Source organism: Numenius arquata, chromosome 9 (genome assembly GCF_964106895.1).
Source record: "Numenius arquata chromosome 9, bNumArq3.hap1.1, whole genome shotgun sequence".
In the NCBI taxonomy this organism is placed as follows: domain Eukaryota; kingdom Metazoa; phylum Chordata; class Aves; order Charadriiformes; family Scolopacidae; genus Numenius; species Numenius arquata.
The window spans coordinates 20,178,575-20,239,522 of record NC_133584.1 but is presented as its reverse complement, the minus strand read 5'-3'; the positions used below and the strand labels follow the sequence as shown (position 1 = coordinate 20,239,522).

General features: G+C 39.9%; 1 protein-coding gene across 1 annotated transcript; it reads left to right on the top strand.

Annotated features, from left to right (window-relative positions):
- Window positions 1-13,978: 13,978 nt before the first annotated feature.
- Window positions 13,979-44,966, top strand: ACSL3 (acyl-CoA synthetase long chain family member 3). The gene is made up of 14 exons (XM_074153379.1): window positions 13,979-14,365; window positions 20,658-20,835; window positions 26,971-27,080; window positions 28,341-28,479; window positions 30,120-30,270; window positions 30,869-30,992; window positions 31,273-31,344; window positions 32,465-32,604; window positions 33,317-33,489; window positions 34,967-35,041; window positions 36,030-36,221; window positions 37,460-37,574; window positions 42,191-42,348; window positions 44,622-44,966. Exons 1-14 carry the CDS (start codon window positions 14,015-14,017, stop codon window positions 44,783-44,785), a joined length of 2,142 nt encoding a protein of 713 aa, XP_074009480.1. The 5' UTR covers window positions 13,979-14,014; the 3' UTR covers window positions 44,786-44,966.
- Window positions 44,967-60,948: the final 15,982 nt, after the last annotated feature.

Genomic DNA, 60,948 nt, shown 5'->3' with positions numbered 1-60,948 from the left:
TTAATGAGTCCTTGTTTTGTGTGGTTTTTTTTTCCATGTTATGCAATTGTTGGGGATGTTCATAGCTGATCCTGCCTTGGTTCGCTTACAAAAAAAGAGAGCATAATTAAAAAAAAGAGAAAAGGATATTCATTCCAGTGTGATGGAGGAGAGAGGTTGCCCTGATACTCTGTTATTTCTAAGGTTAGAAAATAGGGTGATAACTTAGATGAGCAGGGTAGGCGTCCTTATGCTATACTTAAATAAATTACAGTGCTGGATTTTGAATGAAGGAGTCATTTTGCCAAGTAGTATAGATAGAAAAACTAGATAAAGTAGCTCTTTAGGAGAACTCTGAATTTGGAATACTTTCTGTTTCCTTTGCCATGTCTTTCTTTTGTAATGTTGTATTCCCCGCTGTCCTGAGAATTTCAGAGCAGCCAAAAGCTTATAAAGTGGTTTGCAGTAAAACATCCTGCTAGTCTTTCTGTAACTTAAGCTTTTGTGTGACTCCCGTGGGTCACCCCCAACTTTTTGAGTGCAAAGAAAGTGTGCTGTCTGCCCATAAATATGTGGGGGAATGAGGCTGAAGCAGTAGCAGCTGAAACCTGCTTCCATGGTAGCCTTCATAAAGTGCTTAGTTCAGGAACTGTTTTGGCCAGCTTTGATGTTGCAGAGAACAGGGCTGTGCATCCTAAGTAAGTGCTTTCCAGGTGACATTTCTTTTGGCAACTTGGCATTTATAGTGCCATGCTTATGTCCATAGGAAACATTTGTTTAAGTGCTGTTTTTACTGATTGACTGTGTGCACAGCATTCCTAGGGTCTTAAAATCACAGTTTGGTTTAGATTGAACCTTTTTGAAATCTGGAGTTAAATAAGCCAAGTAATTTTTTAGTGTTAAGTTCTGAAAAATACTAGGAGAAAGGCACTTTCTGTGCATTGCAATACAATTGGGGTATATGTTCAAATACAACTAATCTGAAAGTATTTCTATTAAAACAGCTTTGGAGTCAAGGGTAATCATCTCTAAACCTGTGTGTTTAGCATCCAGCGTGACCTGGACAGTCTGGAGAGCTGGGCAGAGAAGAACCTAATGAGGTTCAACAAGGGCAAGTGTAGGGTCCTGCACCTGGGGAGGAAGAGTGCCAGACACCAATATAGGTCAGGGGTGGACCTGCTGGAAAGCACTTCTGAGGAGAAGGATCTGGGGGTCCTGGTAGATAGTAAATTATCCATGAGCCAGCATTGTGCCCTTGTCGTCAAGAGCGCCAATGGAATCCTGGGCTGCATAGGGAAGAGTGTGGCCAGTAGGTCGAGGGAGGTCATTCTCCTCCTCTACTCTGCACTGGTGAGGCCACAACTGGAATACTGGATCCAGATCTAGGCTTCCCAGTTCAAGAAAGACAGGGAACTACTGAAAGAGTCCAGCGTAGGGCAATGAAGATGATTGAGGGATTGGAGCATCTCCCCTATGAGGAAAGGCTGAGAGAGCTGGGACTCTTCAGCCTGGAGAAGAGAAGGCTGAGGGGAGACCTTATTAATGCTTACAAGTATCTAAAGGGTGGGTTGAAGGAGGATGGAGCCGGACTCTTTTCAGTGGTTCCCAGTGACAGGATGAGGGGCAATGGGCACAAGCTGGAACACGGGAAGTTCCATTCAAATAGGAGGAAAAACTTCTTTACGGTGAGGGTGCCAGAGCACTGGAACAGGCTGCCCAGGGAGGTCATGGAGTCCCCTTCTCTGGAGATCTTCAAGACCTGCCTGGATGCAGTCCTGGGTAATGTGCTCTAGGCAGTCCTGCTTTAGCAGGGGAGTTGGACTGGATGATCTCTAGAGGTCCCTTCCAACTCTGACAATTCCGTGATTCTGTGATTTCTCAGATACTAATGTAAGCAGTCTGAGACAGAAGACTATGTTTTTGAGAATAGATTTATAACTTGTGGCAGGGGTAAGATTACTAAAATTGTACTTGAAAATTGCACATTCACAGAACTTTGAGCAAATTTCATTTCTCAGTTTCTATTTGTGCTCAGGAAAAGCTCCACCAGTTATTTTGTGTATTTATATAGTTGCTGGAATGAAGTACTGCTTTTGATAAGTCTCGCTTAGTCCTTGTGGAGAGGTTCGCTTTGTGAGGTATCAAACGCCCACTGAGTCTTGTGCAAGTGTTGGCTTGAGGCAATGCTTCCTGGGTCTGTGATTTTTATAAATTGCATTCCTGATGCTTTTCTGCTGTGTGGCTTGAGGGGGATCTCATTATTTTGAGAGCGGATGTTATAAAACACAGTCTGAAGCATGCATGTGGACTTGGGAGCAGTAGTCTTTCCCTGAAAAGGTAGTGGTTCCTGCTGAGGGACTTGTGACTCCCATCACTGGCCAGCGGAGAGGGATTGCTCCTGTTCTGGAGATGCAGTCCCCATGATAGAACGTGTGTGTGTGTGGGGAAAGCAGATGTTCCTGTGGGAACTTGTTCATGACATTTTTCTGGTAGTAAATCCCCGTAGATGACTAGAGCCTATGGTGTTGTTAAAAAATGCGAAACCAAACACACCAAAACCCAAGCAACTGGAACCTGAGAATGTGTTTATCCTTCAAAAGAGAAAATATATTGAAAATGTCAACATCTCGGCCTTTCGAATTAAGTGGTGAAATGTCCCATTTTATCACTTGGATAGCTTTGATCATGCTGCGGATGTCCTTGTTCCTTTGAAATGTGTTGTAAAATTCCTCTTGAAAGTATTGTTCATCTGACTGACGTTTTTCTTGTGAGGAACTTCTCTAAAGACTTGGAATAAATCCTTTACTTTTTCTTCTGAAGCCTATACCATCAGTTTGTTCTCTCAGATTTGCTCTGTTGCTTGAGTGTGTTCATCTACTTCTTGCTCTTTAAAGAGAGGTTCTGGCTTAAATTTATCCCTAACAAAAGCCCATCAAATAAAGAAGAAATGTTACAGAAAGAAGGCAAAGACAGTATAAAAACATGGTCTTATCAGATTTTGAAGCTGGCCACCTGGTATTTTTAAAAAAATGAATATAGGATAATGGGTAATAACTTTTACTGCCACACTACGTGAACACTTAATTCATCTAAAAGTAAATGAGAACATTTCTATGAATGTATAGCTTCTGCTAGAGGAAAAAACCAGAAGCACCTTTTCTGCTAAAAACCTGTGGTATTGTTATGTTAGATTTTTGTTCTGATCTGACAAATACATGACTAGAACACAGCACACAACCAGATTGAATGCACGGCAGCAGAACATCTATTTCTGTTTTGACGTTTTAAGAAACAAACCGGACCTGTTCACTCCTTAGCATTGCAGATTTCCCGGAAATTAGAGGACTGGTCTAAGGCTGTATTTTGAAGTAGAAAATAGCACATCAAACCATTCTGGTCATTCCTTTCAGTTCAAATGGAAAGCAGAGTCTGCCTCCCAGTGGAAGTGCTTAGGAGGATTGTCTTAATTGGAAAATGATTGTAGGAATTTGGAGAGTGATAAACTGGCAGCAATAACTGGGCTGTTACTCCACTTCTCTTGCACCCAAAAGTTGTGGGTAATGGTGAGGCTTCTGGTTTAATTTTATGCAGATTTTTTAAATCTGTGTGTGCAGTGGTATTGATGTTCTTCTTTAAGTGCTCTTCCCTGTTTATTTTGTATTTGTGGTTTACAACTCTAACAGTGTACTTGAGAAATTGGTGTTTTCATCTCTCTTTGACAGCTAATTTGCAAATACCAAAGTTACTCTGGGGTCTTCTCTAGCAGAATTTCTTTGTTTCTCTGGCACAAACATGAAAACATTTAATTTAGTTTGGCATTAAAAACATCTCTTAAATGCTCTAATAACTGCTTATGAGAATGAAGGGAAGCAATGTGCAATGTATTGACAATATCTCTTAAATCAAAGTTCCTGAAAGGAGTAAGACACTTGTTTGCCATGAAGCAGTATTATGTAGTAGGAAGAAAAGGAGACAAAAGATGTAGCAGCAGCCCTGGATTGTGCTCGTGGCGTAGCCATTACTTTGTTGAATGACTTTGAATAAATGTTTTTATCACATTGTTTTATTCTCTGTATTAGTAGTAACAATGATGTTAACTTCTTGGGAAGCGCTTTCAGGTTTGCTGGCAACAATTGTTACCTTAGAGCTGTGTCTTATCACTCATTAATAGAAGAGGTATTCATCAATCCATTAATTATTTAATATGTCTTCTATAAGTTAAAAAATTAACTTATTTAAGGAAAATAAGTTTTAAAATGTTTTGAATAGGAAAAGTTCTAAGATGCAGAATTGCAACAGGCTTTGCGTTTTCAGCTGTTTCTAGTATCTTGGAAGGGTATTTGTGTTTTAGGTAATGGTAACTTTAGGAGTGCCTGTTTAAGCATTGCTCCTGAATTAGTGCTGAACCCATTTTGATTTAGTCTTACTTTTCACCTGTAACAAAGGTTTAAACTTCAGTTTGTAGCCCATGCAGTCAGACTGTGCATTGAAAGTCCCATAGTTTTTTCGGAAAAATAAAGCTGTTTGTCTACTTTGTGATTGTCACTTTCGCTTTCAGGTTCTCATAAATATTACTGTCTTTGTTCCGTTAGAAAGCAGAGGACGGATTTACCATCCTGAGCCTCTCACTCTCCTGCAACAAGCAGTGATATTTCATACAAGCGGGGCATGGAAGTATTAGAAGAGGTTGATGACAAATGGACGTTTATACCACATGCTTACCATTACCTTTTAAGAGGTATCTGGATATACTAAGGATCCATTTAAGAGAAAGCGCAGGCCTTTGCCCTCAAGAGATGTCAGCTGCTTCTGTCTAATTGAGTTCTGTGCTACCACGTTTGTCTCCCTGTTGTTTGCCACCACTAGGTGTGATTTATTTTTTTTTTCCCCTTTGGTGTAAGTGGGCCCACTAAATTGAAAAGAAAATGATAGTGTTTTGCAAATTTTTCTAGCTAATAAAACCATTTACTTTGTTTCAGGATTTAATTAATATAGTAGAAAGTGTCTCCTTAGGGTAAAGGACTTCTTTCGTTCGTGTAATTCCTACTGCTATAGTATCTTGGTGTCTAACAAGTACATAATAATATATTTATCCTAATAACATGTCTTCTGGCTGCCTCCTAAGGAAATAGGAGTATCATTTTAGAAATGTAGCATTGAGATGTGAAGGGTATAAATTAAACCCCTTTGTATTTCTAGGAATGCCTTCATCCAAAGTTTAAAGCTATTTAGGTTGTAGCCCTTGAAATCACCAAGGGTGAGCTCCAAAAAAAGCAAGTAGTGAGATCATTAGTAGTGAGAGCAGAAGGTTAATCCTCCAGACACAGCTCTTCTGATCCCGCAGTGTACTGGTGACGACCAAGTCACAAGGCTTTTCGCGTATTGGTCTATTCTGATCTTGGTTCTCCTACAGAGGAGCAGAGGTTTGATGCACAGTGTGGCTGCTAGGCTCCTTCCCTCTCCTCCTCCAGCTGTGTGTTCCTCTCTGCGGTGGCATTAACGCCTGTCTGCTCATGGTTACCCAGTTTGAGGAAGCGGAAGAATAACTTCTTTTGTAGTGCTAATTTTCTGTTGATTTAGGTGCCTGCAATGACCCTCCCTGGGCTCCAGTAAGAACCTAAGTTGATACAAAGGAAAATCCACCCTGCTGTGCTGAGAAGGAGAGGGTTTAAACTGGATCAGCAAGCTAATCTGACTCATTCCTAGCCACACAAGCGGTCGTGTGTTGATACAATGGAGGGAAAGAGCTGGATTATGTTTTGGAGATGAACAGTCTGTTTTTGTTAGCAGCCCAGCGTTAAATCTGCTTGAGGTAAACTGAAACCATACCCTCAGGACATGCACTTCATGAGCAACCTTGGCTGCCCAGCGATCTTTTAAACACTTGGAAACAGGTTTGTTCCAGGTCGTGATGTGTCTTTCCTGATGGCTGGCATGTGCCCTTGTGTACTTTTTAGAAACACACTTGTGCACAGAAGTGCCTGAGTTGCCATCAGGACTGGAGTTCAGTTGTGGGTTTGCTGATGCTGAAGCCTCCTGGGGAATGCTGAGGTGGCTCCAGCAATCTGCCTGTGGTCCCCAGCAGAGCAACTGGAGGCATCTAAAGAGCCTCAGTATTCACCCAGGGCTGTGTGAGAGGTGGGTCACAGCTGGAGCTCCAGGGCGATCTGAACAAGTTAGCTCAAAATTACTCTAGGTGTGTTTGAGAGAGTAGTTATTCTCCCCATGTCCAGAAAATCTGCATGCTTTTGAGAGAAAAGCTGTAATCGGTAGTAATTTTGGTCTCCTGCTATACCTCTTCCTGTGCAAGCTAATAGCAGTTCATGACATATGTAGTGTGAGGGTTAAGTCCAGGGAGAGACAGCTTCTTTCTTGTTCAGGAATTGGAGTGAGAAATCAAGGACTGGAGATGATGTGGGAATTAATTTTATTCTGGGTCTGCCTGCTTGAAAAAGCTTCATGAAAACTGCTGGCTGAGCGCAGGTCAGACCGTTGCAGCCGTGCAGTCCTGTTATCCTAGATCTTTCTTTAGCAAAGGCTGTTTAATAACTGTAGCAAGCCCTGCATGGTCAGGTAGAGCTGTTGAGGAAGGTACTGCTGCTGGGCTTGTTTCCAGTGGGTGATGGTACCCCATGGGCTAGTGCACCGAGTGTTGTCCTTTTGGACAGAGCTGCGGACCTGTTCCCAACTTGGCTCAATAGAAGCAGTCCCATTTTGGAACAGGGTTTCACGTCTGCCTGGTGAAGGGTTTTGTGGGTGTTTGAGGAATGTGGAATGGCTCCCTTGCCCTAGAAGTGATGCTGAGACCCAGGCAGCAGCCTAGAGAAGGGTGACATGGAGGAGTAGGGAGGCTGGAAAATAAGCAAGCAGGGGACAAGGACAGCATTTGTGCTTGTGTGGAAACCACTGGGCCTGGGTGAGAGGGGACCACCAGGATGGTTTGGAGGAAGCTGGGCCCTGGGGAGAGGCACAGGTCCCACCAGCAGTCCTGGGGCAGCGGCTCTCTGGGTTGTGGGAGGTGGCGGGGAAGAGAGGAGGCTTTTGCTGCGGAAAGTAGCCGGGAGGGTGAGCTGGGGAGCTGAGGTGAGTCCTTGTGCTCACTCTGCTGTCATTTCAATTTTGGGAAAACGTGCTGAGCATCAACTCTTCTCTAGGGACTTGAGGCATCCATTTCCACCATTCTCAGGGCTTGTTGGGATTTCCATCCTCTCCGTTTCAAGAAACGTGTGAAACCACTTCTGCTGTAGCTGTGATGAACATTTGTTTTCAAATATAACTATGTTTTAAATCCATATTGCAAACCAGATCTTCCACTTAGATGGCTGTACATCTCGAATTCTTTCTTCAGCACTGTTCGTTATCTCAGGCTCTACCTCGCTTCGTCGTCAAGGGAGTTCCCTTGTGAAGCATAGGCTGTTGCCTCTATGTACTTTTGGTTTTCTTTTCTATTTTTATATAGATGAGTACATGAATATTTATAAATGAATACTAGTAATTTGGTTTTTTGAGATCTCTTCTTTTTGTAGAAGAAAAGCTTACTTGCTGAACGCTAGCAAAGAAATTTTTTCACTGGCAGCTCTAACAACAAATTCCAGATGTGGTAAAAAACCAGCCTCCTTAGGTTGATAATGTTGCTTTTTAAGTCCAGATGTAAACTAGTAGAGGCCAATTTATGATACAGTTAAAATTCTATGTTATGGGCTTTCTTATACTGTCTTGAGGTATTGGATTGTTACTTTTTGTAATGAATTTATCAGACAATACATGAAGGTACTTAGTTTGTCCAATAAAACCTAACCCAGTAAATAAACTTTTTATCCTTTCTATGAATGTTAACAAATCAGTTTCTTTTTGCAAGATTCGCTTATAAGAGAAATATAATGTGTGTTCCTGCAACTACAAATTGTTGACAGAAGTGCTTTTTAGTAAGGATATTTTGGAATCTCTGGGTTTGAGTTTGGTTTTGGTTAATTAGTACGTGTGAAATCATGGAAGTCAAGAAATGGGGCAGTGAGCACCCTGGGTACTTAACTCAAGTGGCAAATAGTCAATCCACTGAAACTGTTTTCTGGAAAAGATTATCTGTGTAACAACTGAATAGCTGTGTAAATAATAATGCTTGCAGACAGCTAATGGGTACGAAATGTTTACATTTGCTACATATTTTAATTGTCATTTGCTGGCAGAGGATTTTAAGTAAGACTTCTTTCTGCAGAGAGCAATAAATAAAAGCTTGATGTATTGCAGAGCAAAGTCAATAAATGCAATGATTACTGTTTTATGTAGTCTTTTTATAAAGTGTCCAGGAATATTTATTACTCAGGCTGAAATGTATTCTCTGCATAGATAGATATACAAAGGTAGGTACATTCTTCCACCCCAAATGGTATAACCAGTGTTACAGTAAAGACACTGGGGAGTTAGAGTTTGTCAGGGAGACTAGTAGTGTGAGCTGCTGAATTTAACTAATGCTCTTCCAGCCACCTTGATTATACTGGACTTGAGCACGAACCATGACTATGTTGTGTGTTACAGTCGGCTTTATTTTAACTTAGCTACAGTGGGCCTAGTCTCTCTGAGGTGATACAGGGCAGTATTAGATTAGCAAAATGTTTTATTTATTAATAATAAAATAAAAGTGAAGGAATGGAGCATGTGTTTTATAATTGCCGTATTTAATGGGGACTTTCCATTTTTAGATTTCAGGCAGTTGACTGTGACAGCTCCTGTTGAGCAAAACTGAGACGGGAACATCTTGTATTGGCTGTTGTACCTGTACCTTCCACGATGAGAAGTTGCATAAGGTTTCTTTTTCTTGTTAATTCATGCTTTTTTTTTTTTTTTGTAGCATAATTATTATAAGCAGGTCAATTAGTAAACACATTCCTTTAAGGATTCTTTTTTTTTTCTCGTTGAACAAAAGTCGTCTTCTAAAACTAAAGGGTATAACAGTATTAATGTAAGTAGTATATCAGGCCAAATCACTGATTATGTATTAAGCAGGATCAGTCCTGGAAACTGCTGGTTTACTTCTCCAGACTCGTGAATGAGTGTGCTGGTTGCTTCTTCTCTTTGCTGTCGAAAAAACCTTTTTACTTGTGGTCTTACTCTTTCCTATTTGGTGACTGCTTCATGAAACAGAATTATATGTAACTGAAGAGCTATTGTGTGTGTGCAGAAACATTCACTTCCACAGTTTTTCTGTAAGTTGTATTCTTGCATAAATTAGCAGTTCTTCCCTCCAGGATTTATTCTGCCAATACTTCCTGCACCACTAGTCAGGGTCTGAACGCTGATTCCTCAAAAACCCCATCGAGATTATGTGAAACCAGAATGGATGCATATTCTATAAGAACCTGAGTGTTTACACCTAATCTGCAGACCAAACTGCAAAGTTAAAATATCTTCAGGTGTCGTTTATTTTTATTTGTCAGTGATTAAACAAGAGTTACCTAAGAACAAAATCCCAGTATTATAAAGGCAGTAGACTTTCTTGCAGTGTCATAATCTAACTAATATTTATGAAAACTGCTTAGGATCCTGTTGTCTTCTGCTTTCCATTCTCTGTCCCAAAATGTTGGGTTTACTTACCCTCTTATGGTCAAATGCAGTCATGTACTTCCACAAAGTATGAGGTGACCACAAATTCTATTTCAATGAAATTTTAAAGCCCCAGTGTAGTATTTCACTGAGTCTTTCAGAAGTTTTTACTTTTTTTGGTACTTTTTAAAAGGCAGACTATTAAAACAGGAAACAGTCCATCCTTTTCAAGCCTTTCAAATTTGATACAACCTTGAAAATTTCCCTAAAACTTTTCATTTTCAGAGTAGCTCTGCAAAATTATTATTAATTATGTATTTTCATTTTGAATTTTTAAAATACCATACATAAAAGTTTTAAAATAGCAATCGTTACAGAGAAAAATACACTTGCAGACATTTTATCTTAATTAAAACTGGGGGGGGAAGGGGGAGATTTGGAGGTTAAAAGACCTTTCATTTAAACACCTCTCTTCCCCCACCAAAAACAACAACAACAAAAAAACAACCCCCAAAACAACAAACCCAACACGAAATATACTGTCATGTTCAGATGTGTTGAGTTTCGCTTGCAGTAAAAGGTAATTGTGTTACTGCTAGCACTCCAGACTCAACTTAGGGGTAAATTTTGCTCCTACAGTGTCATCAAAATAATTTTTTTTGTTGTTGTTGAACGCTTAGTGATCCATTTAGCTGACACTGATGTTCTTCTGCTGGGAATGGCACTGATACATCTGTTGAATGTGAAGGCATTTTAAACTGCATCTCTTTTCTCTTTTGCTTACCTGTAATTTTTCTCTTTAGCAACATAGCAAAAAAAAAAATAATGAAATGAGTTAAAGATGCATCTTATGTTCTTCCGTTATACAAGGAAAGAGATGGAGCCTTTGCATTGCCACCAAGGAACTTCCTGTGTTGAGGCTCAGCTCTCTTTAGAACTGTCACCCTACAAAGACAATGGAACTTATGCTTCTAATGAGAATATGAGAATATATTTTTATTGCTTGTTCAAAAATAGACCGCACTTTTCCAACTCCCAATTGCAATGGTACAATTAGTTGCAGGCATAAATGCTTTGTAAATATCAGAGTCTGAAATCAGTTGCCAAGTTGTTAAGACACTGGCATAGGAGCACTGTCTTTTGCTGAAGTTTGCTATCTCCTAATTAGAAGATTTTAAAGAAAGAAAAATGGAGTCTTATTTGGCCTTTGAGGCAAAAAACTGTGTTTGCAAAAGATACTTTATCCTTAAAAGAAATAACAGTTTAAGTGAAAAAATATTTTTGTTAGCGTTAATTTTTAAAAGAAACTGTTTGAAATAGATGAATTGTAATAGTCTCACTTTACTGAAGCTGAAATAATTAGCAATTTACTCAGGGTAACAGATGTGCATCAGAGCACAGTTCTAGAGCTGGACACTTACTTTTCTGAATCAGGGTGGCATTCCAGAATATTTCCCCTTAATCTGTCCTGTTGGAGAGTTCCTTAGAGCCTTTCTTGCAGTGCAGCCTTTGTGAAATGGTGGGCACAGCGCAATTCACGATTTGCAATTCAAAGCAAACATTTCCGGGTTTGGGGTTTATGTGCAAGTCTTTAGGTAAACCAGAAGAGAGAGCTTGATGTGAGACCTTGCTGTGGTTGTTTTAGAGATGGTGGAAAAGGTTGCTCTCTCCTTCTGAGGTAGGAATGAAGCTGTTGGGATAACTGCAAAATCAAATGGGAAGCTGCTGTTCTAGGAGGGCTCAGTGCCTCTCTAATCAAGGAAAGTTGTGAATATTTTTCGACAGGCTCAATTGTTTGTCACGCAAGGAACTTCTTTGGAGAACAATTTTCCAAAAGGTATTAAATCAGTTGCTTTCATTTTTGCTTGCAAGAGTGTTTGGTTAAATTCTGTTTCTACTATTGTCCTGGTTTCAGGTGGGAAAGATTTTCTTTCTAGTGGTTGCTGTGTTTTCAGATTTGATATGACAGGAGTGTCAGTAATGCTTATTGTTTCAGTTGTTGCGAGGTGATGTTTAGACTTTTCAAGGACTCTCTTCAGCTTCCCATAGAAGCTGAGAAGGAGCATAGACAGAACAACAATGGGCAATGGAATATTCTGTACCATAGATGACGTGCTCGGTATGTAAGAGGAGCTTGGCTGGCCGGGGTGCGGAATCTGCAGTCTCTGCTTGGGAAGTACCAATTCACTGGGTGGTGAGAGTGACTTGTCATTTATTATTACTGTTATTTTCATTTTTTGTTATTGTTCTCTTAAGCTGTCTTTCCTTCAACCCACAAGTGTTTTGTTTTTTTTCTTTCCCTCTTCCCAGGGAAGAACTGCGCAGGCGGCTGTGTGGTCCTGGCTGCTGGCTGGAGTTAAACCATGACAATTGTGTAGGCATAGAGAGGTTCTCCAGCTTTATAAGGAGAAAAAAATATGTGTCACCTCTTGAATTGGGCCAGACAAAATTATAGTACAACGTATAACTTTTTGAAAAATGGGTAGAATTCTGTTGTGTGAACTCTGGATTCAGGTTTAAAACATCATGTTCTGTGCTGCTATCAACAATGGCATATTTTTTCTGGACTGCAGTAGCTTATTGGCTGGCACATGATTATTTCCATTAAGTATCCTTCAGTGACAGCCTAAGAACATAAGTCTCTTCAAACGATTACTGAATTTGCCCTTTAGCCTATTTAAGTTTTTTTTTATTATTATTTGTCATCGCTTTTTGCCTTTGATCTGAAAATTAAATATATACACTTCCATTTTTTTTAATTTAGATTTTAAATCCCTTTCCCCCTCTGCTGCTTCGTCCAGTAAGTCCCTACTGTGCAGAGCTCCTGTGCTTTATTTGAGTGTGTGTCTCTGGGTGCTTTGCGGAATAGACCTTGACATTGCTGGGTTCCTTCGAACTGCCTGTAATGATGCAGGGTTAATGATGAGGTTACAGTGGCTTGTTAGGAAAGAAGTTGATGGTGAAATATTTTTGCTTGGAGTTTTAAGAAACTGTATGGTTTAGAGAAAGATGGAATTAGTCTCATCCTACAAATGAAGGATATTGGATTGATCTGTTACAAAAAGGATCTACAAATTGAAAATTCATGAAGCAAGGTTTTCTTTCCATAATTATTGAATGATCTTATATGATCTAAACATTACTTTTTCAACTAAAATTTCTTTTTGTTAGGGTTTTCAAAGAGTCAATGCATGTAAGACATCAGCAAAGAATAATATGGTATTGGCACTGTATCTTACAAATGAAAATTTACTTAATTTAGAAAGAATTATCAAAGTTGTGCATCTTACGTACACATCATTATTAGTTGTTTGGTTTGTGGTATTGCTTTTAATACAGTTGTATCAATACATTTAAAAAGTTAACTGAGTGAAGTATATTTATAATTCATTTTGCTTTTATGTGCAAAGCATGGATTTTTATAACTGGTAGCTCATTCACCATTGCAGAAATGTGTCTTCTGCCATTATGAAAAGTGGTCATGTTTTCTATAATGATTTTAATTCTTTTGTTGATTTTATTTTTTTAAATCTTTTAGATACATGGCATAATATCTTGCCTCCACAGGAGAATACATTAGAAAGTTGCATCATTATGTTATTTAGATATGATAGATGATGCTTTAAAAAAAGTGAATATCCTGGCATCAATAGGGACCATGGAAAGAGTTATGTATGTCTTCATAGTGCTGTTGCTAGGATTTGGGGGATATTTCTAAGCCATTTTCCAGTGTTTAGCAAATATTACTTAACTTATTGTCATGTTTATTTATATAACGAGTGTGCCCATTGCATACCAGTACTGAGGCTGAAATCATAGGACTGATGTCAAGTCCCTAGGAATAAAAGAGCCAGCAAAGTTCTGTTGCATACAGGACCTTCAGGTGACAGTTGCCTTTACTTATGCAGGTGTCCTGGGGTGTGTGATGGTTGTAAAACATTTCAGCATACTCAGTGGTCAGGGTTCCCATGTACAGAGCGGTGGCATTACTTGTGTTCTCAGGGCGTGTATGGAGGTTAATGATATGCACTCTCAAAGGTCCTGAGGATTGCTAGTGAAGATACACATGTAGCTATTCTGATGTGGTGGGAGAGAATCTTTTAAATTGTATAATCACGTAACATTGTCAGATGACGACATGTGAATGGTATGCATTTTGTTTAAAAATGGTCCTGAAATTCTTTAGGTTCTGTGTTTGCGTTCTGTAGTGTCCAGAGAAATAAAAATATTATGTACTCAGTCTGTTAAATGGGAAGGGGTTTTCCTCATGTATGTATTTTGCTTCGTTTGTGTTAGAGGTTAAGACTTCTAGCCTAATTTCTGCATAAAAAGACTTACTTCCATATAGATTGTAATAACATGTTTGAAAATAAACCCTCTGCCAACAACTATAGAGTTTACCACTAACATTTTCTTTTCTCTTTTCAGATCTTTCTGGATCCCTGTCTAATTGATCCATCCGAACTCTCCCTTGTAACCTTCACACGCAGCCAAAATGAAGTTGAAGCATAACATCAACCCTGTTCTTCTACAGTTTATAAACTTTATAATCTTGGTGTACTCCTTTGTAACGTACATTCCGTGGTACATATTTTCAGGATCAAGGCAGGCTATAGCAAAAGCCAAGCAGGTTAAAGCTAGACCTGTGAATAACAAGCCTGGGGGCGCGTACAGATCTGTTAACAGTCTACATTGCTTAGCTTCGGTTTTATATCCTGGGTGTGATACACTCGACAAAGTTTTTAAATATGCTAAAACTAAATTTAAGGACAAAAAACTCTTGGGAACACGTGAAATCCTAAAAGAGGAAGACGAAATCCAGCCATCAGGAAAAGTTTTTAAAAAGGTAGGTCTTTTTGCAGTCTGTCTTCAGGATTTTTTTTTTTTCAAAGTGTGTTTACTTTCTTTTGCAGCATTTCTAGTCCAGTAAAGCAAATTGGGGAAAAAAGAACTTTCACTACTTAGATTAAGTAGTCATGGAAAGAGTTAAATTAAGTAATTCCTCATCTTTCATTACTTGGCATTTAAAACAAATCTAGACCTTCTTTTTGCATTCTTGAGTAGATATCCTTTTGCATGGTTTCAGCCAAAGAAAAAATACAAATATGTTTTAGGTATTTGTTTTTAATATTTAGCTAATGATGTAACTGACTTTAAAGATTTCCTTTTAGATGAATTAAAAAGTTTCCCTTTGTTATTTTCAACTATGATCAGATTAATATAGAGAAATTACTAGATGCCTATACTCGCATGTGCCTTTCCACTGAACTTAACTATGAATTAAGGATTTACTGGTTTGCCCTGTGAATTCAGGGCTTAAATGAAATTTTTGTTTGAAAAAAGGATTGCAGAGATTTTAATAGGAAGACGGTTGGTTGGTTGCTTTTGTCTTTCAGTCTCCTTTAGGGTGAACTCTTTCTCTGCTAATTTGTCATCAGTGTGGGGAGAGATGTAATTTCAATATAAAAGTCCATTGTTTCAAGGGACTGACTTTTTATAGTCTTATAAGTTCAGAACTGTGTTGTCAGTTCCAACTTTGTATTTATTCAGCGACGTTTAAAAATGCAATTTTGCCTGAAGAAGCAAGTCAATATACTTTTAACAGGATACATGTATTTGTGTGGATATGTGTAAAAGTTCTGCACTTCTGTATTAGAAGCTGTTAACTGCATGCTATAAAGACAATTTTTAGTTAAGATTAGTTTTCCTGCAGAAGAAAAAAATATCTCTTTATATAATAAAGTATTCCTTAAATACTGCTAATTTTAATTCTGATAACAGGAGTAAAATGTTTAAAGCAGAATTTGGTTAATATCACAATACATGGCAAAGTTTAGTTCTGTTAAAATCTTTATAGAAGCTTTAATTATTTGTGAAACTTCTTCCCAGCTATGGAGTTCACTTTTCCAGTATGAAGGAAATGCTGGGAGAAATGAGTACATATAATCCTCCTTGATGCAAGTTTTGCTGCCTCATTGCCCTATAAAGAAACAGAAGGTTCATGTTGTATGGAGTGGATTTCTGAGCATAAATCAGAATTTTGACTGCCCGTGATCTGTGCTCTGTTTTTCAAACATAATTGGTAATGTAAGGCTTAAGAACTTAGGAGTTTTAGCCTTTTCCGTTATGTAAGCACAGTGTTCTGAATATTGGAAAGCTGAAGAATGTTGGTGTTGACCTACTTAAATTACTTAGAAACAAGTATTTAGACTTGGAAATTACCTAAGTTAGGTAATTTTTGTCTAAGCTTGACACAACAGTTCATTATGGTCCGTTGCCATACTTGCCCTCAAATTATTTTGTTCCAAGTTGTGGCATTATCCCATAAGTCTACTTTTAATTTTTTTTTCCCATTAAGGAATACAGTGTTTCTTACTACCCCATAACAAATATTAGCAAGTGAGGAAAATTGCAAAATTTGGCAAGATACCTTGTTGATTCTAAATGTCAGGGTTCTTTTCCTTTGTTTTTTTTTTGTCTTTCATAACATGCATCACTTTTTGCTGGGTTCCTTTCAGTAAAGGCAACTTGTTGCGGTTTATTTGGTGCGGCTTTTTGAAAAGGTGAACAACAGTTTCAAGTCTTAGATATAATGCATGTAATTTCTATACCTTACAGGAGTTGCCTATTTTTTTCCCTTTCAGAAATTGAACACAGTAGTGGGAATGATTGATGCATTTTTCTGAGGTCATCTGCAAGTCAGGGCAGATCTGAATGTAAATCATGGATCTCTGTACTGAATTCCATTACCTGTTAGAAGATGCAAATTGCACCCTCTGTGCAAATTGCAGTGGGCTAGATTAGTCTAATTAGTCATTAATTAATGGGGTAGATATATATCTCAAGTAAAATATTAAAGTTCTGATTCTTAGGAGAACTAAGTGTGCTTACACTTCTAGCTAAAATTATTTAAAGCTAGATACTTAACATCTTTAAGATCAGATACAGCATTAATTTATTGAGAGCAATGATATCCCAGATAATCTCTGATTTCTCAAATTTTTAGGATATGTTGTTCAAAAGACTTACTTATTCCTGTGTAGTTGCCAAAGTAGCAGAAATTCACAGATAATAATGAAATACAAATAATTGCTTCTGCTCACTTTGTTGCATGTATAATATTTCATATACAGTTAGTTTAATACATGGATAATAATAATTTCATCAAATATGTATTTAAGTCAGGATAAAATAATGTTGAACATACTTCAGAGATTAAGATGTAATTAATTGAAAAAATTGATTTAGGCAGAGCTTTAAATTCTATGATGCCCAAAAGATGAACTTTATTCTGCTGGTTGAGTGTTTTATATCGTCTTAGTTATAGGTTGTATTGTCATGTGCTTGCTATTATATACGTTGGTGTGTGGATTTTGCTCTCTTTGTTTGTGTGTTCTTTTGGTTTTGTTTATTTTTTGAGAGGGGGTGTGTGTGTGTGTGTTCTGTTTTGAAAAGGGTTTGCAACTGAGAACAGAATTAGTGGAAACATAATAAAGACAGAGTGGAGAAAAGTAAACCCGATTTTGGTAGGGGAAAGTGGTGCATCTAAAGCCTGTGAGACTTATGTGAACCAGTGAGCACATGGGCAAGCGCTTGGGAATTCAGAATGTAATTCGTTATAGTTGATACTGAAAGTGAAGTTGCAGGAGGGTCCTTGCCAAGCCAAGTCATTGAGCAGTAAGAGGAGCTTATGATGTTGAAAAAACCAGGGTGCTATTGTAGATAGCATTTTTGGCTGGGGGTTTTCAGAAGGGTTCAGTTGCAATCCGTGCTTTCATATGAAAAAGGCTGAAAATGGTCACTTCAAATAACCTCCTTTGTATTATTTTTAATGTATCTTCTACAAGGAAGCATGTTTAACTCGGGATCATTGTTTTTCAAATTGTGGTTAAGGTTCTTCAAGCCTTATAAGCTACTTTTAAGAAGACTTTGAAAGGTAACTGAGGTCAGGTAGCTTAATGACTCTACATGTGCCTGCAGCTTTTAAAAAAACATTTTATGACACCTTCACACTAAAAATTTGGATATGGCTGTCCTAAAATCCAGATTAAAGAAATGTTCACTGTCCAGCAAATGTTTAGTCTTCATGCTTCCCTGGATCTCCAAATATTAACACAGTACTGATATTTAATAATATTTTCCAATGCATTAAATGGGTAACTCAAATATTTTTTAATAACTTGCACTTTAAGTATGTTTAAAAGCTGGTGCACTAGAGGGCAGCATTTTTCTATTTAATGTAGTATTTTGAAGCAGACATTCAGAGGTGCTCTCTCTTCTGATTTAGTGTTTGGTTTTACGTGTCTGTTTAATCAGTTCTCAATGATTGTGACTTCTTGGGCCCTCCTCTTGCAAACTCTTGGACAGTTACTTTCTTTACATGCATTAGGTGGTTATCTCACAGAAATAAGTTCTGAAAGCTGAAAAATTAAATGCATATAAAAGTTTAAAAGATTATGGCACTTAACATCAGTCTTAACAGCTGTTTACTGGAGAAACTGTACATTGGAAAAGATTAGGGAAAGCTACTGAGGCAAGGGCCAAACAGGAGATGGATTTGGAGATGTACTCAAACATAAGGAAGGATGAGAGAAACCATAACCCACTATGTCCTGCAAAAGAAGCATATAAGTAAATGCAGAAGAAAGGGACATACGGATGGAGGCAGTATATTAATGTGTGATAGAGAGGGAATAAACGCTGGGCATGGGGAGGAAGGGAACATGGGAATTTAAATACATGGAAGGCAGTAGGAAAAGTAAAACTCAAAATAGCTGCATTGAAAAATGTCTTCTCATCTGTTTTCAGACATCAGTGTTCTTCAGAAATATTTTTCTATATATAGAAAAATAACTAGCTAACAGTGCTATACTTCCTTTCTGTGGATTTTCTAACCTTTTAGGAAAGGAAAGCACCAATAAGGCCTTCTTTCACTACTTTATATCAAACTTATTTAAGCAGTGAGGATAAACTATTTAAGAGAATAAAAGGAATAAAATCAGAATTGCAAGTGTTACTCAAGATCAATTTTTGACCTTTTAATGATTTATGTAATGAATGGTGTAAATTGCCAAAACCTGTTCATTTATGGATTGGCAAACATACCAGAAACAGTAACAAGAATCTGCTTGTATTTCTTGGCCTAATTATTTGAGAGCAGTATCCTGGAGGCCACGCTGTAGGTAAGAGTATAATGGTGGAAAGGGTGTTGCCTGAATCATTTCTGTAAATTGTTTTCAACTGATGAGCTTGTCAGGAATTTCCAAGTCTGCTGAAAATACTGTGGTTGGGGGGGGGGGGGAAATGTCCCAAATTGGTATTTAAATTCCAAATTACTGAAATTTGGATGGACAGGAAGAGACGCAGTATTTTATTTGGAAGCAGTAAACGTTTTCCACACCAGAAATATCTTGGTGTGTTGAAACCAAAAGGAGCTTGTGGGCCCTTCTCCTTGGGGGGCTGTAGCTGTGAGCGCTGGTAGCAGTGAGCCCCCTGCCCCCACAGTGCTTACAGCAGTGAAATTCAATGGCATCATTCTTCTCCAGTAAGGTTTCTGGCTGTGAAACAGCGTATTTGCCAGTGAAGCTGAATTTCTGTAAATAAAACAGGAAAACTTGAGCAGATATTTGTGTGTGAAATGTTTATTTTGTGGTAAAATTGCTAAGTGTTGTTATTGCTGGCAAGTATTTTTTTGGGGGTTTGATAAATTGTATTTACCCATGAAGACATTTATGAAATTTCCAAGCAGCTGTGTGTGTACCTGTCCTGAGCTAAAAAGTTTTGTCCTGCAAAACAAGTAGGTTAATGAGCAATATGCAGTCAGGCTATTCCGAGTACAACTCGGTTACCTAGTAGTAAACTTCTGCAGTTTGGGAAAGTGTTTTGATAAATCTATTAAATTTTGTTTTTCTATTAGAATCTGAGAGAGATTTTAAAATAAATTTTATTAAGGAAGTGGATGTGGAAATACAGACTCGTTAGAAATGTTGTTACGTGCCAAAAAGTTGTTAGATTTTACAGCCCACAAGTCTGAAATGTAGTTAAGGTTGATAAACGAAATCTGGAGAACAGAATGGAGGGAAGTTTGCTTTTCTAGCTTTTTTTTTTTTAATCATTTGCTTGTATTTATTGCTAATGCTGTGTAGCCAAAGGAAATGTTTGAAATAATGGACTAATAAAAACTCATTTTCAAAACTGTCAAGGTATAATCAGGCAGGTGAGGTATAATAATTTGAGTCTGGATTTTCAGTGCAAAACATCATCTTTGAACTATATCTATATATGAAAATTTCTAGGATGTCGTCAAAGAAGTAACCGTTACAGTGAGAAAATAGTGCTGTAAGGTGCAAGTCCACACATAGAAATCTATGACAGGTAGTGAACTGTAAATTCAAGTCCAATTTCACTGTACACCAGCTTTCCCATATAGAAGAACAGTGAGATTGCTTAACTTTTTCCACATGACTTTTCAGTACTGAGATTTGCCAGTAATTTCCAGTCCAGTTTTCTGTCCCACTTTTATTTAGCAGGAAAAAAAGGACAAAAAGATTACTCTTCTTCCCCCTGACATTTGTTTCGGAACAAATGAAGGGAAAGGGATTTCACAATTTCTGACTTGGGACCCATTGATATACTGCTTTCTGGATTCCAGTTTCCCTGGTTTCTTGGGTTTTTATAAGAACAGACACCTAAGTATCCTATTTGTATATGTGAATTGTAGCCCAGATATCCAAGAAAGCAAATATAGAGCATGTATTGCACTAGCTAGTGCTTGTCACCCTTTATTTAAAATGAAACAAACCTTTGTAAAAAAATCTAAAGGCATATTTGTCAGATAACCATGGCCTTTTAGAGGGCTTCTGATGCTACGAAGTGTGGTGGGAATCATGTGCTTTCCCTACTGTGAAAACAGAAACTGGGGTGATAATAAGCATGGAGATATTGCAGTATTTGTGTTGGAACTTCCACAGACCCAGTAGTTTTTGGCAAGAATATTATTCATTATCTTGAATAAACTGCTTTTAGAATTTAAGAAACTTTCACTTCAAACATCTGTGGTTTCTTCACGTGAATAAAGATGTAGTAGAACATGTGTTAAGGATTTTCATTTTCTAAATTGAATTTGTTATTCTTATTAGGTCATCCTTGGCAAGTACACCTGGCTTTCATATGAAGATGTATACATTAAAGCTGTTAATTTTGGAAAAGGCTTAGCAGTATTGGGTCAGCAACCAAAGACGAACATTGCTATCTTTTGTGAGACGAGGGCTGAGTGGATGATTGCAGCACAGGCCTGCTTCATGTGCAACTACCAGCGTAAGTCCGCGTCTTTCCTCAAGTACTTAAGTCTTTTGATCTTACAGCACAATCTGAAAACAAACCTTTCTTTTACTTTACACACTTTATATAAAGTTTATATGGAGAGTTTAAAACTACATATAAAAATACACTGCATAAGGTAGAGACTGCACTTTGCAGTGTTTTACCTCACTGAGTGGAGAAACGTGTATCTGTTTGCAGCTGGAGTATGTAAGCATATCTTGCTCAATGAATTTGTGAGAGGTTTATTTTCTTTTAATCTCAAATCAGTACAGATTCCCAAGTTTCTAAAAACAAACAAACAAATATCACACATCAATTCATTGACTCAGTTTCAGGAGCTGACGTCAAACATTCATCTGTGCCTGTAAGTTCTGTTTTAACTGCATGTTTTGTCAACTCTTCAATTTTGATTTTGGTTAGAGTTTATTGTATTGTTATCTCTAAAAAGTGAAAAGGAATGAGTAAGTCCTGAGCTTATTTTGGACTGCTCTTTTGAATTAAAAAGTTGCTTAGTAACTCCTTTACCAAACTGTAAGTCATTCCTTAACTCAACCCTTAGGCTGAGCCTGATTTTTTTTATTTTTTTTTTTTTATTATTTTATATTTTCCTTCTCTCAGCCTCTTGCCTTTCTCATAGCCCATTGCATGTCATTTAATACATCCTAATTTACCCTGAATGCTGATTTGAGACTATGCTCAAGGACAAGCTTGAGCTCTAGTGACCATGTTAGAAACCTTAAGACTGTTTAGTTTTGGTTGAGCTATTTAAAGTCATTCTCACTCTGATTCATAGTATCTGGTTTAATCATATACTGGTTGGATCCCTAACTCTGGTAATGTGCTGAGACTGGGTTCTATGACCGGGACGATACTCTGCGTTTTCTCATGGAGTTGACCATAAGAGAAGTGTCTTTAGGTATCTTCTATCTGATGACAGTCCCATTCTGTAACTTCCAGTTACACTTTAGTCTTCTGCTTTTTTATTGTGGAGAGCAGTAACAGTGTTGGGGCATAGTGGAGTCTGCTCAGGGAGGAGGAGGTGCTGTCTTGGCAGGATGTGCGCTGGGTTGTGGCGCCTTTGAGGAGCAGCAGAACAGGTCGGACTGGCTGGAAGTGTCCTTGCACAGCTTCTCAGCGCAGGGCAGAGACAAATGCAAAGCCAGCTCTGCTCCCCTTTCACTTGAGCCATGTAGAGGGCCACAACTGTGTCTGAGGTACATCTCTGCCATGGTGGAAAGCCTGCTGTGTACCTAATCTAGGCTGAGCCCAGGCATAAGGATATGCGTAGGAGCTTTAGGCCTATCTGTCTTGTTGAGAAACCTATGAAGTGCTGATCTCAACTTGGTATCTGAATTGTTTTCAGATGTCTGTTTCATCATCACTCCTTAGTATGTCATTCACCTGATGACTGCGTTCTGTGATGTTCTTATGGGGACATTTCTCATTTTCCCACAGGGCACTCCAGAAGCTGCTGTTCCTCATAGACTTTGGCTTCTTCTCTCCCATGCCTCGTTTACCCTCCTTCAATAAGAGATGGGCTATAAATGCCAGATGTGCAGAAATCCTTGATTTACTAGCTACCAAAACTACAAATGTATTTCAGTTAGAGTTTTTTCAGACTTTGGAAGCAGGCCTAACAAAAAAAAAAAATCTTAAATGGTCCCTCTCTGCTCTAAGCATGAGCCTGTTTCAGTTTGAAAAGCCATATGTTCATGAGTATATAGCAGTTTTCATTTAAATAAGTCTTTAATGTGGGTCTATGTGCTTATTTTATGTGTACCCTTATGCCGTATTATTCTCTTAGTTTTAAGGGTGGAGTTGGTTACAAGATGCACTACCCTAGCCCATACTCTTTCAAAATTGACCTGCTTCCCTTATGTGATGGCTGGCTCTGTGGACAAGGAGAGAGTGGGTGTTGTATACTGTGACTTTAGCAAGGCCTTTGACACGGTCTCCCATACTATCTGTATGTCCAAGTTATTTAGATAGAGACTGGATAAGTAGCTGGTAAGATGGATGGAAAATTCATTGGTCCACTGTCTGAAAGGATTGTGACCATCAGGACAGAGTGAGCTGCCAGCCCTTGGGGATTGATACTGAGTCCAGTACTGTTTAATGTCTTTATTGAAGATCTGGATGATGGGACAGTGTAAACGCAGCAGATTACAGCCCGTAGCAAGTTGGTGGGAGCAGCCAGTACACTGGAGGGCAGGGCTGATGTTTAGAGGGGCCTCTCAGCTGGAAAAGTGAACTGTTGGGAGCCTCATGGAGTTCAACGAAGGCAAATTCCTGTGTCCATACTGGAATAACTTCATGCACCAGTGTAGGCTGGGGGACAACTGGATAGAGAGCAGCTTTGCAGAAGGCGGCCTGGGGGTCCTGGTGGATAGTGAATCAACCGTGAGTATAGACTGCCTTCTTGCGGTGATGGCCAAGAGCATCCTGGGTGGTAGTAGCATGTGTGTAGCAGGTAGGTCCAGGGAAGCAGTCCCTTCTCCTCCATTTAGATGCTGGTGAGACCACATATAGAGTACTGTGTCCAGTTTTGGTTTTCCCAGTAGAAAAAAAAAGACCTTGACATACTGGAGTGAATCCAGTGGAGGGCTGCCAAGATGCTGAAGGGGTTGGAGGACGTGACATATGAGAAGAGGCTGATAGAGTGGGGTCTGTTCAGCATTAAGATGAGTGAGTTGAGATCTTGTTGCTGTCTAAAACTGTCTAGTGGGAGGATACAGAGGGGATGAAGCCAGACTCTGGGCAAAGGTGTGTTTTGATAAAACTGGAAGCAACAGGCAAAAGCTGAAACATGCGAAAATTTGATTAGATACTAGGACAAATGCCCTCATTGTGAGGATGGTTAAATACTAGAACAGGAGCCTAGAATGGTTGTGAAATCTTCATCCTTGGAGATACTTAAAACTGGACTGGCCACAGCCCTGAGCACTCTGTTGTAATGAACTGTTTGTGCAGGTTCCTTCCCAGGTACCTTCCAGCCTAAATTCAGTGATACTTGTGGTCCTTTCTTCAGTGAGGTACTGTTGCTAACTTGCCTGCCAGAGCTGAGATCTGCACAGGCTGCTCCCAGATGAGATGCCTGTGTTGCTTTTAAACTACATGTCTCATAATACACTGTGTCAGTTCCCTTTTATCACTTTTGGGATCTGTTAGATTCCTAGTGACTAAATGCAAAGGCTTGTATCAATTATTTTTTCTTTGGAAGTGAAGTGCACTTACGAATCCTAGGAAGATTTCGTAATTTGAGGAGGAAAAAAAAGTCATCTGAGATAGTGGATGGATGTCGTGTGTAGAATGGTATGCATGTGTTTTTGGTTTTGTCGGATTAATGTTTTAAATTCCCTTATTGAGACGTGCTTCTGCACACTGTCTGACGTGGTATTTAGCATCTAAGCTGTATGTCGTCTTACGTGAACTTGGCTGACTTGTGCGTTGGCAGATGATGATATTATCATGCAGTATTCACGTAGTCGCCTTGCTGAATGAATTATAAAATTCAGATGATGTTGAAGAAGTCTGGCAAGACATTGCTAAATGACTTGTATTAGCATTTTTTGGTTTACAGGTTTCACAACAGCTAACTGCTGTGGTAGTGTTACGTCATTCTTTCCAAATGTGAAATGTATTAAATCTGATGGGATGTGCCCAGAACTGATGCCAAGAGAGCAGGTTCATTTGCTTCCTACGCGGTGTTGGAGAGAATGCCTTTTGTACTCTGGAATTAAAATGGGGAAAGTAGTTTTTATGTTATGGATTACTTGCACTAACAAGTGGTTTTATGATTAGAAATACTTGATTGTAAATTTTACTGTTTGAAGCTATCCAAGTCTTGTATTTGCAGGAGGTAGAGTGGGATTGCTAGGTCAAAAATGGAAAAAACGGTACTGACACAAAACCAGATTTTCTTCCAAAGTATCTCCTCTTCATCTGTGTGAAGAGCTCTTCACCATTGTGGGCAGATAAAACACCTGAGTGTATAACCAAACAATGAAATAAATAGGAAAGGTTATGTTTCATTTTTCAATCATGCCTTCCTGAAGCTTGAGCAGAAGTGGTTTTGTCAGAATTGATTTGGCTGAAGCCTTTAGAGGTACGCTTTGCCTTTTCATTTTTGTATGGTGGATGCTGAAATACTGTTTAACATCTTAGATTGAAATAAATGGCCAACGTTCTATTTGTTTCTTTAGGACAAGGCTTTGTTTTTGTGTATTAGCTGGCAAATTTAGTTGTTTGAGATTTTTCTCTGTCAGAGCACTACTCCTAGCAGAAATCCGGATATCAAAGACTTACTTGTACTATTGCATGTGTTAAAGGTGAACACAAAAGATAGTCCCTTCTTGGTCCCTTCCCTTCAATAGAAAACTGAGAGAAAAATTATCTAAACTTTGAGGTTAGCCTGAAAAGGTTTTAGGTGCCGATGTAAAGAAGTGAGAATTTCACAGATCAGAGTAATTGCTCTTTTTTTTTTCTCTCTGTGACATCAGTACACCATCATATAAATGGTATAGCTCTCTTTCTCTTTGCCTCTGTTGTATAGCTCTAAGTTGTCCTTGATGTGCTTACTTGTAGATGAGTAATTAACTACATAAATGGTTATTTCAGAGATTGTACTTCTCTTTCTGGGCGGTGTGTCGTCCCGGTTGTGCTGGCTGGCTCGGGGAAGCTGAGTCTCTGCGAGCTGTTTATGTAACAGGGGTCACTGCCGTAAGTGGAGAGAGCTCGTGGGAACTAGTAGAGGCACTCTTCTGGACTTTGCTCCCACCAAATTAAAGAAAACACAGTGCATGTGCGTTTGCCCTGCAACAGTTCTGAACTATGATGGACTGTTTTAACAAGGAAAAAATAAGTAGAGGTCAACTATTTACTTTTCTGTGTAAGAAAACTGCTTTTGAGTTCTTTCCTTGGTATGCTGCACAGGATTAGTAACTCCCCGGGCTTCAAATCTTACAATAAAACAGAGTTTGATTTTACTTTATTTTTGCTGCAGTGAACATAGTATAGTTACAGCCCTGGCATACAATGAGTTGTCTTGTTTTAATAATTATGTTGTTTAAATATTCAGCTAAATCCAGACTAAAATACACAAGAAATTCAGATACCTAATGTGACAAAACTTCCAGCACTGATGTTGTAATTATTAATGATTGTGTTGCTTGCCCTTACACCTTTTTTGAGATGCCCCTCTTTAGCATTCTGCTTGGAAAATAGGAAATTATTATTTTTTTGAGGGCAATACCTCTCTTCCTTTTTGAACTGCCTTCTTCTTTCTCAGTCTCTTCCTGTCTTTTCTGATCCAGTTATCATTAAAATGGCAGGAATTAAAGTAAGATTTTAAAATTGTGAATATGAAATAGTTGTGGTTTAACACTATTGCTGATGAGCTGTCCATAAATACGGGAAACGGCGTTTCTAATAGTCAATTTCCTAAATATTTTGTTCCCTTGCTATTCTATATTCTCATGCTGTCAGTTCACTGTCTAATGTCTGTGATGATGATACCTTTATTATATTGTTTTAAATAGATGGGAGAACATGATAGTCACAGATTTATTACTGAGTGTGAGAATTAATCTGCTGATAACACACATTACAGTGTTATTGTAATTTCTTATTAGCAGCCAATTGTAAAAGCCTGTAAGGGCTCTGTTACATGCTAGTAACAGAGCGTGTGAATTCTGAAAAGAGAAGCCATGTAAATGAAAGCTGTTTCTTGTGTACAAGAGGACTGTTAAACTGAGAACAGGTGCCTACTTTTAAAATGGTAAGAGCCATGAAGGTATGATGAGAGTTGTTCTAGAAGATAGTTAACATGGTTTAATGTAGTTTTGATACCTCTAGTTAGATCTTGAAAAATAGTTAACAGTCATACAGACAGTGGTTATTCTTTGTTCTTTCTGGGAGTAACTGAAGATTATGCTGTATTTAAATCTGGGTAATATGGATTTTTTGAAGCACACAACTACACCACCGTTATATTAGTTGACAAATATTTTTACTGTGTTGCCTAATTTAGAGTAGGTTAATCTCAGCCCTTTATTGTAAAGTATACTTGAAAGTGGTAGATACTCAGATAGACATAGATACTCACCTTTCACCCCCCCTTTTGTGTTTCAGTCGTTACTCTGTATGCTACGCTGGGAGGCCCAGCAATAGTACACGGGCTGAATGAGACGGAGGTGACCACCATCATTACCAGTAAGGAATTGATGCAAACAAAATTGAAGGTAAGAAAACTGTTGTCTATCTCTTCCCAGTGTATCTGTTCACTATTGTTAAAAGACCTGCTTCCGTTGTACGGAACAATGATTTATTACCTTTCTGTAGGGTAGATGCTTCTTCTAGAATAAGATTTATGCATCTGTCTTCATGTACAAAAAACCCTGATAGGTAGCCTTCAGTGGAATTTAGACTCTGCAATGACTTTGGAGAACAGGATGAGCAATTTGTAGTATCGAAGACCTGCAGTGCTGCCTGGAACAACACTTTTCCACCCAGATACCATAGCAGTTTCTTGTATTTAGTGCCTATAAATTTAACAGTTGAAGCAAATGGGAAGAACAGAAAAATGTATAAACTGTATACGAATAGCTAAATGTGACCATCCTCCTGATTTATTATTGGATGTTTTCCTGGCAGAGAATGGCTCTTAAATCTAAAGACAGGTGCTCGAAGAGTTAGAGCTGTTTTCCAGTGCAGGGGAAAGCTTATTAAACATTAGAATGGTCAAAACTTTTTTGACTTACCGGCCCAGATAGAATACACAAGTGGAACAACCAATCTGCATGAGTTTCACCATGATGTGTTTTGGGGGAACTAGACCTTTCACATAAGGGAATTGTTTTAGTTAAAAACTGTGTGATGTTGCTGAATTTTGAATGAGAATTTCCCAAACCTTTTTTTGGTTACTAGAATGACAGGATACGTACAATGCACACTTATTTTAGCTTGCAGTAGGAAAATGAATTTCTTCTGCTAGAGATGGTAGTCATCTCTTCTTCCACTAGAACACTGAGAAATGTTTTCGAACTCACATTTTGCTTGTAGTGCTTTTCTGTACTTTTTCTGTACTTTTGCTAGCTGTTGCTTATTTAAAATGGCATAGTAATCAAGGAGCAGCATAAGAATTATTGTGAGCTTGGTGTCTCCAGTTTCTCTCAGTGCTCTATGAGAATGGAAAGTCAATTATCTCTACAAATCATTGCAGTCTTATTTGTGGGCTTTTCTTGAAATAAGACCCAGATCAGTAAATGGCTGGAAAAATTTTTGGACTTGTAAGTGGAAATTTCAATCAGTCCTGCAAATCTAAATGTGGAAAGTTTCAAGCTTTGCAGCTGTTTGAGCTAGACAAGTTTATCCTCTGAAATATTAAATCCTCAGGTATTTTATGTCAGTGCCTTTTTTTAATGTATACAGTAGATAATTTGTTTTCTTCTTGTTGGCACAAACCTCATATTTGATTTCTGAACACATGTTCATTTCTACAGGAAATTGTTTCTCAGGTTCCACTGCTGCGACATATTATTACAGTGGATGGCAAACCAACAACGTGGTCAGAGTTTCCCAAGGGTGTCATTGTTCACACGATGGCTTCTGTGCAAGCTATGGGGGCCAAGGCAGATACTGGTAGGTTATCTCTTCTTTCTGTTTGCATCATTGCATTTGTTGTCCTACTTTGATCCTGTTGAGTAAACTTGGGAAAATTGCAGATGTCAAAAAAAAAAAAAAAAAAAAAAAAAAGATGCCATCATTAACCTCTTATCATCTACTTTTTCTTTAAAATCTGTGGGGTTTTTTTGTTTGGTTGTGGTTGGATTTTAGGGTGTGGGATTTTTTGTTTGTTTTTTTGTGTTTCAACAGACTAGAGTAAAACTCTTTTAATAATAACTCTCTTCTCCACAAGCGTCACATGTTGAAGAATAATTTTTAGGATAAGCATTTAGGCCAGGATAGAAACCTAGAAAGCTTTTTTATGATCAGACATATTAAAACCAGGTTATTCAGAGCACGCAGAGAAAATTATTGTGCATTTTATAGCAAAAGACATCAGTAATTTGCTACCATTAAGTCTTGTTGAATTCACGAATACCAAAATGTAAAATAGTAATTTAAATCTGATAGGACTCAGTCACTTTTACTGCCTTTCTGAAAGTTTCAGTCTTTTGAAAGTCTCAGTCTACTATGTAAATTTCTTGAAACCTATTTCCAATCTATGTAACATTTTTAGAATTAGAATTCAGAATTTCAGAAGGTAATTTAACTATTATCATAACAAGTTTTTATTCTTGGCTCTGAAGAGCTGCTAAGCCTCGTATCTTAAGATTTCATTATATTCAGTAGTTACTTTTTCTGTTCTTATTCTTTGTGTTTTCAGAACCTTTTAACTACTGAAGGCACATGAGTGTTGGATTGAATTTGTTTGAGGAGTAGGGTGGGTGGTTAATCCATCTGCTGTTGATGTTCGGGGGAACGGCAGGTTTGCTTCCAACATTGTGACCTCTCAATTTCTTTAAAAGATGGTTTCCGTTTTTGATGTACCAGTTTTACATGCTATTAAAACTGTTTCAGGCAACACCAACAGGAAAAATTATGGTTATAATTCATTAGCTCCTTGAGATTTGTTAATCTGTGTGCCATGTAAAAAGTGTCTAATCCTTCTTTCTTCAGTCTTTTAAATATCACATATATACACTCTAATAAAGGAACACTATCTTTGTTAACTTCACCATTCATAAATTGTGGAATACTTTGATGAATTATTTATGGTCCAGCATGTTCAATTAATATTATATTAAGTACATAAGCTGCTGCTTGGCCCAGCGGTGCCTTGCTGCAGGTGTTGCCAATGAGGCAGCGTGTTGTTGCCCTGCCAGGGACACATGAGAAAGTAGCTTTGCCAACGGGGAGGGACCCTCAGCAGCGTGGAACCAGGGCAGCTCGCCTTCCTAAAGACATGTAGCTTGGTGGCATTTTGGAGAAGCCAAAGCTCTGCCCGTTTTTTCTGTCCTTTGCAGGAACATGGGAAACAAGATAGAAAAAGTGTTGTCGTGGTAGACCGGGACAATCACTCGCAGTATCGCTCAGCTAATACAGAGCGGCTCCTACTCTTTGTGAAGGCACTTAACTTTGACTGCAATCTTTTAAAGCGAAAGCAGAATGTAATAGTCATGTAGTGTTGTATTGGAATGACTGCTGAAACATGTTAGTGTATCAGATCTCCTAGTCTTCCACAAATTATACATTCTCTTTTTTAACACAAATTACAGGAAATAAACAGCAGGCTAGGCCTGTGCCCTCCGATATCGCGGTGATCATGTACACAAGTGGATCCACAGGAGTTCCCAAGGGAGTTATGATCTCCCATAGCAACATAATTGCTGGGATAACTGGAATGGCTGAGAGGATTCCGAATCTGGGGTACGTACCAATAGTTACTTACCAGCAATTAAAGAAGTCATGTAGTTGCATATGATTTCAGATTAAATTACTGTGTAAAATGTTAACTGTTATATATTGCTTTGTCTGTGACACATCCTACTATGTACTGATGTCTGAGCATCTTCCAATACTGCATTAAATGACATGACTGCTTCATGTGCTGTTTGTTCTCTCGTCTTCTGTATGTGGGCAAGACCGGGACACAAAAGCCTGTGGGGCCGCCTTGCACTAGAGTGGTTGAAAGCTTCCCTAACCAGTTCTTCCTTTGGTTAGTGTTAAATTCTGTGGTTTCTTTCTGTTTGGTGCAGTCTTTAATCTTGTCTACAGAGTTGCCTTTGCAGCCATAATACATGGTTAATTGTCTTGGGATCAGTAAACATTACACTCTGTGCCTTAAACCTACAGTATGTAGTATGTAGTACGCAGCTTTTGAAATAAAACTCGTAATATTTGAAATATGTTCTCAAGCTCAAGGGCATTTTTCCACTTCCTCCAGTTCTGCAGTAAGCTCTGTGTAAACTTAGCTTGGGGATTCTAATGGTACGATGTAAACCTATCTTTTAAAAATTCTTTACAGGGAGAAAGACATCTATATTGGCTATTTGCCTCTTGCCCATGTTCTGGAGCTGAGTGCTGAACTTGTGTGTCTGTCTCATGGATGCCGCATCGGTTACTCTTCGCCTCAGACATTAGCTGACCAGGTATGTTATGTCGTTGATATAAGCCTTTATGGTAAAAAAGACCAAAAATTAGTCATATCATATCTTTGTAATATTTCTTGAAAAATATTTCAACAAATCTTCTTTTCTACAATTCACGAAGCAGAGTATTGCTGGTTATGACTGGTACTCTGGGCTAATTTTAATTCTTAAAATATAATTTAAATATATTTGAAAATATTTGAAAGATGTGCTATGTAATTTTGTTTCTCATGTTAAAAATCTTAAATGTGTCTACTAATAAACTTGTTCTTGGCTTTAGTCTTCTAAAATAAAGAAAGGAAGCAAAGGTGATGTCACTACACTTAAGCCAACCCTAATGGCAGCTGTCCCGGTAAGTAACTGAAGGATAAATAATATTTAAAATTATTTTTTAATTCATAATTCAAATTTTTAATGACAAAATTAATGTCACCAAGCTGAATGGTGTGGTTGACACTCCTGAGGGATGGGATGTCATTTGGAGGGACCTGGACAAGCTCAAGAGGTGGGCTAATGCGAACATCATAAGGTTCAACAAGGCCCAAGTGCAGGGTTCCTGTCCTCAGCACAGGATAGACATGGACCTGTTAGAGACGGTCCAGAGGAGGCCACGAAGATGATGAGAGGGCTGGAGCACCTCTCCTATGAAGATAGGCTGAGAGAGTTGGAGTTATTCAGCCTGGAGAAGGGAAGGCTCTGGGGAGACCTTATAGCAGCCTTTCAGTACTTAAAAAGGACTTATAAGAAACACGGGGACAAACTTTTTATCAGGGCCTGTTGAAGAGGACAAGGGGCAATGGCTTTAAACTAAAAGAGGGTAGATTTAAACTAGATATAAGGGAAACTTTTTTTTTTACATAAGGGTGGTGAAACACTGGAACAGGTTGCCCAGAGAGGTGGTAGATGCCCCATCCCTGGAAACATTCAAGGTCAGGTTGGACAGGGCTCTAAACAACCTGATCTAGTTGAAGAAGTCCCTGCTCATTGCAGGGGGGTTGGACTAGATGACCTTTAAAGGTCCTTTCCAACCCAAACTGTTCTATGATTATATGATCACTTAAATAAAAAAGGTAGAACCTTTGACGCTAAGCTATATTAAATAATATTTTTGATATTTATTTGTATGTTGAGGATAAACATTGTCACATGAGTGTCAACATTTATCAATGTTTAAATAGCTATGGGGATTAGATTGCCATTTTAATTAGTAATTTATTGTTCATCATAGCGAATTAATGGAATAAAGATAGTTGGCAGTAGGCAGCTTGGGGTTAACTAGCGTTCCTGCTCAGATGTTTGCTTCCTCAGTTTCTGTGAACATCTCGCTGTGGTTTAGCAGTGGAAGAGGAAGTGTCCTGGGAGTGGGTTGTCATCTGAAATGTACTAGAATTTCTAGATTATGTTCCTTTTTGTGGTATTGAATTTAGGATTTCTGTTACTTTGAGTTAAAGTTAATCTCTTTATGCAACTAGGAAATTATGGATCGGATCTACAAAAATGTCATGAATAAAGTGAATGAAATGACTAGTTTCCAGCGGAATCTATTTATATTGGCCTACAACTACAAAATGGAGCAGATTTCCAAAGGTTACAGTACCCCACTCTGTGATAGGTAATTTTAATTTTATTTTTAATGGCACCAAAGAAATGCTTATCAAAGTCTTATCACATGAGCAGCATCTGGGGTTTCTTTGTGTGCTTCCCTTTGTTTTAATGTTGATGCTTTGAACGTGAACAAGTCTGTAGTTAGGTGTAAATTGAAACAACAAATCAGTAATTTGTGTGTGATGGTTTTAAATATTTACTGATATAATCTAAGTGAATGTTATTTAGCTTGAAACTGATTGGAGATTTATATTCATTGCATTATTTTCATCGAGACTTTAAAAATTAATTTATACAATTTTGGGGTAAGATGGGAAGTCTATTCCTATGAATCTGTAAACTTCACATTTTCACAGAAGTGAATCATAGAATATTTAAAGTTGGAGGGAACCCGTAAGGATCATTGAGTCCATCTTTAGTGAGACTAAAGGATAATATAACTGCAAAATTTATACAGCTTATTTAAATTATTTTTTAGGAGAAAATCACAGAACTTTACTGTCTTGCTAAATCTGCGTTCTCAAAACATTTAACCCATCTTCAAATCTTAAAAATCTCTGCCTGTGTTTTTGAAAATTTAAATGTGCTCCTTGAAGATTTTCCTTGAATGCCATAAAAGTTTATTTAAAGATGATGGCAACTTTCATTTCAGATATAAAATTGCATACTCCTGTTTTGTTTTTAAGCAACAAATATGTACTCTTATCTTTGCATTTTAGCCTTATTTTCCGGAAAGTACGAATGCTGCTAGGTGGAAAAATTCGCATCCTGCTTTGTGGAGGAGCTCCGCTCTCTGCAGCAACTCAGCGGTTTATGAACATTTGTTTCTGTTGCCCTGTAGGACAGGGGTATGGACTGACTGAGTCAGCGGGAGCTGGAACAATCACAGAAGGTTGGTGTCAGTGATCCACGCTGAGCCCTCTGTGTGTGTCATCTTTGACAGTCTCCTCAGTTGGTGTATCCCACCAAATGTAACTGCGGAGTTCTGGGAATTACTTGTAATCATAAATGTGTAAAACAGTAGGAGTACTGATTTTGGCACGTTGTGCTAAAGCTGGTGACCTAGATATAAAATGAATGTTCTTATTTGTGGTAGAGAAACCTGTAAGAGTGTGAATGGAATCTTGGCATTATTGCACTCACCAGTTGAACTGAACAAGTTATTTCTAATTTTGGTGAGTCTATTAAGACATTAGGAAAATAAAATGGAATGCAAAAACCTGCACCAGGTTTTAATTTATATATAACAGAACTTCATGGTTTCAGCTGCCTTTTAGTCCTAAAATTTCACTTACATTCTGTGGTGGGAGAAACAGATATGCTATTTTTTGGAAATTATAGAATCATAGAATCATCCAGGTTGGAAGAGACCCTTGGGATCATCGAGTCCAACCATCTACCCTACACTACAAAGTTCTTTCCTATATCATATCCCCCAACACCACATCTAAATGTCTCTTAAACACATCCAGGGATGGTGACTCAACCACCTCCCTGGGCAGCCTATTCCAATGCCCGACCACTCTTTCTGTGAAAAATTCTTTCCTGATGTTCATTCTAAACCTACCCTGCTGGAGCTTGAAGCCATTCCCTCTTGTTCTGTCATTAATTACCTGTGCGAAGAGACCAGCACCAACCTCTCTACAGTGTCCTTTCAAGTAGTTGTAGAGAGTGATGAGGTCTCCCCTCAGCCTCCTCTTCCTCATACTAAACAGTCCCAGCTCCTTCAACCGCTCTTCAAATGATGTGATCTACCTAGGAATAATATGAGGAGTATCTCAGGTTCATGGCTAGATAATGCCAGATTGTAGATCTTGCGTTATGTTCCTTGGTGATCCACAAATTGCTGATGTGGGTTTTATTCCACGAGGACTTTGGAAAAGGCTTCTTCAGTAGCTTGGGGGGGGTGGGGGGTGGGGGGGCGGAAGTGGAACTGAAATACAAATGATGTAGTCTCCAGTGATGCTCTTGTGGGGAGGTGCTCAGATGCAGAAGTGTTTGGGAATTGAGATGTCAGGAAAGTGAATCAAAATATAGAATCCCTGAATGGTTGCTGCTTATTTCAGGGTCCAGCAAATGCTGTTTAAAGTTCTGAAGCGTGATCCACACGTACAGCTTGCTGTCAAAGCTGTGTTGATATGACTGGAGGTATCTATAAATACAGCCATCTGTTCTCTTTGCAGGATAAGGATTTCATCTGCATTACCTTGATAGAGCCGTTGTTTTCTTGGAAGTTCTGTTCTGTGAATTAAAGTTCAGAGATAAATTGCAGTTGGTTTTACTAAATGAGATGCATGACAACAAAGATTTTTTTTCTAATTCAGTTTTGGTAATTTCTGAAAAGTGCTTTTTTTTTTTTTTAACTCTAGTTTGGGATTACACTACAGGGAGAGTGGGAGCACCTTTGGTCTGTTGTGAAATCAAGTTAATGAACTGGGAAGAAGGTGAGAATTTCTGTTTGATAAAACTATGTTTGTAAGAACTTCATATAGTTATTTTTCTGTTGAGCTTTGCTCAGTAGTAGTTGTTAGAAGACTATTTTTTCGCATTTTAAATGTACTACTTTTGCCTATCTAAGTTTGATCTTGGGGAGAACAAAGGTGAATAAATTCCTCAGCGTTTTTTAAACTTACAGATATTTAGACAGAAGCTATCAATTTAAGGGCATTTTGAAGAGATTGTATTATGATTCTCTTTCGCTATACTATTTCTTTTATTCCAGTCACTGTAATTGTGTAAATATTGTACCTCTGATTTAGATGAGTATTCTTGCAGGACAGGATGCAGGTCTTGTATGTATGTTGTGTCTTAGAGCTGCTGGATTCAGGAGACTTCAACTGAAGTGCATGCATGTTGACATTTAAGAAATTATTTTAAAATAGTCTTCATAATACTACTATTATTAATAAAATCGATAAAAAATTGGCATATGGAAAGGAAGCTTAATGGATGCTATATAAAATATATTTAATGAAGTCTGAAATGTGTTTGGGTGATTTCCTTTCACTACAGGCTTTTATGTGTTGTAGAGTAGAAACACACAATACTTAAGGATGTTTTGGGCTAAGGCGAAACCTTGTAGCTTTTTTCTTTCCTAAAATGTGAGGTGAAATTTATCTTTTGGTTTGATTCGAGCCTGTATGAAACTGATAGACCATGTTAGTCCTGACAGAAAGATTGCATAGAGGTGGCATTTGCCCTCTGCATTTGTGTGAATTTCACTGTTTGTAAACAAACATAATAAGTAGCTGTTTATATGCTGAAAAGAATTGGAACCACCTCTTCTCTTGCTGAACTATTTAGGCAAGTGGTAACTTTGGCTAAGGGCTTACTAAAGTGTTTAGTTCTATATTTAAATAGTAAAATTATTGGGAATTTTTGCTTTGGAATATATTTTAGTTCTTGATAAATTAATAAAACCTGTACTTTTAGGTGGATATTACAACACTGATAAACCATATCCTAGAGGCGAGATTCTTATTGGAGGGCAAAATGTGACTGTGGGATACTACAAAAATGAAGTACGAACCAAAAAAGATTTCACTGTTGATGAGAATGGGCAGAGGTGGCTCCATACTGGAGACATTGGAGAGTTTCATCAAGATGGATGTCTAAAAATTATTGGTGAGTTAATAAATTCAGGTGCACATATATGTACATATTTTTGAGGGCTGCTAAATACTGTAATTTACCAAAAAAAAAAAAATCTCCATATGTTGGCATGCAGTTTAAGCCCTGCCATGTATCCTGGGAAGTTCTGGTATGTTGCTGTCAATCTGATTGTTTTAAAAACTGATTTTTAAAACAATTGCTTCCTTTTAAAACGGTTTTAACATTTACTTTAGTCTGTTGACTCTCTGTTAGTGAGAAAGAGTAGTGATTAGAGAGTAAAATGTAGGCTAATTGAGCTATATAAGCTGCCTAAGGTTTTATAATTCTTTAAGTGTGGAATTTGATTCGGTGAGAGGGTTCTTCTCGTACTATGTGCTCAGTAATTAAATAAGCCTTTTTTTAATCTTGCTGTTCTTTATAACAAGAATATCCCTTTACCATAAAGGAGCTAGGGGAAAAGTATAGTTAAGTTAAGCACATAAGGGTGTGATAGGCTCCTAATTCTTTGACACCTCTAGGCACAAAACTGGGTGCCCTATAAACTGCCAGGTGTGTCTCTTGAAGCCAGTGGGTGACTCAGGGTGCTTTTTAATCCTGAAAGCTAGGCTTATTTAATTTATTAGACGTGAAGAATCTTATGTCCCATTGCAGCTGTTGCCTGGGTGCACAAAGCAGGGCAAAGGCCTATGGCCAGGGAGAGGTACCACTGGCTGCCATTGCAGCTGTGTGGGTAAGGCCCTCTACTTGCCTGCTCCTTCTTTGGCCTATGTACAATAAGATCAAGTAATTTGGGCTTAATTTTTTGTTCTTATTGTTGTGTTTCAAATAACAGATGGACAGTTGCTCTTTAAATATAGATTTAGCCTGGGAATAAATATCAAAATGTCACCAAATGCTGCATTTCCTGCCTTAAGTGCCTGGACCAGACAGCACAAAATGCGTGCTTCTGGCCAAACACTGGCTTTCGCATAATCCTTGTTGTCTTCCATTCACATGCCAGTGCAGTCATACAGGACATGCTGTTCTAAAGACAGAAAATGCATGGGATCAAAATGTGTCTCATGTTTAAGCGAGGGACAGACTGATAAAATGCCAAGTCCAGAAACCTGATTTTAAAAGTTCCTGGTATGTTCACCAAACATGAATCAGTTTACCTTTTGGCATTTGTATGTACTTTTCAGAAAAGTACAAAATCAATGTCTAAAGGTTTGTGTCTGTAATTAACATTTGATTCCCTTTTTCCTTAATAGATCGTAAAAAAGATCTTGTAAAACTCCAGGCAGGAGAATATGTTTCTCTTGGCAAAGTAGAAGCAGCTCTGAAGAATCTTCCACTGGTAGATAACATTTGTGCGTATGCAAGCAGGTAAGAGGCAGCTGATATTTTGTTATTGTTGTATTCTTTGTCTGTCCTACTGAAGGCGTAAGAAAAAATTTTTGCCACTCGACGTGTGGAATTTTTTAAACCAGTTGAAAAGGATTTTACTTATAATACAATGGAATAACTTTCTCTCTCGAAAATAAAACATCTGAAATGTATGTTTTTATTTTTCCTTTCCCATTTTTTTCATCATTATTTGGAAAATGCCAAGAATGAGTCCGTCTTTCATTCCCTTTTTCCCAGTCTGAAAAGCATCTGAGCTCTGACTGTGTCACCCAAGCACTTTAGAGATTATTTCCTATATAAGCCCTGGGACACCTTATTCCTTTCTGTATTTAGCTGGGATCTGTTCTGCAGAGGAAGTACTGTTGTACTTTGGAGGAAGTGGGGGAAAAACCCCACCAACATCCCAGAAGCTGGTTTGCGCATTAAAAATACTTTTCTTTAACCCCTGCAGTACACTAGCAGAAGCTTTGAAGCTTGAAAGAAAACACGCTGTAAATACTATGCAAACATACAATAAATGGTGATCAGATGTCCTTTCTATTTGCTTCTAAGTGCACTCCCAAATTAGGCATATAAGGGCTTAAGTTTCTATTTCTAGAATTTCCTACCTGTATATGATATAGACTTAAATGTATAAATATACTTCAGGTGATCATTGTTTCTTGTTGTCATTTTGATGTTTGGAAGGTCATTTTGGAGCTTCTGAATGATCAGAAATATTCTGATTTCCAGCATGGCCAAAAAAGCCCCACTTGATAGCTTTGATTGAAGGAGTCCAGTACAAACATACCAGGGAATTGCTCAGTGGTATTAAAATAGAAAATGAACTTTTGGTTTGTTCACCTGGTTCTCTGTGTTCATTTTGTGTTGTTGTCTTTTGTGTTAACTAATGGTAGTCATCCTGTAACTTCAGTTTGTAACTTCAGTAGGCTAACATGCAGTGGGCATGCCACTGCCAAGAAATCTTCCCTTACATTAGGTTTGATTTGTGGTTTTGACACCTTGGGCAAGTCTCATATTTGCTTGCTCTGGCTGCCTGTGGTTACATGCCTGTTCTGAGCACCCTCTGTAGTCTTTGGAGAAAGAGGCTCCTCCAGATGGTGATTTCTGCTGTTCTGGGGTTGAAGTTCACTACTGGAATTGTACTATCAAGTTTGTGTTAATTTTGCCAGCTCAGCATAACATTGGAGACTAAAATGCACTTGTCAAGCATTTGACTCTGATAGTCTGTGTCCTGCCTATTACTTAAAAATAGGAAAATCTATGAGTAATCTTTAAAGGTAGCTTACGGAGTCCGAGTACATTGCAGATTGTTATTCTGCTGCTGCTGCTGTACTCCTTGCTAATATTTTCACCCATGTAATTCAGCATAAGCAGCCACGTAATACAGATTCTCTGGATGATTGTCCATATGCACATTTCGTTGTGGATATATACTCACCTCAGCAGTGTGAGCTCGGAGACTTTTTGTTTGCAGTGTCCATGACCTCTCTTGTATCCTGTCTCTCCTTATACTTTGCCTGCCTGATCTCCTATGTAAGAGTTGTTGTTCATTTGTAGCTGTTTTACCTCCCACATGCAAAAGGACAAGGAGGGCAGACTTTTACAAATAGGTTAAATCTGTGCTTTGACCTTAGATCTTGGGGTGCACGTCTCCTGAATATGGTAGCAGGGAATCGGAAGTGTTCGCATGGTGTCACTGCTTCAAAAGCTGTGTGCATTGGCCACTTCAGACAAAATGCTCAGTGAGACAAGGAATAAAATGTTTGCTGAAAGGAATCATGATTAGAGCTCTTTCAGAGGAGACTCCTAGTGCTTTATCAGCACTTTACTCATCCAAAATGTATTCAGTGGATATCAAGCATCACATCAGGAAAATGAGTCATTCAGTTGCCTGAGGAATGAGAAAATGTGGCAAAAAAACCCAAGGGAGTTCTCAGCTGGAAGAGTTGGTAAGGACCAGACTTCACAGAATAGAAATGGTGATATCAGCACATAGTGCCACTGTAGGTGTCTCTTACTACAGATCCAAGAGCAGTACTCAGGTAGGATCTCAAGAACAGCAAGGGAATGAAGATTCTTAGCGTAGGAGAGATGTTTTGGCAAAATGTCCTAGCGTGGAGGAGATGACTAAGGAGGTCCTGAGGACCAAATTCTGAGAATTTCTTCCTTCATGCTGTTCTTACAACCTCCAAGACTGAAGAAGCTAGCGCATTCAAATCATCTGCAGAAGGATCAGTAGTGGAGAGGGAAGTGGCTGTTCCAGAGAGATGATGTTGTCTTCTCATGGATGCTTCTCAAGACAAACAGTGCTTTAGCACCTGAACTGCAGCAAGTGAAGATTTAACTCAGTGGTACAGAATGAAAAACTACACGTTCCAGGAGCTGTCAGCTGCAAGGTGCTCTATCCACGAAAAAGCATAGTTGGACGAACCCGTTTGTCCAGAAGTATGCTTCCACTCAAAAGGCTGAATTTTAGATGAACGGAAAGTTTGAGGCTCACCCAGCCAACTGATGACTTCTGTATGCTGTTTATCCCTGGAGACACTGGTGATGTTGCTGGACATGACCCTGCGCATGTCAAAAGACTACAGGTGCCAGAATCCTTTGTGTCCTGGATGCCTTCATATGTAATACTGATTACAGAGTAGACCCGAGACAAAGTTACGAGGGTTCAGTACAGAGTGTAGCACAAGTGTGTGTGTAGGGGGAAATCATAGGCAAAGGCAGAAGGTGAGATGCAAGCAGTAAGAGGTACTGGGACTAATCCGAAGTCTATCTGTGAATACATTCTCAGTAAGAGAAAAATGAGAACAGTTTTGAGTCAGCCAACAGGCAAAGCTTGTCGGCAGATGATGCCAGGGAAGCCTGTGTTTGTAATGGACACTTGTGCAGTCTTCACAGCTGCTGGCAGCTGCCCATTGTAATTCATACCAGTAACAAAGGAGAAAATTGCCATGTACAGTAACCAAAAGGGTATTTAGAATTAGTATTTTTAAAATTATCTCGGACACCTTAAAGGATAAGCTGAAGTAATCACTATAGTGGGGTTAAGGTTCTGTATTTTGCATTAATTGATCTGTCTGGTGAAAGAGTTGAAAAGATTTTAGAATTCTCTATATGGTTAAGGTGGAACAGGACCAAAGGGACAGTGGAGGACAGGATTAGAATTCAGAGCAAGCTTGACTAGATGGAGATTTGCTTGAAAGGAGTGGTTACTTTAAAGAGGGGAAATATAAATTATACTTAACCTAAATCAACTGCAAAAATACAGGATGAGGACCATCACCTGTTGCTGACATGGATCAACAAGTACCATGCTGTTATAAGAAGATAAATAATATGGCATGATCAGATGTATAGCCTACAAGATGGCAGTGATATTTTTGCTCTACCAAGCATTAAGGGGTCTGAGTTACACATGCAGCACTTCAGAAAAGGTGCACCTCTTGAAAAAAGTTTAGGAGAAAAATGGAAATGTCTGGGCAGAGATCTCTGATACATGACTTAGATGTAAAGGGTAATCCTTAAATTCCTAAAGAAACTCAAGGAAGGAAGACTAGAAAGATGAGGAGGGAAAAAAAAAAGTAACAGTCTGTGAACAAATACATGGCTTCTGTGGAAAGGAGAGCAACATCTGACTGTTGGCTGTATGAAAATGCAACTGATATAAACTGCAGAGAGGACGTGTCAGGAATAGCCATCAGGAACAGCTTACCAGTGCTACAAGTACTGAAGCATTGGCATTTGCCTGATGTTTAAGAACAGGTTAGACGAACACCGGTCAGATGCAGCTGACCTTGCTTCAAGGCAGGTGAGTGAATTGGGTAGTGATCTGAGATCCCTTTCAGCTCTGACTCTGGTCAGCTTTGTTAAAATGCAACATAGAGTTGCTATGTGAGGTTCTGTTCACGTTTTCCCTAAACTTTTTACAACATCTCAAAAATCTTGAATACCTATTTCAGGGTGGATTGTGCTTCAGTGTTTTCCAAAGACTTTGAGATCACGGCTTCATACGTTCTAGGCATATCAGGAGCAGACACAGATTGCCAACAGGAGTGTGAGCGTATGGACAATCAGTTGAAAGAGAAGTCACTTCCCTTACAGACGCAGGCATTCTTTGAGATGTGTTGTGCATATGCTCATTCCACAACCTGCTCTCCAACCCCTCTTCACTGCAGTCCTCTACTCCTCCACAGTAACTGGATCTGCAGTTGAGAGGAAACTGAGGTAGGGAAGCGACCCACCAGTCTTCCTATCGGGATGCAAAACATGAGGAGAGGCAGGGCGCATTGCCATCGTATGGGGACTGCTTCCCCAAAGCTCTGAGCGTGAGGCACAGGGGAATATGCATATGGACAGCACACCTTGAAGCAGTCCAGTTGCTGTAAGGTAAGTAGCTTCTCTTTCTACTTGTTTTTAAGCAGGCAAAGGTAATTTGTGTGCTATTTCAGAAAGATTATCAGGTGAACAAAAGCCAACTGTTAAGAGCAATATCTCTGTATGAAGTGCAAACCCCTCACCTTGAAATGTTTTTTTTTTGGAAGACTTGTTAACTTTACAAAATTCATACTAAAGTGCATTATACTTCTCAGTTTCCATTCTTATGTCATTGGATTTGTTGTGCCAAATCAAAAGGAGCTTGCAGAACTAGCTCGAAAGAAAGGATTTAAAGGAACCTGGGAAGAGATCTGTAACAGTCCTGAGATGGAAAAAGAGGTACTGAAGGTGCTAGCTGAGGCTGCCATGGCAGGTGAGTAGCTGGACAGATAGTATGAACCTTGTGGACTGTAATGTCTGTGAAATATATAAGCATAGGCCCTGAAAATATACGTTCTATAAAATATACATACTCAAGGAAATATGAAATGAAACCTTCATAAAAAAAACCAACAACCCTACAAAACATGAGTCGGGTCGGTCCTTTTGGTTTATGTAACTTATTTTTTTGACCATGGCCAATAGCTGAGGAAAGAATATAAAACCAGGGCAAACTTAACAAGCTCAGTTCAGTTCTTATGTAAGTATTTGTGTCTGGCGCTCTTTAAGATGTCCTGTAGTATCTTTTTGTCCTTAGCTGCTGGCCCAGAAGAACATGGGTCATCTGTAGATCCACGGTACGCGTGTGCTGGGTATTTTCCAGTCTTACATGCTGTGCACCTACGCACAGTTGAAATAAGCCCACAGTGACAGGGGCTGTCCTGGCTTCCAGTGACTTGCATCTGAGGGGTTTCCTGTAATGAAAGCAGTGTCTTTGTAGTTAATAATTTTAAGTAGACTTTTCTTCCATTAACTCTTCTAGTTGCATTTTAAAGCTATGTAAATATTCTGTGTCAGTATCCATACTACCTCTTGGCGGGGTTGCACAGCGCGGCTGTGTTCGCATGAAGAAATGCCTCTTGTTTGTTTTAACCCTGCCATCCGCTCGTTCAGCTTGGTTCTGCCAAGCTCATGTATGGGAAGAGGCAGAGAACAGTCACAATGGCAGTCGTGATTTTTTTTCAGTGCCTATTATACTTCTCCCTCAGCTGTATCTTTTTCATGCTAATTGGCCATAATCTATTTAGCTATTCTGGTACAGAATTAAGCAGTGGCACAGTGATACTCTGTTTGTTCTTTCATAATAATTTCTGCCTCGGTTCTGCTTTTGACCATTACTAAGCACTGAGCTTTTTTCATAAAGCTGTCGGTTATGACCACACAATGTTTCTTAAATAGTCATTGTGGACATCAATTTTTTTTTCCGTACGCGTTCTCTTTTATGCATTTTTGCCATGAATGATTCGTGCTGTCTGCTTCACAGTTGCTCGGTATCACGGTGCTCTTCTGCACCTCTGTGTAATTTGTCCTCATCTTTCCTACCCTGGATAACTTTACGTTTCTAACAATCTTTGTCTTATAATATGCATCTCTTCTCCATATTACTTGTGAATATATTCAACTCCGTGATTAGTGTATTTGCAGACTTCTGTTAGAGGAGCAGGTTCCTACGATGACTGCAGTCTCGCCGCTGCAGCAGATTCTTTTTTGCTTGCCCCACGTCTCCCGTCCATTTTTCTTTGCTGCATGGAGCCTATGGGCAGAGTCGTTCTAAGAAGCTGCTGCGGTGGAGAGCGTGTACAGAGTTGCTTTCCTTTTCGTTTTTGTGCAGCACACGATAAAGCAGAATATTTGATTTAATCCTAAGGCATTTTTATATGCTTTTATGGGTTTTTATATTTGTTTTTGTTTTTCACTTTGGTGTCGTAGGCTTTACTTTTAAAGTAATGTTATGATTTTTAGTGCTACATTGCAAAAAAAATCCAACCGCAAACCCAGTGATTTAATCTCAAGGGGAGTAAAAGGTGCAGGAAAGCCTAAAAATGACAGCTTGCACAGGATGATTATACATTTATGGATTTTTTTTTTTTAATTTCAGCTGAAAATAGATTATTTTTTTTTAATTCTGCCCATCTATTGATTACTTTTCTAAGAGTTATTTGTTTTTCTTCTCTTATGTCTGAAACCATAGCAGAAGCTCTTGCAAATGATAGTGTTTTGTGCTGACTGTTCTGTTTCAGTAAGGGGAACAGCGCTCATGTGAACTTACTTTCCTTGAACGCTTTAGGACTGTCAGGAAAAAACACCAAAAAAACTGATGGTGGTTTTTTTTTTTCAAGATGTAGTAGTACGGATTTTAAGACTTTCTCTCCAGGAGATGAGTGTCATAAGACTGCTACAGCAGTGTATATGTTGAGGATGTCACTTCCATGCACTGAGGCTTTTCTGAAGTTAGGGAGCAGCACAGACACTCAAACAGCTGGGGTTTATTTCGGTATTTCTGTGGGAACTGGAGAACAGTTACTGATGGATCCTGTCACTCCACTGGTGACCACGCGGATTTTCAGAGCTAACCATGGGGGTTTGAGGAACTCTTCTTCATTTGTGTTATGTGCTTTTCTCTGAGAGTATGGTTCCTCCTTTTGTGCTTAATTGTAGAAAAATGGTTACAATTACATTTTGTATTAAAAATGTTTATTTTTACAGCTAATCTGGAGAAGTTTGAAATACCAGTAAAAATTCGTTTGAGCCCTGATCCTTGGACCCCTGAGACTGGTCTAGTGACAGATGCGTTCAAACTAAAACGCAAAGAGCTTACGGCATACTATCAAATGGACATTGATCGAATGTATGGAAAAAATGTAAAATAATTATTTTTTTTCTGCACCACTTTGCTACAATGAGCTTGGATCAAATAGGAAATACTTGAATTGCCTGTCTCAACACTTGAGATCAACACACAAAACCACCATTCGTCATTTGCAGCTTAAACTGTTGTTTCTGATAACATCACCGTGATGACTGGCAAGTTTAGTAAAATGTTACGGCAGCAAACTTGTGTCTGTCTCCTTTTTTCCAGTTTTCTCTGCTACCTTGTCAGTCTGTGGATTTTCCCGAGTCTTTTTGGGAAACCATGATTCTGAAGCCTCAAGTTTTTAAACATTTATAAATCCTGTATAATGTTTTATTTGTATCTTTAAAATTTGGATGTATATAGAGAGAACTTGGCTATATAAGAAATGGTTATACTGGGGGCCTTTTTTACCTAATTATTTAAAGATAAGAAGGTATTGATGTTGTGATATTATGTACATTGAAAATGCTTTCATTGTTGAACAGAGGACCAGGTTATTTGCTGCTGTGCTATTTTTCCTGTGTAAATCTGAGGGAGAAAATGTTTGATGTTGCAGCTTGTGTAATACACATTCGGTATGTGCCTAATGGTTACTTTTATTTTTATCTGGAAATGAAAAGATGGTCGTGGCACAGCTCTGCGTAAAGGCAGGTACTCTTGCAGGTGTTAGTTAGAGCTCGTTTAATACAAAAGATGCTATTAACACAGCAGAAGTTAAACCTAAGAATAATCTCTCAAATACAGAAGCTCCTTTTTTAAATCGCTGGTGACCATTTCATCCAGTAGTTGAATTGTGTAGAGCTAATAAGAGCTCTCAGCATTAATTTCACTAAACACTTTGTAAATTTGACAATGTCCTTTTAGCAGAGGGACTTGTTACAGCTTTTGTCTTTTCTCATCAGGTTTGGACATTACACTGGGTTTGCTCTTTCCTTGTTTGTGAAAGCCTGGCAAGACCCCTGTTCTGCCCGAGCCACAACCAAAATCATCTGGGGGGGATTTTTAAAGTCATAATGACAGTTATGTTCTCAGCTCACACAGTGCCCAGCTGCCCTTTGTGCCATTAAAAATCTCCCTTTCATCCTGTGTCTTTTTGCTTTAAAAACAGATATTTGAAGTATTTGTCAGCCAGAGTTATTTATGTTACTTGGTTTGTTATACCCAATTCTTACTTCGGGAAGGAGTCTCAATTTCTGTTTTACTATAAATATGTGAATATTGTTTCAAGAACTATGGGGGATCTCTTCATCTCCAGTGAGAGTGTTTTAGATGTGTTTCAGATGTGAATTTTATTTTCAAAATATTTCTAGAAAAGAATGTTTTAATCAGGGTTACATGAGAATGTGAAAAGGCATACATCAGTCGACTTTGTGATGGAACAAATATTAAAATGGCTTTAATTTGGAGATTATTCTCTCATGTGTATCATTTACTCGCAGTACTAAAAAAATGAAGGTCTTGATGCTCACTTAGTACCCTACGGTGGTAGCATATAGCAGTTCTGCACCACAGAGGCTTTGTATGGGGGAAGGAGTTCCTGCTGTTAGCACTTGTGACATGGGAGTTCTGGGAGGTGATTGGCATACAAATTCTCTTTTTAAAAAAAAAAATCTGAAAGAATATTTAAATTAACACTTTGCATTGATTATAGAAAGCAGTTTCATAGGAGTCCAAAGTTGTCAGGTAGGTTCCCTGTGCTTTAGTTCTGATGAAACGTTGAGAAGGTGTGTGTTACGTTACCATCTCCCCTGCTGCTGTCTGACAAACTGTTACCGCTTGGGGAATTTTGGTGTAACTAGTCAAATGGAAATACAAGCAACAAAAAGAAATTAGAACCGTATTTATGAGATTAATGCCCTCAGATATCTAGATCATAAAACCTTCTGGACAATAGAGCTAAGACTAATGTTGGAAAACGGTTGAAGAATTCGAGTGTGGAAATTGCCAAGTCTGTAGGGAAGTGTCGTACCTTATATTAGACGTTACTAATACTTAAATATATATCTGTGCCCCATCAACAGGTTCTTAAATAGTTCGCACTCAGCACAGGATGTACATTGTTCAAATATTTTTTTTGTTATTTTTAGTGAAAATAAATTGCTGAAGTACCACATATGTCACTTGATGCATTGTGCAGCAGATCTAAGAAAATAAATCTGCTTTTGGTTAACTAGGAAGAAATCTGAAGTTAGTATTTTATTCTGCTAAGGGTTTAAATCCACTTTTGGATAAAATGCATAAATGAAACTTTTAAAATGGTTTGAAAATAGCAGTTTTAATTTTTCTTCTAATCCAGTCACAAGACTGGGTTACAGTCTAACTCTGCGTTTGATTTTACAGTTGGGTTTTTTTCTATTGAAAATTGATGTCGATATATATCGTTCCTCCTCCTTTAGACATCAGATTCATTGTGGATATTTGTTTCTTCTACAGAATGTGAAAATAAAGCGGTTCATTAATTTTAGCCTCAGCGTTGAAGATAAGTCTTTTAAAATATTTGTATGAGCTTAAAATATTTGTGATGAGTATGGGGTTTTGTTTTTTTTTTTTTAATTTATAACAAAACCCCAGACTTTAATACTGCTACGTTCTGAGTCCTTCCATGTCCCATTGAGGGCACTTGTCCCGTGGGTGTCCCAACTCCTCGTGAAGCGCCTGTGGCTGTAACGGGACGGTAGGTCGGGGTTGGGGTTCAGATGTAGGGGCTTCCAGCTCCGGCAGCCTTGGTCCTGGAGGCTGCAGGGCCTGAGAGATACTTGTGGCTGCCACCACCTTCTCACCCTGTGCTCGTGCATTGCTGAGCAGAAAGGCAACTTCAGGGGGCTTTGTTGGGACCCTGTGCAGATGCACTACACGCCAGCCAGGAATTTACCTGCTCGCTCTCTTTTTTTTTGGTGTTTTTTGTTTGTTGTTGTTGTTTTTTAATGTGTCTTCCCATGCCCAGTGTAACAAGAACAAAAGTACCTGCTGGAACGTAGCACACGTGTCCCAAAGGCTGCGGGCAGCTGTAGAGAAAATTAGGAAAGGTGCGTGGTTGGAAGTAGCGATCTCCATCAGGTGGGGAATTTTGTAATGGAAAGAGCTGTAACTTTCAAACAGTCTCTGAGCTCAAACCGAGAAGAAGGGGTCTATACCTCACCTGAGGGGCCCCACAAAGGGGGGGTTTTTTTAACAAAGCTTTTGTAAATACAAGGCTTCCCAGGACTCTGAATCATTGGAGATTGTAACTACTTACTCTGTTGTGAAAACTTACTTATTTCATTATGAAAAATGGCTGACCAAGAAATTCCAAGGATGCTGTGAATCTCCTTTAAGTTCCTAAAATTATTTAAAAATATTTTGGGACTTTGACTAAATTCAATCGAGGTGTCATAAATGTTCTTCGCAGAGAATAGTATTTCTGGAGTAGGTTAGGAAATTAAAAAAATTAGGTGTCAGAAAAAGACCTTGCAAGTTTACTGGTGCTGCTACTGCTGCAGTTTACACACAAGCAGGGCTATACCTCAATGGGAAGCTGTATCTTAGCAGTAAAATAAAATATTTTGCTGAAATGAAAGCGAAAAGCAATGTGCAACTGAAAGAAAGAACATAATGCATACCTGCGTCCTACTGCTTCTGTAGGTAGGATGCGGAGAAGGGTGTGGAATTGAAACCATACATTAAGAATGTCCTCTAAGGCTTGTAAGTTTATGCAGCAATTGCCATAGGACGTAAGACTCCTTTGCAATAACCTTTATCCTGCTAAAATTCACAAGCTTCTATTCTGTACTAAAACTACATTTGGGTGATGCAATGCAGCATTTTTAATTTTCATTAATGTGATGTGTTAACTACTTTGGACTCAGTGTAGAATTGTGTACATCTGTTTCTTTACTGGGAAGAGGAACAATCTTCAACTTGCATTCCCCTTGGACCAGGCTGAAAAGTTGAGTGACCAGTTGTATATTATTGTAATTGGTTATTTAATGTAAACTCATTTTCAATGTGATCTTGGTTGTTACTATGAACTGCCTGAACATTGTATATCCTAATTGAGTTATATTGTATGAATTATTTATTTGTAATTGGATATCATGTTTCAAAAATAAAATTAATTTCACAAATTAGGCCCCATACGTCCAGTTCTTTAAGTGGCATTTCATTTTTTATCTGTCTGAGCCTACCTAATTTGCGGTTGTAAATTAATGAGTTTAAGCCACGCTGGGTGAGTGTGTGGCTGTTGGGGTAGTTCAGACTGTTGCGTTGCCAGGGAAACCTTTTTGGCAGTGGTGGGTCTGTCCTTCTGCTCTGTTCCCTGCCCCGCGCTGCTGGTCCCGTGTGAGATGGCGGCAGTTTTCTGTGTTAATAGCCACGGGCTCGTGCTTTGCAGGTGGTGAACGTTCTGGCTGACTGCTGGGGCGTTCATGGTGTACGGAGAATGCTCCTGTATTTTTCTGTACGTTAATATTGTTGGTAGTGGGTTTATATGTCTGAACTGGGCAATAATCACTTCTGTGCGCCCAGCCTGTCAACTCAGGAGTAGAGATGAGACCTGATACAGCAGGAATTTTGCCAACTCGTGTCTTTGGACAAATATTCAAAATAAATGTGACAGTTTCAAGACGAATGCGGGAGCGCTAGTTATCCCATTAGTCTGGGTCTCCGCCACAGGAAGGCTACCACCCCGCACGTGACCTGCCACTTACCCACTGAAGATCACTGGCTGTGCTAATGCCTTATCGAAAGCTGTAAGGACTTATGTTTGGTGTTAAATTTTCCTTAAAGTTTGTGGGCTGAAGGGTGAGATCCCCAAGAGATGTTAGATGCTTGCATTTGGACTTCATAAGATCTTGAGCATTTAATTTAAGGTTTTGGTTACAAGCTCACAAACTGTTGCTGGTGCCCATCCAACCTGGAGGCTTCTCAACTAATAGATGTCTTGCTCTCTTTTGGTTGTTTTGGTATTGCTTTACATGTTCCCCAGATGCCGAGGGTCGTAGTGCTGGCTAAATGTCAAATCTTCCCTGCTGAATAGCTGATCTTTACTTTTAACCCTTTCATCAGCCATGAGAAGGCTCCAACCTCCGCCTGATTTTCAGTTATGTTCAAAGTGGTTGGTTGTTTTCTTTCCTTCAAAAATACTTCTTTTTTTTTTTAAGACTGAAAATTTTTTATTTCAAATTCGTTTAGGTTAATATGACACACTTTAATACTTTTTTAGTCTTTTTTTTTTTCTCCTTAGGCATCCACAGCTGCTAAAATGCCTTTAGGGGGGCTCTTTAGTAAAATAAAGAGAAGTAAACAGGTTCTGAACTATTACAGTAGGTAATTTATTATAGCAACTGATTTCAGAAAGGATAAACATGTCACCATCTTAGCCTTAGTTTTCAGAAAATATTATGTTAAGGAAGCCATTAGAGGGGCATAGGAACCAAAAGAATAGATACAATAAAATTACAAATAAAAACATTGAAGTCCTGAGTTGCTGTTGTTCTCTTCACCAGAAAAACGTAGGGGAGGCAGCGGGGAAAGGGAGCGAGTGATTTGTAAAAAAAAAAAAAATAAAAATTAATAATAATACTTAGGAATAATAGTTTTGAAAATCTTTTAATCTTTCTGTGTATATACAATTTCTGTCTCGGCAATGGACGTTAAAGCAAGAGCAGTGCCTGGGTGGCACTTGGACAGCTGTCCCTGTTCCGGGGTGCATCACGCCGCAGCAGTTTGGTGCTGGCCCTGCCCCTGGCTGAGCAGCTGGGCATCCTGGCCAGCTGTGACCCGCCGGGGCGATCTGCTGGCCATCCTGTCTCTTCCAGGCCAGAGCCGGATGAAAGGCAAACGGTGCGGAAAATTACCACTTCTTTCCCCTGGAAATGGTACGTATAAAGTGGATTTGTCTGCACTCGGGGGACAGATGGTGAACGCGCCTTTTCTTTGTGCTGGGGAGCCATTGGTAGGAATATGTCTCGTTCGGGAGGAGAGGGTTGAGTAGTTTTCGCCTGCCTTCTGAGGTGCTGGTGAAAACCGGGAAATTACTAAATGTTCCCAGGAGAGAGGTGGAGAACTGAAGCCGAGTTTATGGGCCAGAGCTGCTGTTGGTGTGTGTGCCTGTGCCTCTCCAGGCGGGATCCAGCTGCTGGGGCTGGAGGGACGGAGCGTTTGTAAATGTTTTCGCTACTGAACCTACCGAGTATTAAAGCAGACACCTGTAACTTTCAGCAAGTAGTGTCTGTAAGGTTTGAATCCCAAATTTCATTATATACTGGTTTAAACCAAGCATTTCATTCTTGCTTTACGTGGAATTTAACTGCCCGTCTCCCTTCGCGCAGGGCTGGGTGTTGCACCACTCGCATCTCTGCCTGTGGTCCTGGGAAGGCATCCCCAAATTCCGCCTGATCCCAGCCCCCGTACGAGACGGCTGGGAGAAAAGCAGGCACCGTTTCCCCGATGGAGTGGGTGGGTTGTGTTTGCTGCAAACACACGTACCTGAAGGGGTGGCGCAGCTGTCGATAATGAAATATTCTATGCAAGTAACGTCAAAAAGATGCGTTTATTCCAGATTTCAGGTTTATGCGGCGCTGCCAAGTGCAACAGCAGGAAAAAAGCCACGTGCCACATTTTAATCCCTAGTCCCTGGCTATCCATGCGTTCCAATAGGCACTCCCAATTTATTACAACAGGTGTGTGTTTAGGTTTTCTTTTCTTCTAAAACTGTGATGTTTTCTATTAGTGTCAGGGTTGGGGTTTTTTTGGAAATTATTTCAAGACAATTAAGAGGCAACTTTATGAACATAAATGGTTTTAATGGAAAAGTTCATATGGCTTTCCATTGATAGGCAATCCCAGTAACTGTTTGGCAACAGGCCTGGAGGATAGTGTCCTTAATCCCTCTGGAGTGGCAAGATCTTTACATTGACCCTTGTATTGCCATGGAGTTTCTGCTACTTCAGGATTATCCTGGAGGGGGTGAGGAAGAAAGTAACATAACTGTGAAATATGAAAAATATTAATAGCAAAAGAGAGTGTCTGTTGTATCAAAATCCCGTAAAATTCATGGTATCCCAACTTGGTAAATAGTTCTGGATACAGACTTTGATTTAGAGATTTACTTTAATGACTCTGACTAGATGCGGTTCAATTTTTTCTAAATAAGTTTTGCATCAGGGATCACAGAATCATGGAATTGTCTAGGTTGGAAGGGACCTTTAAGATCATCTAGTCCAACCATCAACCTAACTCTGACAAAAACAAAAAGCCACATCTCTAAACCATGTCACTAAGCACTATAGAATCATAGAATTGTCTAGGTTGGAAGGTACTCACTATTTTTGATACCTTTCCTAGTACCATATGTATCTATAGTTGTTTTTAGAGCTTAAGTGTATGACGCGTAAGATTTAAGAATGACCTGTAAAGCATAGTTTCCATTATTTAGTGTAGTTGGAAGGTAGGTCGGGGATGTTTAACAAGCTGTAAGGAAATTAGTTGCTAAAACTTGTGAAGAATTTTGTGTGTCATCAGTTCTCTGGATCTCACCCACGTTTACTGGGTATTACTGCCAGCCTTCTTGGAAATGAAATGGTTTTGCTTAATTGTGTTGCAATTCAGGATTTGGTCTGTTCCAGCTGAAGTAGTGTAACAAAATTATGAGGAAGACTGAGAATGCTAATGAGCAATCTGGCCTATTCAGCATCACATCCTCTTTCCTCCCCCTTCTTGCCAAAGTTGCATAAGAGCCATATAACAATGGGGGGGAAGGTAGATTTTCAAGAATAATTTCTGTATCAAAATGGGCTGCTAAATTTGTGATTTAGTGCGACTCCACTGGGGTAGCGGCATGTGCATACGCACTCACGCTTGCTGACATGCACATGTTGTGTAGGTGACCTGCAACAGGGCAGGATTTAGGGCCAGAAGATTTTGGATTGTCCCTACCTGGTGCAGACCAGCATGGAGCTTCTGGAGGATGGTGGTTTCTGCTGAACTGCTTTACATCTCACCAAGGACGTTATGAGCAAAATGTGCTAATACTTCTTTCAGAGACTTACATTTATTTGAAGTCTTGATAAACTTTATAAATATTTCTTTGAAATTTTCTCCCAGGTAGTTATTCCTCCATGTGTTTAGTAATGGATTATCCAATGTTTTCCAGGAGGGGTCTCTTTGTAGGCAGCACGTTGCCAATGGCGGATGTTTCCCCAGGCTACAGAAATTAGAAATTAGACAGAAATCTGTCTAATCCTGCCTGCTGGACATATGCTTTGGGACCCTCGGTGTGTCCTGGCCCTGGGACTTGTATAGTGGCTGGGCTGTGACTTGGGGCCACGGCTGCCTTGAGCACGTGCTGGGATGTCCCAGGGGGGAGATGCTAAGCCCTGGATGAGCTCCAGGGGGGCTCACAGACATCGTGCTTCTCAAAGCTTTGGGCCTGGGGAGCTGCAGGGCTGGTGGCACTGGCCAGCTGTTGAGGGACTGAGGACTCAGGAGCAGAACAGCTCTGGTCATTTAGTGCCACTCACGGGTTATTTGTTTATTGTAAAACAAAAAACCCACCCCACCCCAATACTGATCACCAGGACGTCTTTAGCTGTCAGGCATATGCCTGACTGTGTTTCAGAGTTACTCGCTGCCTGCCAGTAGCTGTGACTTTGTGGAAATGCCACATAAAACTGTTCATGTCTTGGGTGGCTTCTGAAACTGGTGTCATTAGGAGGAGCAGCAGCAGTTGATGGGCACCCTGGAGGTAACTGGTTTGGGTGAGAAACCTGCAAGATGGGTTTTCCTCCTTGCACATGGAAAGAAGTTTCATGGTGTTTTTTAAAAATTGTTATTATTAGCTGTTTATTTTTAATTTTAATTTTTAAACTAAGAATTTCCTGTTTGATGCAGCTGAAGGAAATGTAGGTAGATAACTTTTCGGTCCTACTCTAGGGATGACCATCAGGCAGGAGAAGGAGATCAGCTTAGGGATGTCCCCAGCCGGTGGGGTGTTTGTCCTGCGTGTGCTGGGATGGGTGCCCGTGCAGAAGCCTTGCCTGAGCGCTCGGTGGGTTTTGCTGCGGATACCAGCTGTGGGCCAGAGGCCCCGCTGGTGTTGGAGAGCCCAGGAGACTCCCACCTGCTCACATCATTTTTTATTTTTTTTTTTCCCCTTTTGTAGCTGTAGCTGTTTGGATGGGTTTTTAGGGCCCAGGCTAGTCTGGGATAATTCAAACCTGCACTCCAACGATCTCAAGCATTCGGATTATAATTATTTCCATCTGTCTGTTTTTGTTTATTTACTTTTTCAAGAAAGCTCTAGTAGTACTTAGAACAGCTTTATTGTGCTAGAAACTTCTAGCCCACTGTGATTTGCAGATCCCCACACCGATTCGGTGCAGCAAAGCCTTAGAAAGTCTATTCAAGAGTACAGGCTGACGCTGGCATTTCCTTTCCCACCTTGGGCTGAGACTACAGCTTACTCCCCAGCTTCTTTCAATTTTTGTCTAATTAAGACTTATTTTTTAAAGCGTTCGGTTGTTTCTCTTCCGTGCTTTTGTTTTTCTCTTTGCATCTGCCTGTACCTCCAGGTTTCCTATGGTATTCCCTTCTCCTTCTGGGTCTGACCGGAGCCAGCCGCATTGGCAGTGTCCTGGGGAACACTGGTGGCGGATGGACTCCCGATCCTCTCTTTTCAAGGAGTTTGTCCATGCGTTTACCCTTCGCTGCCGCCAAGAGCGGGTGCGTGTGGTGATGCCGGTCTTCTGGTGGGGAGAGTGGAGCCTTGGCGTGCTTTCCCATCTGAAGCGCCGTGGTCCGTGTCGCCACGTGCAGCCAGCTGCTGAGCCAGGGCTTGTGCCAGAGCTCAGCAAGGCCGAGGGAGCTTCTCCGCCTGACATCAGGAGCCTTTGGATTAAGCTCTGTAAGGGCTCATTGTTCCTAACCAATGACTTCATGCAGTGAAGGACAGTGCTGTGGTAACCTTTAGAAGAGGCTTCAGAAAATTATACCTGGCTTCCACAGTTAATGTGGTTTTCATCCCAGCTCCACTTAAGAAACACAGTAGCATCTTGTTTGCCCCAGTTTTTTCTTACTATGATGTTTTGATTTTGTTGCTAAGACGTTTCTCAAAGTTTTCAGAGACAAATAGCTTTAAAGATTGATAGATCTCAAACACTTGTAGCATCTCCACATCTGATATCTTGCCCATAATTTATAAATCTTTTAAAATTAGGAAGGATGCATGGACTGCAGCAAAAGACTCTATTAACTGAGTAGATAGAACTCTTGCCAATGTTTTTTTCTTAGTATAGTGAAACTTTAATTCTCTTCATTACCCCCTCTCTTCACCTGCTGGCCCGTTTTATTCTGTCCTGGAGCTGATGCCTCAAGCCACCTCTGGGATTTTCTTGATGTGACCAGGCATCACTTCTGGAGGTGGCTGCAGAGGTGGAAGCCATGGGCTGGAGCAGCCCAGCTCCTCTGCAACTGCAAACGCTGCCTGCCTTAGTAGTAGGGTCCCCAACCAGCGTGTGATGCTGGAGAGATCAGCAAATCACTATCCCAGAGCCCCCTTGTCACTGCAGCTGTAGTGACACTCTGGGAGTAAATACTCCTGTAGCACTGGAGGGAATCAATAACTCAGCCCATGTGAGGCCGGGGTAATTAATCTGATTGGTTTTTTCATTATTTCCCAGGCTAATAAGCTGAAGTGTTAGTAGTTTCAAAGCAAAAGTCTCTACTGATTTTTCTCTGCTGGTCCGCGAGGACTTTTTTAGGGCACAATCTGCGAATATTTATACCCTCAAACTGCAGTGTAAGAGAGCATGACTGACAATAGGTATGGAGGGTGGCAATAGATACTTATGCCATTTAAATATAATTTAAGTGGTATTTTAAATGTCACTTGGGGGAGTAATTTTCATGCTGTTTTCTTCACAGCTTTGTCTTGATTTTAGCCTCATCTGTGTGGGTGGAGGTGCGCGTCCAGCGGGCAGCAGGATGTACTGGTGTCCCCGTGATGGGGGCTGGCAGCCCAGGGAGCCACAGCAAGCCGCTCCAGGAAAGCGGTGACTGGCTTCTCTCCGCTCCCATGCATAACATAGCACTCAGCCTTTATCTCCCACATTAATTGTTCTGGTTTGTTTTACTTCTGAGGAGAGCGTCTATCCTGCTTCCACCTTGCAGCGCTGCCCAGCCGTGGGGCTGTCCCGGGGAGCATGGTGGATGTCCGGCAGCGCAGGGTCCGTGCCCTGTGCCCTGTCCCCTGCCCACGCCGCAGCCTTGCTGCAGGTCCTGCCATCCGCTAGTGGCAGGAGCTCTGCCACATCCCACTCACCTCTGCTGCCGAGTGCAACGATTCCTGCTTTCGTTGTTGAGCTATTCGAAAGATATTTGCTTTTCCTCTGGATAATTCCTCTCATTAGGGGCCTGGTGCACCTCTCTTACGATGAGAGGCTGAGGGACTTGGGTCTCTTTAGTCTAGAGAAGAGAAGGCTGAGGGGTGATCTGATCAATGCCTATAAATACTTAAAGGGTGGGTGTCAAGAAGATGTGGCCAGTCTTTTTTCAGTGGTGCCCAGTGACAGGACAAGAGGAAATGGGCACAAACTTGAACGTAAGAAGTTCCATCTAAACATGAGGAGGAACTTCTTTACTTTGAGGGTGGCAGAGCCCTGGAACGGGCTGCCCAGGGAGATGGTGGAGTCTCTGTCACTGGAGACATTCAAAACCTGCCTGGATGCGTTCCTGTGCAACCTGCTCTAGGTGGACCTGCTTTGTCAGGGGGGTTGGACTAGATGATCTCCAGAGGTGCCTTCCAACCCCATATCATTCTGTGATTCTGTGATAAGATCTCAGCCTATTTGCTAATGTTACTTTGGGGTAGGATTTTTGCAAATTATCACTTTATTTATTATGTGGCACACACTGTTTAGTATCCTGAGCAACTCATTTTCAAGGTTGAGGGAGGCTTATATGTATGTAGATAAGAATAAGGGGTCTCTGTATTCAACTTTTAGCTTAAAACATATGTAAACTAAATACTCCAATAGTTGCAAGTTGCCCATGAGACAGAGCCCTCAGGACTCAGTGATCAGCCCCAGAGCACCTCTGGGAAGACCTGGTGTGGAGGATAACCAGCACTGCTGCAGCTGAGCCTTCTGCTGGAGGAAGGGAGCCTGGGTGGCCAAAGCTTTGAGAAGGGCATGTTTGTCTGGGGGGCAAAGGAAAGTGTTTGTGTTAGCCACACCGAGTGCTCAGGGAACTGGCTAGTGGGGTTGTATAAATTGGGATGTGGGAGTTATTTTTAACCAGTGATGCCTGAGAATGCAGGAGAATCCATGTGGGAGGATGAGTCATGACTGTGATGGGGAAGGGAAAGGGTGGGCAAGGCTGGTGAGCTGCGTGCTCCCCAGGCATAAAAACACTCCCAAGTGCCTAACCCCTTCAAACCAGCCATCTTCTCGCAATCCCACAAATGTGCTCTCGGGAGTGGAGGAATGTATCTAAATATTTAACGTACATCAACATCCAAAAAAAAAAAAAAATATTTTGACAAGTTCTGGATGATTCCGAGTCTCACAGGGAGATGGCTGAGCAAGAAAGGCTGCTCGCTACGCAGGCAACAACTTAATTGCTTCTAAGAGAAATCTGCTTTAAGATTTGCCATCAAAGCAAGCAGAAAGTATCGAGGGAGAAAGGAGATTTGTGCCCACGGAGCGTGATTCTCTCTCCACCCCTGGTGGAAGCAGGTGGTGGAACTGTCCCAGCGCTATGAGCCTCTTGTAAGAAAGGGGAGAGTGGGGTGTGACCTACACAAATCTTCTGGTCCAGACCTGGCAGGTCCCACTTATGTGGGTCTGTTGAGGAGAGAAGCTGAGTGAGTGACTCTCCTGTAGAGGAAAGATGCTTTATGCTGCTGCAGCCCAATCTGTAAAACCTAACCCTTGAGGGTTTAGGTGACCAGAGAGAAGTCTGACCGCGTGGATGGATGCAGGCAGCTCTGTTCTCTCTCCAGTTGGATTTGTGCTTCGCTGGGGTGAAGCTGCACCCAGCCAGTGCCCATGGCACGACCTGCTGCAAAGGGATCACGGGCCTTGGTGGCTGCAGAGCTGTAGACCTGCTTTCTCAAGGTGAACAAGAAAACATCACCAGGGCCCAAGCTTCATCCCATTCACTAGTGTTTGAAGAGTAGATTTTTTGTGCCAGAGGTGACTCAGTTTTTTTTTTTTCTCAGCCACTAAGAGGAAAAAAGAAAACCTTACAGGACTAATAAATTGTGGCAAATGTTTGTAATTTGCCAATGACCGGGTTACAATCACACTTGTGTGCGACAGATGATTTGGTGAACGGCAACGACGTTCATTTTCCTGGGAATGTGAGAAGCTTGTATGAGTGCAAAGACCTGTGGTTCTGATCTGATTCCCTCGCATTTTGGATCTAGAAAAAAGCAATACCTCTAAGTATTGTAAAGACTCCTCTCCCTAGTCCTACTTCATTTATTTTGAAAATATTTTAAGTGTCTTCACAATAGCAAAACACAGAAAAAATTATTTCTCTCTTTTCAATCCATCTTTTGTAGTTTTCCTGCTGTAGGGAGGAACTCCTGACCTCCCTGGAGGATGTCTCCTTCCCGGGCAGTGACCCAGTCGTGCTCTGCCTCTTAATCCTGGAGCAAGTGACTTGCCCAGAGGTAGAATGAAGAGTGCGAATCAGAAATCTCCACTTCTCAAGTTCATGTATCTTCACACCACACCCAGAACAAAATGTATTGGCTTGGGTTTCTCATAGCTCTTTCATTTGTCTGCAATATTTTCATAGATGTAAGACTTTTTTTTTAACTGTTTTGAAGGCTAATATCAATTTAAGCTGAAATAAGATCTGAAACAAATCTCTGCTTGAGGGTAGGGATAGTCTTGTTGCTACAGAAGAGGTTGGGAAGTTGGATGTTTATTGAATCATTGGCTTCCTGCTAACCTTGGTATTAATCTCTCTGCCACCCTTACCTTCCTTGCCGAGTGGTGAACACATGTAACGAGTGTTACACCAGTGTAAAGCCTAGAATATACAGCCCTATAAACACGGTGATTGCTAACTGTGTTTAGCTTTTGCTCAGGCTCTGAGATCTATGGGACCGATTTCCCCACTGTGGATTTACTGTTGCAAAAGCAGTGGTGTTTCAGAAGTGCTTTGATTGCATCCTCGAAGGAGAGCAGGGTCAAAGATAACAGCCTCTCTGTTTCAGGCAGAGCAAAATAATGGGGTGAGATCAGGCTGGCTGGAATTTTTCAGTGTCTCTGACCTCGTCCGTGCCAACCCCACCATCTGCGAGCTGCAGCCGCACCGGCTGGCCTCTGCAGCAGGGCTTCCCCCAGCCCCGGTGCTGGGATGTGGCTCCCCGAAGCTTTGGCCAGAATGAGCAACTTCTGTGCCCTTGTCTGAACCTCTGCTCAAACCATTTATGTTTTGAACAACATGGGGAAGCGGCTGAGAAATGTAGTGGCTGTGCTGTGGGCTTCCAGGGAAGGAGGAGCGACCCAGCTGTGGATGTAAGCAGAGAGAAAGCTTGTTTAACGCTTGAGGGAGAAGAGGGTGGAAACAGGGGAACTTGTGGTCAAGCCTGTTTTTTTAAAGTTTTGTTGCTTTTTCTAACTTCAAGCAAATTGTTATTAAAAAATCACAACACAGATCCCCAAATGATTAGGCTTATGAAAGTAATGGATTTGGGGTTTTATTCTCTGGTTTCCTGGTTATCCGAGGCATGCAAAAGCCATGGGCTAGGCTTCTTTTGACTGCAAGAGCAAGTAGCTTTTCTCTTTTGCCTTGTTCTTTTCTTCTAGAAGCCTTGAATCCTTCTGGAGCTGTTTGAAAACCAGCCAGCAGAAGATTATTATCTGATGCTAATGAAGACTCAGAAGCGTGAATGGTGTCTTGGCAACAACCGAATAGTGTGAGATGAGTATTTCAGTACAGCAAGGTACCTAGTAAAACAGGGGGAGTTGATAACATGGGTCCTGCTTAAGTGTGCTTGTGGATCACACAGGCTGAGTCCTGTACACCCCAAGTCATGGACAAGTTTCCAGTATTGAAAATCCTGGTACAGAGGAGTTTGCTTCTTGCTTGGTTTCTCTTGCTCTGTAATTGGCTCCTGGGAAGCCTTTACCCTTCATCTTTAGGAAGGCAGTAATATGTAGTTAATACAAATGTAAGGGATCCTCATTTGGTTTTTACTTATGTTTAGTGCATATTAATTGTTTCCACTTTATTGTTATAACAATAGAAATCCCATATATTTTGTCTGTAATTTGTTTTGTTAACAAGATCTTGAATTCTTGCTGTTTGTTTTCAGAGCTAGATTAAAACCTCTCCAAAGTTTTAATTCAACAGAAACACTACCAAAGTTCTGCATTACCTGCCTGTTAAGTGGCTACATTATATTTCCTTATTAATTAAAATGATGACATCTGGTATTCGGAGTGTGTTACCTGTCTAGCGTAGCCTCCCGCTTGCCTCGGTGTCATGGCAATCTCCTCTCGGTGGCAGCCTTGGTTTCTGAGCATCACTCGTAGTCATGGCAACGTGGGCTGACAGGGAAGTCCAAGCTGCCCTGCGTTAGGGATGTGGAGAAGCAGCTCACTCCGGCTGTAGTTATTATTTTTAAGGGTGTTAGTGCAGTCTATAGCACTAGTCTAGCACGTGGGTTTTTCCGTGTGATAACGAACCCACTCAGTTGAAACTTGACCTGTTCTGAAATGAAGGGTTGAGGGAAGATAACAGAAATGAAATGAAACTGCTAATAAATTAGGGGGCAAAGCCTAGGCTCACTTCACTCATAAGACTTCTAAAATCTTTAATTTAGCAAATTGGCTGATTTCCTGGCATAGATTGCCCAGCTCCTCTCTGTAATTTATTTGAAGTGTCTGAGCTCTGGATACCTGAGTTGACGTCTGTCTCTTTTATTCCTTTGTGAGACTGATCAGGTCCTGAAACCAGTCATGAGGGGGAAAGGGAAAAAAAAAAAAAAAAAAAAAAAAAAGAAAAACCAACACCAAAACCCCTAAAAGGGCAACTCAGTGTTCTGGCGATGACCTAGGCTTTCTCCCACAGAGCTTTCCAGCGAGGAGACAGGACCTTTGACAACTTTCCTCCGTATGAAGTGTTGAAGCCTGTTGTGGTTTGCCAGGTACCAAAGAGAGGGTCTGGATGGGTTGTGTTTGACAG

What these genes read in the sequence shown, in the direction of transcription:
- ACSL3 (XM_074153379.1), top strand. Translation starts at nt 14,015, where the DNA reads ATGAAGTTGAAGCATAACATCAACCCTGTTCTTCTACAGTTTATAAAC. An exon ending in GGGGGCCAAGGCAGATACTG is followed by an intron (nt 28,480 to 30,119) that starts GTAGGTTATCTC and finishes CACAAATTACAG; the next exon opens with GAAATAAACAGCAGGCTAGG. An exon ending in GAGAGGATTCCGAATCTGGG is followed by an intron (nt 30,271 to 30,868) that starts GTACGTACCAAT and finishes AATTCTTTACAG; the next exon opens with GGAGAAAGACATCTATATTG.